Below are 72,089 nucleotides of genomic sequence, written 5' to 3'. Positions count from 1 at the left end.
AAAATGGAAAGAGGGTTTTTTGGGTAAATAAGAAGAAAAATGATTGTGGGGTTTGAAAATGATGTTGTATGGGGTCAAAATTATTGATTTTGGTACTTGGTTGATATTTGGGAAAAGAGGGAGTTTGTCCAAAAATGAATGTGATATTTATTTTGTATAAATAAATGAAATTGGTGTTATAAATATGAAATTGAACGAGTATTGACATACATGGTGGAATTGAGTAGATGTTATGCCTCATCTTTGGAAATTTTAAATAATATATATCTTGAGATAGGTTATCTATTTAGAAATAACTGTATTGGGATATCGGTGGAGGATGGCTACGATTGTTGTAGAAATTGCATGAGGATTAGGTGAATTAAAACTAATCCGTGGTTGGTTATCATTGAATATGATCATGGTGTAAATACGTTATTTATGTATGATTGTTTGGGAGGAGAAAGGGGATGTACTCCATGTATGACTATGTGTTTAAATACATTGCATATGTATGATTGTTTGGGAGGAGAAAGGGGATGTACTCCACTGTTTGGGAGGAGAAAGATGATGGACTCCATTATAATTAAGTTGGTCGGAGTGTCTTGGGTGAAAGTCCTGAAATTTATACATGGGTGCCGATCTCGCAAACGAAATTTCCGTAAAATGACAGATTGAAGTGTTTGTGTGTTAATGATGTGATTGTAGAACCATTGAGTTGTAATCTCATTTGGGTTATTGAGAAATAATGAAATTGGCTCATGTATTGGAATGAATTGAACGGAAATGGGTTAAGATTTGGATTTGATACCTTGTGACTATATAAAATGTGAATGTTTTTATCACAGGCATTGTTTATGCATATTGTACTTATAGCTTTGTTAAATCTCATATATTGTGTTAGATTATTCCTACTAGGCTGTGGCTCACCCTATTTGGGAAAAACATTTTCAGTTAATGAAGGCATGTCTCCACCAAGGAAATAGCATTTGAGGGACTTTTGGGAAGTAAGAGCTTCTTTGTCTTGTTTCACTTTTTGTATAGCCTAAGGCTTGAGTTGTATGAGCTAATCTCAATTTTGTTGTAACCAAGCCAAGACTTGGAAAGGTGTAAGCCTACAGGGCATTTATTTATGCTAAACTCTTTTGTACTATTAACATTATGAAATGAAAGAACTTTAAACTTTGATTTATGCAGTTATTCATATATATTTGGGTTGAACTTATGGTTATATTTTGGAGGCGTTACAACTTGGTATCACAGCGTACCGAGTTTGAATACTTTGGGTACATGGAAAGTGGTTAGTACCACCATGGGTTTGTCTCGCTTTACAGAGATGTTTGTATGCTAGTAACGTTGTGTGATAACATGATTGTATGATTATATGGGTATGAGATTTAGTTCCTAAGATATTGACTAGGTCTACGGGTTTCTGGAAATCCTATTAGAAGAGCACTTGATCACTGCTATTTCTAATTGGAACTTTAGCAACGTCGTAGGACGATCATTATCTAGGAAGGAAATTCGTATGTGTTTATGTGATTACGTGCTTATATGGAGTAATTTACTGTTGTCCATTGAATTAGGACGTGAGTGAGTTAGTTTCGGCACATTTGTGAATGTGCTAATCCTTTTGTTACCTTTATTAGGATGTCAGGACATGGTCGTGGTGGTAGGCCTAGGAGGCACGAGATGCCTATATCGGATGAAATCTCGGCATAGGAAGAAGGGGTTGGTCAGGCTAACGTGGCTGAGCTAGTAGGTCAACAGGCCATGGGTGCCTTAGTTTGTGAAATGGCCGGAGGTTTACAGGAATCTATGGACATTCTCAAAGCTGAGAATCAAGTCCAGGCCCAGGTTGCTGAGGCAGGGCCATCTTTTTTGAAGAGGGAGTTTTTTCGATCGAACTCGGATGAGTTTTTAGGCAATCCTAAGGAACCACAGATTGAGGATGAATGGTTAGAGCAGATGGTGAAGACTTTTGAGATGCTCGGCATCGAAGACGGGGGTTTGAGAGTGACCTTGGTGTCCTTCCAGCTGAAGGGAGACGCGAGTCAATGGTGGAAGTATGCGCGATGGCGCATTGAAGGGACTTCGGAGGTTTTTGTCGACGCTTTCTAGGATAAGTTTTTGCCTCCTACTATTAGGGAGAAGTTGAGGGACCAGTTATTTAAGCTTGTGCAGTTGAACACACCAGTGGCCGAGTTTGAGGCCACATTTACTAGTTTGTTGAGGTTTGCACCGGAACTTGTGGCGATTGAGGAGCGCCGTTGTTTGGAATTCGAGAAGAGGCTGAGGACCAGGCTCATGTTTAGAGTGGCCGGATCCATGATTAGAGATGATGGGCGCCTTGTGGAGGCGGCAGCCCATCTTGAGACCATTATACAGGTAGAGGAGGAGAGGATGAGGGGCTCCAGGAGAAGTCAAGATAGTCAGGGGGACGGGAAGAGGTTGAGGGGTTCTAACCCTCAGTCGTCCTAGGGAACTCAGTCGAGGTCCACCTTTCCAGTATCGAGTTCAGGTTCTGGAAGGGGTGGACTGGGAGATTTTACTAGTTAGCAACCAACCAATTCTAGACACGCTCAACATGTCCAAATAACCAAATTTAAGGAGGAATAAAGGAAAAACAACAATGAACAAATTCAAAAACCATAAACCCGAGTCCAGACTACCACAAGTGTCGGGTCAAAATCGGGATCGGTATACATAACAATCCCAAAGCCAAATTTAAGGAAAAATAAGGGAAGCAAGACATAAACAACAGTGTGAAATCATTAAACCCGAGTTCGGGATACCACAAGGGTCAGGTCAAAACCAAGATCGCTATAATTTTTTCTCAAAATGTGAAGGGAAAATTGATTTTTAGTGAAATAGTGGAGAAATAATTTCATTTTTTGGTGGCACAAGTATTTTGTGTGTCTAGTGTAAGTCTATTCCTGTGTTTGGTATAAATATTATCTGTGTGTTAGAGCCGCACCCAAAAAGGAATAAAAAAATCAAGTTCTTAATAAGTGGACTTATTGTCCAATAGGTCCTATGATAATTAGTGGTGTTTTTCATCAATCACTATTAAAAGAAGTCACTAATTGTTAATTTTCAGTGGCACTTCGAAAATTTTGTCACAAAAAATGTCACTAATTATAAGTTTTAGCGACAGTTAAAAAAAAATCATCCCAAAAAAATGTCACTAATTTTCAACCTTCAGCGATAGTTTAAAAAATTCATCACTGAAAAACGTTACTAATTGTAAGTTTTAGCAACAATTTATAAAAATTGTGACAAAAAATCACTAATTATCAATTTTTAACGACAAATGCAAAAAATCGTCACACAAATTTAAGTTCAATAATTATGACCTATTGGTAGTTTACCTAAAAAGAAATATATATTGCAATTATTTTATAAGTATCCCATTGAATTATAATTTTCCCAAACATTAACTGCTCTAATTTTTAAGTCCTCTTACAATAAAACTTTAATGCATCAAGGACAAACTCAAAAAAATTTCCTTTAAAGGTCCAATACATACCACTATTACTAAAGTATTTAACTTTAAAATAATATAACTTTTGATTTAAATGTCAGTTTTTAATAAAATTAGTATTTTTAGAATCCCCTCGTCAAGATCTATCAAATAAGATCTATGTTTACTATGAAATTCTTTTTAAAAAAATTAGTATTTTTAGAATCCCCTCGTCAAGATCTATCAAATAAGATCTATGTTTACTATAAAATTCTTTTAAAAAAAATTAGTATTTTTAGAATCCTCTTGTCAAGATCTATCAAATAAGATCTATGTTTACTATGAAATTCTTTTAAAAAAATATTATTACCATTAAAATTAATGTAAACAGTAACATGTAATATGTTACTCTGTCTCACAATAACATGTTACTTTCGTTCATAGTAACATGCTATTTTAATTCGCTGTAACGCCCTCAAAATAATAACAATAAACCCATCAAATGAGACATTCATTAACATATGAAATAACTACATTCTTCTATTCATCAGTGTTTCGTTACAAAAGTATTACATGTTAACAACAAAAGCAAAATGCCCTACGGGCTTACAGCTTTCCAAGTTAACACTTGGTTACAACAAAAGAGTACTAACTCATACACGTTAAGCCCTTGGCTTGAATTTACATGTAATACATCAAAAGTAATACGACAAAAGTATGTCCGCCTCTAGCCTCCCAAGCTATGTCCTTGGAGGTGGCATGCTTCCTGTACCTGAAAATGATATTCCCATATAGGGTGAGCCACAGCCCAGTAGAAATACACTAAACCAACCATGAACAATGACAAAAATATTAGCAATTGATAGATGGCCAACACTGATACATTCACATAAATCACATATTTATGTCATACGACTTATGAGTCCAAGTTACCTTTTATTTTCCCATTTTTAACAGATAGGTATATAAGCTCTACCCACATTCTCAACAGATATGTATAACAACAATATCCACATTCACAGATAAGCATATAAGCTATATCCACATGCAACAACAGATATGTATAACTACAATATCCACATTCACAGATAAGCATATAAGCTATATCCACACTTCACAAAGATAAGCATATGAGCTCTATCTTCACTTCTCTAGACAAGCATATGAGCTGTATCTACGGAGTTCATCCCCTATCTTCTCCCAACACTATCCGGTTTAGAGGTACATCCCCTATTTTCCCCTAAACCGCGGAGTACATCCCCCATCTCCTCCTCTACACATAACGTATACAAACACATTGGTTCTATATACAATCACTCAATACATACAGTTAATGTATCCTATCAACCGTCAAGTTCCATGACCCACTTCATTGATTAGTTTCAGTTTGCCTAATCATCATGCATTGTCTACAACAATCACGACTATCCTCCATCGATAGCCCAAAGCAGTTATTTCTAAACGGAAAAACAAATGCACAAATGGATATTCAATCAACATTTCATTTCCTCATTTCTCACAATTAATTATCCCAATTAATTAAACAATGTAATTAGGTCAATTCCCATAATTAACATTTCAACCCTTAGGTCCCATTTTCATCAATGATTTAACATTTATTCCATTTCTCTATTCCAAACATGCATCTAGGTTTATTATGAATAAAACCCCAACTTTTGTAAAATTACACAAAAGCCCTCAAACTTTCACAAAATTACCAAACCAACCCCAACATCTCAAAATACCAAAATTTAAAGACAAAATCCATAGAGAGGAGTAGGATATCCCTACCTCAAATTCGGAACCCCAAAGAAGAAGATGACAAAACCCAACGTGCTCCAAAACCCAAAATTTTCAGATTAAAAAGTAGCCCTCGACGATCAACAACTTTTTTGTAAAGGCCAAAGATGAGCAAATCACTCCTACTAGATCAAAACCTAGAGAGAAGGTAGAGTTCTAGAGTGAGAGGCTCAACAATGGTGTTTTTGGAAAAGTAGAAGAGAGAAGAGAAAGTGAAAAAGTGATTTGAAAAGTCAAAACACGGAACTTAAACCCAGTCGCCCCGCTCGAGCATAAAACACTCCGCTTGAACAGTGTGGGTCATAGGTTGAGCCTTGTTTTAGGTCTTACATCTAACATTAGCTAGTGAAGTAGTAGAGGTCTCTCAAGCAAGTAAGCTAATACCTCATAAGTAGGTCCCAATAAAAGATAAATAACAATAACATGTAAACATCTGTCTCATTAATTAGTTGCCATGTATATTATATAAATATTTTGAAAAGGAGTTGGATTTTCATTAGTTAATAATATGAAATGGAGGGCATTATTCAGGATGGTGGGGTTTATCATAGCTTATGTTTCGATAATTTGAATTATTTATTTTGTCGAATACTTTGTATATATTATTCACATAATAAATTAGATTAATTCAATAATCATAGCATATTTAATTTATTACGTTTATCACAATAAATAAATATATAAAATGAATTGTTTATTTCAAAAATGCAATCGTCATTCATTTTTTTGGTGAATCACACTCACCATAATCTGAATTGGAGGGTGTTGTTCGGACCTATGGGGTTCACCATAGATTTTGTTTTGATAATCTGAACCGTTTATTTTGTCGAACACTTCATGAATATTATATAGACAAAAAATTAGATTGATCCAATAATGTTAACCTATTCAATTTATCGAGTTTGTCATAATAAATAAATAAATAAAATGAATAGTCTGTTTCAAAAATACGGTCGTTCAAATTTTTTTTTTTTTGGTGAATTACACTCACCTCCCTTGAATTTGAAAAAATATACAGTTAACCTCACCCTTTTTATATAATTACACTAACCTCCATTAATTTTTTTAACTCACATAACATTTGTGTCATTTTTTTCTTTATTTTTTAAGAATCTAAGAAGTTTATAGGTTTGGTATTAGTGCGTAAATTAACTTTTTTTAATTAATTTTTTTAACTTCATCAAAAACAAATAAGGATTAGCTTATAAATATGAAATGCTTACATATCTAAGAAAGGATTGTAGAGTAGTAGAAGAAGAAAACTCAAATCAAAATAGGCAACAATAACATTTACAATCCTATCTATAAATATACACCTTTTTGCTGTAACAACTAAGCTTGAAAGGAGTAATAAAACACTTGGCCCATGACATTTGACTGTACATTGACAAAGCCCCCAATTTACTGTCTATATATAGGATTTGGATTAAGAGTGTTTATATAGCGATCCCGGTTTTCCCTTTCTGTAATTGTTGTATTCCAGACTTTGGTTCCGTGGAGTTGGTGGTTGTTTATCTTGTAGTCATCCTTTAATTCCATATGTTTGAGTTTTAGGATGTGTTGGGCGTGTTTCGAATAGGTAGGTTAAGTTTTGGTCTCAAATGTTGTTGCCCAGGTTTTTGGTGTTACGCTCGAGCGGGTTATTCTGCGCTCGAGCGGAGTTCGATTTTTGGTTGTCCGCTCGAGCGGGACTTCTTGCGCTCGAGCGGGTTTTACACACTCCCAGTATTTTGTGCCTCTACAAAAACTTCTACAGGTGTGTTTTTCAAGCTCGAGCGGATTTTCTTACGCTCGAGCGGTAGCACTCGAGCGGGCCTTTTGGCGCTCGAGCTCGAGCGGGTAGTTCTTTTTCTGTAAAGTTCTGGGAGATGAAAATCTATGCTCGAGCGTACTAGTTTTTCGCACTCGAGCGGATGTATTTTATTCTTGTGTCTTGGCGCTCGAGCGGGTTTTCTTGCACTCGAGCGTGTCCAGATTTTTGTGCTTGACGCTCGAGCGTTCTATTCTCCGCTCGAGCGGGTCATGCGTATATCAGTTGGCAGCTGGGCATTTTTGAAATACTTTTCAACTTCACTCTCCCTCTCTTACTTTCTAAAAACACTTTTTGAGAGCCTCTCTCTCTAGAATCTCCCTTCTCTCTAGGGTTTGATCTAGTTAGAGTGTCCCCCTATCCTTCGGCCTTTGTAAAAAGTGTGTTAATCGTCGAGGGCTTCGTTTTGATCCGAGAAATTGTTGATTTGGAGCACTTTGAATTTCTTCATCTTCTCCGTTTGAGCTCTAACTTTGAGGTAGGGATATCCTACTCCATGTTATGAGCTTTGTCTTTAAATTTTGGTATTTCGATATGTTGGGTTGTTGGGTAATTTCGAGAAAGTTTGGGGCCATTTTGTAATTTTCAAAAGAGGGGGTTTTCAACGTTTAAAACCTTTATGTATGTAATACATTGGAAAATGGACTTGGTGTGGGATTGTTGATGAATATGGAACCTTAGGGTTGGTATTGAGATTATGGGAAAAAGCCCTAATTGTTATGACAAATTAATTCGTATAATTAATTTTGGGAAATGAGAAATTGAATAGGAAATATTCAAATTAGAATGGTATAGGATTAACGAGTGTAGTTGGATTAATTTATCGCTCACCTAGGCAAATGTTGATAATTTATCCATTTGGTAGGGCTATCGGTGGAGGATAGTCTTGATTGTTGTACACAATGCATGATGATTAGGCAAACTAAAACTAATCAATTGAGTAGGCTATCGAGTATAGCGGTTGATATAATACATCGAAATTGTGTATTGAATGATTGAACATGTATATGATAATTGTTTATATACATTGTGTTGTGTGGGAAGAGATAAGGAATGTACTCCACGGTTTAGGGGAAGATAGGGGATGAACTTCTAAATCGGAGATTGTTTTACATTGATACAGCACTACAATGTGTATCAGTTGTGAAGTATGTAAGTGTTTTGTTATATTGATACAACACTACAATGTGTATCGTTTGTGAAGTGTAAAAGTGGTTTTATGCGATATTGATACAACACCAAAATGTGTATCTGTCATGAATTTTGAAAGAAATTGAGTGATGAGTTATAATCTCATTACGTTATTTGGGCCAGGTTCTGAGCCTTGTTTTCAAACTGAAAGTTGAATAAGAAATGGAAACTGAAATGTAACTTAGGCATGATTGTCATGAAACTGTAATATGATATGAGTTGGAATATAAGTATGGATCATCTGTTGAATGCTATTGTTTTAGTCATTGTTTATAGTTGGTTTAGTATATTTCTACTAGGCTGTGGTTCACCGTATATGGGATATCATTTTCAGGTACAGGTAGCATGCCACCACCAAGGATGTAGCTTGGGAGGCTTAGTGGCTGGGATTACTTTTGTTGTTTTGTTGTATTACATGTATATCAAGCCAAGGGCTTTCTTTGTATAGAGTTAGCACTCTCTTTTTGTAACCAAGTGTTGACTTGGAAAGTTGTAAGCCCCTAGGGCATTTACTTTTGTTGTGAACATGTAATACATTTTTTAATGATTACTCTGATGGAATATATTTATGCTTTATTCTCTTATGTCTTAGCATGCTATTGTTGGATGATTTATGGGTTTATTTTGAGGGCGTTACAATTTAGGTTTGGTGGACTTTGAGACTAATTTTGGTGATCAAAATTGTTCACTTTTAGGACTTATTAAGTAAAATATTTATGTAAAAAAATTAAGATGATCGGATATCGATAGATATATGTTTGAATCAAGGATAGGTCTAATCTTTGGCTCACCCTGGAACTTTTTTTTACTGCTATCATATATTGCTATTATTATATATATGTTCATGAAGTCCTCCCATTATAATTTAAACACCCTGTTACTCCAACTCTAAACACCAAACAAGAAGTTTTTGAATTTAAAAAACAAAAATCACCATAGTTGAGGTTTAAATGGTTTATTTACGTCAAGATTGAAAAAAGTAGTGTCAAATTGAATTTTTTGGTTTGGTTGGTTGAGAAATTGAAACTGACTTCATGCTATAGTTTAGTTTGGTCAATTTAATATAAATGAGAGATTTATATGAGATTTTATTGAAATTTGTAAGGCCTCAATTGGAAATAAATGAAGAAAAATGGTGAAATATAAATATATATGATAAATATTGATATGTAGTTTCTTTTATATAATTTATAAAAATTTAAGATTTAAAATGTCTACCCTAATAAATATTTTTAGAGTCGCCACTGGTTTGAATCATATTTGTTTAAAAAATGAGCAACAAATATAATTTCAAAAATAGCAATTCATTTTTTATAATATAAATGTGATTCACACATGTAATTATCAATGTCTAATTATCTTGATTTTTTTCATAAATATTTTGGTCAATGAATATTAAAACATGAACGGTTCGGTTCATTGGGATCGGCCCCAAAATGGTCCACCAAATCCAAACATTCTCTCAAATTAAGATGATCAACTTGAAAGAATCTAAACTCATATATATATATATATATATATATCAAGCTACTTCTAATATTATTTTATAATTTTTTACAAAATATTAAGGGAAAATTGATTTTTAGTGAAATAGTGGATAAAAAATTTCATTTTTTGGTGGTACAATTTTTTTGTGTGTCTAGTGTAAGTCCATTCGTGTGTTTGGTATAAATATTATCATCACAAAAAAAATATCACTAATTTTTAACTTTTAGCCTCAGTTTAAAAAATTCATCACAGAAAAACGTCACTACTTGCAAGTTTTAGCAACAATTTATAAAAACTGTAACAAAAAAATCACTAAATGTCATTTTTTAGCTACATGCAAAAAATCGCCACAAAAAAATATTTTTAGCAACAATTTTACTATGACTTATTTTCAATAGGACTTGATAGAAATTAAGTCTAACTATTAGAACTTGTTGGTAGTTTACCCAAAAAGAAATCTATATTGCAATTATTTTATAAATATCCCATTGAATTATAATTTTTCCAAACATTGCTCTGATTTTTAATGTGGGATTTGGTCAAAGTCCCTTTATAATAAAACTTTAATGCATTTTTGACAAGCTCAAAAAGTTTTCCTTGAAAGATCCAACGTATACCACTATTACTAAATTATTAAACTTTAAAATAATATAACTTTTGATCCAAACGTCGATTTTTAATAAAATTAATATTTTTAGAATTCTCTTATCAAGATCTAGCAAATAAGATCCATGTTAATTATAAAATTCTTAAAAATAAATAAATATTATTACCATTAAAATTGATGTAAACAGTAACATGTAATATGTTACTCTGTCTCATAATAACATATTATTTTGGTTCATAACAACATGTTATTTTGATTCACAATAACATGTTACTGTGACAATATTGTCCAAGAAAAAAAGAAGATATTTTTATTTTGTTGTTACTCAATTATGCGCATCCTCTTTACGAGATTTATGAAGTAAAATAAATTAAATTGTCATTTTCACCTAACAAAGATCTAATAGAAGGGTTTAAACTAAATTTCACATTTTTGGGGAATGCCACGTTGCCAGAATTTTTCTTCATGTTGTCTAATGTTGGTTTACAACCTCACTCAATTGGAAAGCCCAAACGAAAGTCGAAGCGCCCCCCCCCCCCCCCAAAAAAAAAAAAAAAAAAAAAAATTCAACTAGTTACCAACAATAGAAAAAGAGATTAATGTTTAATTACTAATTGGGTAAATCTATTTTGCAGTTAACTAAATTATTCATTGAAAATGATATGAAAGACAAAATTGATTATATAAGCTTAATAAGTAATGTTGTAGTTAAAAATGTAAGAAATGTAATATTGAAGTGATGATATTTTGTTGCATTTAGATTAATTTGTACTAATATATGGTTTTATTTTTTATTTGGTATTTTTTTCCCCCTTTGTTTTATACTGAGTCTTGCTAAGCCATGAAATAAACAAATCAAATTATTTTATTTATATCTTTTTAAGTTCTTGTAATAATTTGTAAAGATCTTAATCTATCTAAGCAAAGTTTGGGTTACACTCATTTTGAATTGTAAATAAGAGGAAACTGAACTTAAAACACTTACAATATTTGAAATTGTCTAACAGAGACTACAACTATTGATTTACATGAAAAAAATAATAAAAAATAAATAAATAAATAAATAAATAAATTTGAATTTTAGAATAATCAATGATTATTTTATTGATTACCTGAAAAATTCAAAGCTTTTCTTATGTGATCTCCTCTTTTTTTTTTTTAATTTTTTTTAATTTTTATATATATTTTAAAAAAAGGTAAACAAAGAAATTGAGCTACAATGGCAAATTAGCATCACTAAAGACCACATGGGCTAAAAGAGGTGGCACCTCTTCCATCCAAACTTTCAACCCAGACCAAGCCTTAGACAACCGAGAAAGAGAGTGTGCTGCCTGCCTTATTACCAGCATTTGGAGTATGAGAAACGCACAGTCCGAAGCAATAAAAGCAATGAAAGGAGCAGGGGAGCAATAAAAGCAATTAATGTGGTCCCAAACAATCACAGAGGACAAGTTTTGCTAATCAATAACAATAACAAATTCTATTATTAGTTGTTCTAGGTAAGTCCTCTGCCAAAGTTAGTATCTCTCATAACTACATCTATACTTTGTAAAGCACAAAAGAATAGTTGTCCTAGTATCATTTGTTAGAATATTTTAATAAAAATAATATTATATTAAGTACATTCATTATATTCATAGTTAAGTATTAAAAATACTTAATATATTTAATCCCAAAACGTTTTTAATGTTTATTATTGATAATTGTGCTATAAAGTGGTTTGACTTAAAAACATCTATGAATAAATTATAATTATAATCCTTAAAATTTAACACCATTTTTTATTAAGTTCTTAAAATTTTTATTTTGTCATTTTAAATTTTAAATTATTAAATTCGAATCAATTTAGTCTTGAAAACAATATAAAAATAGAATATAAACCTAAAAGTTAACAACAATCAAGTTAACAATTATTATAAAAACACACATGCGGAGAATAATTACATTAACAAATTAAAAGTTGGGACCAATCATAATTTTACATAATTTTTAGGCTTATGTTCTTTTTTTATAGGGTTAATTGATGATAAATCCAATAAAAGGAGAATATAAGGCATTAGGTTCAAGAGAGATTTTTTGTTAATAAGAGGTTCACGCTTTGTGAAATAGTTTAGTGAGAGTTTTTGGAAAACATTTTGTTCCCAATTTACCCTTGGACTTTTTTTTATCTGTATCACTTCTTGTTGACTATCTGTTGAAATTATTTTTATCTATTGAAATTTTTTTTATCTATTAAAGATTCTATCTGTTCAAATTTTTTATCTGTTGAATTTTTTTTTATCTATTCAAATTTTTTATTTGTTGAAATTTTTATCTGTTCAAAAATTTTTTAGGTGTTCAAATTTTTTATCTGTTCAAATTTTTTTTATCAACTGTTAAAATTTTTTACCAGTTCATTTTCTATTCAAACGACAAATCATCATAGAAGAAACCTTCTGGCCAACTTCTCGTCAGAGACCTCCATTGAAGACTTTGGTATCTCTCTCTCACTAATATGTGAATCTAGCAACAAAGGTGAAAGAGATTAAAAGAAATTACATGTATATAAACCCCTCTCTCTTTTTTCCTAAATTCTTAGATGAATGAATTTGATTTTTGTATTTCAGCCCAAGCAAGCAGGTTTATTCCATGGCAGTTGTCCATGGCCACCACCACCTTAATCTCAAACTTCCTTAGACAACTGTCCACTCTTCCCCTTACCCCTCCCACCAGCACCTCCAACTTCCCACTCCTCCCCCTTCTCAATCACTGTCGTCGGTCAAGAAAAACTCTAGGCCTTTGACCATGGCAACGGTGACATAGTCTACTAGGTCCGCCATAAGCAGACCTTCGCCATCTGTGCTGTGCACACCACCATTGATGAACACGCTGCTGCAACTAAGATCTTTTTGAATAATACTGATGGTCGCTTTACACACCAAAAATAAATACTAAATTGTACCAAATTCCTTAGAATAATGGTAAATCCAGGTATCAATTCACAGGGACAAATGTGAAATTAAACTAATTTAATTATTAAATTCCTAAATTAATTTTGATCAAAGAGATAATTGTTCATAAACTAATAATAATTAAAATACTAAGAGATTAAACTAGCAATTAAAAGTAAAACTGGAATTATTGATTTTAGGGAAAACCTAGGGTAATGAATTCACCACTAGTTACATAAATAAGGTTTCAATTTGAAAATCAATTATATTATGGTTCGAACGAAATAATACTTCGCAACTACAAGTTCGAAACATTGATCAAAAGAATTATCACGTTCAATGTATAGGCATGAATCATTTCAAGTAGCACAAGTTGTTCACTCTAAACTAGGGTAGCAAAACAACTCGTCCCTCGTAGTATGGCTCGTCTCATATCTTGAATATGAAAGAATAGAAGACCATTGCATGGAAAGCATTCAACAATCACAGAAAGAAGAAAACTTGATGAAATAATGGCTAATTGAATACCATACAACTTGTTCAAACCATTACATAATCAACAATCCAAAAAAAAAAAAAAAAAACCCTATTTACTTGGCTAGGGTTTCATCAAACCCCAAAAATAGAAGCCTAACCACTCATGGAGGAGTGGGAAGAGGTAGAAAAAGAGGAAACCCCTGTGAAAGATGTTCTTGAAGCTTAGAACCCTCATTTCCAAACCCTAGCCTCTCCTCTCTTTTGAAATATTTCGGAACCCTAGAACAGCCTATTTTTCTTCTTTTTCTTCTCAGCAAAACGAGCTCAAAATTCAGGGCATGTGTCCCTAGGTAGGCCGCTTGAGCACAGACAATTTCTGCTTTAGCTGTGGTGGGCCGCACGTGTGTTAAAGTCTGGCCTCATGTGCGGTAAGGTGGCAGGCCAAGAATTTGCACTGCTTGCACGGAGAATCTGCTTTTGTGCTACTTTTCGCCTGAATTTGTGTGTTGCTTGCCAAATTTGTACAAGTGCACAAAACACATCATTTTCGCCAAATAAACAAACTTCAAATACTACAAATGTAACTTAAGCGGCCTTAATGTGATACCTTTTGGCCTACATCACATCCCCCAACTTACATTTTGTTAGTCCTCAAGCAAAACAAAAGGAATAAGAAAAATCTATGGAAGTGTGTGTTGTTCTTCTATCAACTTATGTTCAATACATATATATACACATGTTATATAAACAAGTGTCCATAACAAACACTTTTAGTAACAAATCAAGATTTTACAAAACACCTCCATCATGACAATAATTGTATTTTTTCCCCCTCAGAAAAAAACAACGATGTTGAAATTTATAACAATATGATATCGCCTTAAACTCTTACTCATCAAAATATTTTTATTACAATGAGTTATAGTGGTGAGCAAGAAGATGGTGAAACAAAAATTATGGAAGATCTATTTATTTATAATAAAAAAATTCGTAGATGATAAAATCAAGTGATTACGATTATTGAATGAATCTCATTTTTTTATAAATGATTTACACAATTCATAATTAATATTACAATAGCCTTAATTAAAGATCACATTTTGAAGATGTACCAAAGAATTTTCCTAAAATCTAATACTAACAAATATAAAATAAAATGTTGAAATATACATGGGAATCATTTAATTGACAATCCAATCCAAGCCCCTGCTAAAAAGAGAGAGAGCCAAGAAGACAATCCTCGCTCAGGAACCATGAAGCACCATCCACCACATGCCTTCCACCTACAACTTGTAATCTACTATACTTGTATTTGGAATTCAATTCAGATTGACTTTCCAAAATTCTTAAGATGGGTGGGTTCATAATGTCATCTTATTTGCACTTTTATCATTTTTCCATGCAACTATTACATGTATATTTTAAAGAATGCACCAACAACAGTGTAGTCAATACCCTTCATTTTAAGGGTGTCGTTGAAGAGTTGCTTCACTTGGAATACTAATATCATAATGCAAACTCAAATAAATATATAAATAAATAAATACAATAAAATAAGTAATAACTCTAATGAATGCATTTTTTTAGTAATTTTTTTTTAATTTTTTTTTAAAAAAATATGATGTATTTAATAATTGTTAAAAAAAAATTACTTTTTTTTAGTCATTTTAAACTTGCATTTTAGTGATATATTTGAGTAAGATATGATTCAAATCGTTCAATATATCATTTCTATAAAAAAAAATTACATTAATCGGATATCGATAATCACTTAATCAGAATACATTTCTGTCAACGGTAAATATAATTTTTAAAATAATCTGTAACAGAGTCCATTCAAAATCAATTTAAACTATTTAAATTCATAAAAGCATTTAAATAAGTTGAATCTTCTGAACCAAATTAAAATTCAAGTTTAAATAGTTAAATAAATGATGGAGAGAAGAGAGAAGAGTGAGAGAAAGGGAGGGGGATAGAAGGGACCACACATGAGAGAGATACCTGAGAAATCTTTAGAAAAAAAATGGGAAGGAAAGAGGAAGTGAGAAAGTGGAAAATATTTTGGGACCACTTTTTATTATTATTATTATTATTATTATTATTATTATTATTATTATTATTATTATTATTATTATTATATATTTATATATCACTTAAACTTATATCAAATTAAGTTTTTATCGAAATTTTCATCAAATCAAGACCAAAATAAGTTTTTCATGAGATTTTATGAAAAATGTTTTTGGAGATAAATTTAAAACTTTTGGAAGGAATTTAATGAAAATTTTAAGGGAGGATCACAACATTTAATTTTTCACTAAACTGCTAGTTAAATTTGAAAAGAAGTCATTAACATCCCATATCAAATCAAGTTTTTAATCAATTTTTTGGTTGGAAAAATTTTAATTTCGTTTAAATTTTTTTTAAAAATGTAGATAAATAATAAATTTTATAAATATTAATTATTAAAATCATAATTTTTACCCTAAAATTGTAATAATATTTTAGAAATATCACTGTGATATATATATTTTTTATATTATTCAAATTTGATGTTACTTATGCCATTATGACCCTAGACCCTACTCTACTTGCAGGATTTGTTTGCTCAATTTGACAAAATAATTCTATCATAATAATAGGTAACCTATGGTAGTTGCACCACATGACTTAAATGGTGTGTGTCTTGTGAAGTCAATGTACACAATTAAGGTTTGCCCCGCATCTTACTTCGGATAAACTGACATTAGGTAGTCAATTTTAAAGTCAACGGAGGACAAATTTAGAGAGTTTATTCATTAACCAAAAAAATAGATAACCTAGATTCTACCATAATTGATATTAGGGGTGCTGGCAGTTCGATTGCGGCCGAAAAATCTCTAATACGCCATCTGTCCGCTTGAAAAAAATCAATCCACATTTGTCTGCTGGATTGGCGAATGCGGATTGAGCAGACTGGCGAATCGGTTTGGTGGTTTAAACTTTTACAAATTTTAAACATAATACTGTTGGACAATCTTCACTGTATTTAAAAGATTTAATTCTATTGTGTACACAACAACAATTAGAATTTAAAGAAATAAAGAAAGTGAGAGAATTTGTTTGATTACAAAAATCAAACTCGAAATAAAAATAAATAAATAAAAACAGATTTTATTTTGTTACAAAAACAAAATTTAAATATGATTTTAATAAATAAAAAACAACACTGAAAATAAATTAAATAACTTACTTGATTTAATTTGTTCGAATTATTTTCTGATCAAGTCCAGTGTTTAACACTGTGTCCTTAAGACAGATTCGTCCTCTCCACGGTGCTTTCAAAATTTGGACGTCTATCTCCCAGGATGAAATGATCTTACCACAAACCACTACAAATTGTTTGCCTTATGAACACACTAAGTGTTTACACTCTTTCTTTCAGAAATAAAATGCAAGAAAATGAAGAATATAATTAGCAGAGGTGAAATACGAAATTTCTGAATGAATAACATCAAATGAGGGTGGTCCTATTTATAGATGTAAAGGTGGCTCTTGGTTTTAAATTGAACAGGTATGATACCTGTTGGTTTTGAATTCAAACAGATTTGAATCTGTTAACAATTCAAACAGATAACAAAAACCGGGAAGGGCCTTGTTTGGGTGTGCATTAATTCCAAACAAGTTTATTTCTGTTTGAAAACGAGAAGGGCCCTGTTTGGATGTACAGAAAATCCAAATCAGTTTAATTTGAATTCTGGATTTTATTTTACCAAAAAATAAAATTAAATTCAAATGTTTTTGGCCCAAAAAGATTAGAAGCCCAACCCAACCACGCACCTGCGCCCAAGCCCAGGCCCAGCCCAGCCCGCCCGACCGGACGGACGGCGACGGCGGCGCGCCCGCGCGTGTGTGGTGATTTTTGGGTCCAATGGGTCTAGCCCATTTTGCCCATAACCTCTCCCTCTAAAACACTTAGGTACCCCTTGGGGCACACCCCAAGTATCTCACCTATAGTGATCTCGGTTTCCCTTTTCTTTACTTGTTATATACAGACTTTGGTTCCGTGGAGCTGGTTGTTGAGAGTATGCTGTTTGCACCCTTTAATCCTTATTTTGAGTCTTGGGTTGTGTTGGGAAGATTTGGAGCAGGTTGGTTGAGCTTAGGAACCAAGTCTAGTTGCCCAGATTTTGGCTTGTCCGCTCGAGCGGGGGTTTGGACGCTCGAGCGGGGAATACACCCATCCAGTATGTCCTGTGTAGTGTTGGCCGCTCGAGCGGGGGATTGGACGCTCGAGCAGGAAGTCGTGAGTGACGCTCGAGCGGGGAGTTGCGAGCTCGAGCGGGGACCTGTCTGCAAAAACTTTTGGGAGGGTGCATTCGCCGCTCGAGCGGGAGTTTGGCCGCTCGAGCGGGAGTCTGTGAGTGGCGCTCGAGCGGGGGTTTCCACGCTCGAGCGGGGCGACTGGTATAAAAATCCGAGATCCGACTTTTTGGATCATTTTTCATCTCCTTTTTGATTTTAAAGCCCTAGAACCGTCTTCTACCTCTCCCTACACACCTTCTCTCTTAGGTTTGATCTACTTAGAGTGTATTTCTACCCTAAGTTCTTTGTTAAAAAGATAGAGTGGGTCGAGGGCTTCCGTTTAATCTGAACAATCTTGGGTTTGGAGCACTTTGGTTTTTTCGTCATCTTCTCCATTCGAGTTCTTCGCTTCGAGGCAGGGATTTCCTACTCCATCTTATAAGTTTTGTTCTAAGTTTGGTATTTTGATATGTTGGGAGCACTTTGGTAATTTTGGGAAAAACCCTAGTTGTATTGATAAATTAATTTGTATAATTAATTTAAGGAAATTGGGGAAATTGGTTTAATTTATGAAGTTGAGGAATTCATTGATTAATTGGTGTAGTTGGATATTTTAAATCACTCACCTATTGAATTGTTGATGTATTTATTTCCAGTCTAGAAATAACTGTTTTAGGCTATCGGTGGAGGATAGTCGTGATTGTTGTAGACATTGCATGTGGATTAGGAATAACTGAAACTAATCACATTGGTTAAGTCATTAATTTTGACTATTGAATTAATACTGAAAATACGTGTATTGTTTGAGCATTGCATTTGCATATTGTTTGGGAGGAGATAGGGGATGTACTCCACGGTTTAGGGGAAGATAGGGGATGGACCTCTAAACCGGATTTATTGTTTGGGAGGAGATAGGGGATGGACTCCATTAGCATCACTTTTATGTGTGCTTATTATATTGAAGTGTTTTTACATGTTATTGATACAGCACTAAAATGTGTATCAAATGAGAAGTATGAAGTGTTTTGATATGAGTCTGAGTCTCATCTGTGTTGTTAATATTGGAAGTAATGTGAATGTGATATATAGTTCACTGTTGTAAGTTTGGCCAGGTTCTGAGCCATATTGATAATCAAGGGAATTGAAACTTGTCATAGACATTAGTGTTATAAAATAGTAACAAGTTATAATTGATTATCTTTGTTAACCATCTATTGAATGCTATAGCTTTATTCGATGCTTATATTTGGTTTAGTACTTTTCTACTGGGCTGTGGCTCACCCTTTATGGGAACATCATTTTCAGGTTCAGGTGATAAGCTACCTCCAAGGACTTAGCTTGGAAGAATTCGACTTTTTTTTTGGATTTTGAAGACTTGTCTTTAGTTATTTGTTTTTATTTGAGATTACATGTAAACATTCAAGCCAAGGGCTTAACTTGTAAATGAGTTAGTACTCATTCTTTTGTGTCCAAGTGTTAGCTTGGAAAGATGTAAGCCCTTAGGGCATTTATTTTGATGTTACATGTGATGTCTTTCAATAAAAGTACTCTGATGAATAATTCAAATGATTCGTTTTCTTTTATTAATGCATGTTAATGTTATGTATATTATGGGTTTAATTTGAGGGTGTGACAACTTGGTATCAGAGCGTACCGGGTTTGAATACTTTGGGTACGTGGGAAGTGATTAGTATCACAATGGGTTCGTCTCGTTTGATAGAGACTTAGTGTAATGTTATATGCTTATATGATAACATGTTTATGTGATTATGTGGGTATGGAATGTAGTTCCTTGGATGTTGATTGGACCCTTGAGTTTCTTGTAGTCTTGTTGGAAAGGCACTTGATCAATGCTGCTTCCAACCGGAACTATAGTAGCCCTTCGGGACTATCACCATTCAGGAATGAAATTCGTAGGTGCTTATGTGATTATGTGCTTACGTGGAATGAATTATTGTTGTCCAATGCATTAGGACGCGAGTGTTTAGCTTCGGCACATTTATTAATGTGCTAACGTCTTTGTTTCCTTTATTAGGATGTCAGGACAAGGACGAGGACTCGGTAGGCGTGGTAGGCCGGGTAGGCAGGAGGTGCCAGTGCCAGAAGAAATTCCGGCAGTTCAGGAGGGAATTGGCCAGGCCAATGTGGCCGAGCCAGTAGGCCAGCAGGCTATGGGCGCTTTAGCCCGAGAGATAGCAGGGGCATTTAGGGAGTCAGTAGGCATTCTCAGAGCTGAGAATCAAGCTCAGGTTGTTGTTGCGGATGCAGGACCTTCCTTTCTGAAGAGGGAGTTCTTCCGGTCTAATCCGGAGGAATTTGTGGGTGATCCTAAAGAGCCGCTTAAGGCAGATGAATGGCTCGAACAGACAACGAAGACGTTTGAGATGCTTGGCATCGAAGACGAGGGGTTGAAAGTGGCCTTGGCATCTTTCCAGTTGAAGGGGGATGCGGGTCAGTGGTGGAAGTTTACTAAGGGTCGTATAGGAGGTACATGGGAGGCTTTTATGAATGCTTTCCAGGAGAAGTTCTTATCTCCAGCAGTCAGGGAGAAGCTGAGAGACTAGTTCTGCCAGCTTAAGCAGTCGAGTTCTTCAGTGGCCGAGTTTGAGGCTGCATTTACTAGCTTGTCCAGGTTTGCACCTGAGTTGGTGGCGTTTGAGGAACGCCGTTGTATCGAGTTTGAGAAGAAGTTGAGGCGTGGCCTCAAGCTGCGAGTTGGGGGAACTATGATTCGGGATTATGGGCGTCTGGTTGATGCTGCAGCCCACATGGAAATCATGATGCAGGAGGAGGAGGAAGGACAGAAGGGCTCCAAGAGGAGTCAGGATGGTCAGAGTGATGGTAGGAGACAGAAGGGTTTTAATCCCCAGCAGTCTCAGGGTAGCTTTTCTAGATCGACTTTTCCTGTACCGAGTGCTAGTTCGGGGAAAGGCAGTCAGGGAGACATTACCTGTTTCAAGTGTGGCCAGCTGGGTCACAAGTCTCCAGTTTGTCCTCAAAGGGGAGGAGTGCAGAGAGCAGCATCATCTTCGGCTCGATCTCAGAGCCAGAGTCAGGGTAGAGGCCAGCCACTCTCGTGTTATCAGTGTGGTCAGCCAGGGCATATGAAGAGGTATTGCCCGCAGTTGGGTGGCACACCCGGAGCATCTGGTTTGAGGCAGATTCAGGGTCAGCAGCCAGCTCAGTCGGGTCAGGCCTCAAGGGCCAATCAGGGGGCTTCATCGTCCCAGTCGGTGTAGCAGTCTTATGCTCCTAGGGGTGAGCAGGTTGATCAGAGGTCGTCTGGGCGCGTGTATGCTGTTACCGCGTAGGATCTTGTACCGGCTCCATCAGTTGTGAGAGGTACTTTCTTGTTTTGCAACTCGGTTGCTAATGTTTTGATTGATACGGGTGCATCTCATTCCTTTGTGTCTGCTGCATTTGCATCTGTTTTGGAGTTGGAGTTAGCACAGTTAGCATCTCCTATTTGTGTAGTGTCACCTCTTGGGGGTGAATTGATTTTGAAACAAGGCGTTAGGGGTTGTGATATAGAGGTTGATTATCATAGAATCCCATTTTCCTTTGTGGTTATGCCTATGAGGCGTTTCGATGTTATTTTGGGTATGGACTGGTTATCGTCATACCGGGCAGTTATTGATTGCTACCGCCAGAGGGTCACTTGTTGTACCGTGAGCGGAGAGTATTTTCATTTTCTGGGGGACCGGGTTAGTGATGTGTTGCCACCGGGGTATGTTCCACGAGGACGGAGTGAGCTTAGTAGTCTACTTGCTAACCTTTCGATTAGTGAGGATGATGAGACTCAGATTGTGTTGTCAAGGGTGGTTTGTGAGTACTCGGACGTCTTTCCTGAGGATCTTGTTGGTTTGCCACCGCATCGGGAGATTGAATTCTCTATTGGCCTAGTGCTCGGCACAGCGCCGATTTCTATGACACCTTATCGTTTCGCCCCAGCCGAGTTAGTTGAGTTGAAGATCCAACTCCAGGAGTTGCTAGATAAGGGCTATATACGTCCTAGTGTGTCGCCATGGGGAGCACCGGCCCTCTTTGTTAAAAAGAAAGGTGGTGCTTTGAGACTTTGTATAGATTACCGGATGTTAAATCGGGCTACGGTCAAGAATAAGTACCCTATGCCCCGTATAGATGACCTGTTTGACCAGTTGAAGGGTTCCCGTTGTTTCTCTAAGATAGACGTGAGATCGGGTTACCACCAGTTGAGGGTTAGGGAAGAGGATATTCTGAAGACGGCATTCCGTACGCGGTAGGGCCATTTTGAGTTTCTGGTGATGCCATTCGGGCTCACCAATGCACCGGCAGTCTTTATGGACTTGATGAACCGGATCTTCCGGGAATTCTTGGATCGGTTTGTAGTCGTTTTTGTGGACGACATCCTTATCTATTCGCCTTCTGAGGAGGAGCACGAGGCACACTTGAGGGTGGTGCTTGAATTACTTAGAGCCCATAGGCTGTATGCCAAGTTTGGGAAGTGTGAGTTCTGGCTGAGGGAAGTCAAGTTCTTAGGCCATGTAGTTTCTGGGGAAGGGTTGTCTGTTGATACATCCAAGACAGAGGCAGTGCAAGATTGGGCACAGCCTAAGAGTGTGTTTGAGATCCGCAGTTTTCTGGGGTTAGCTGGGTATTACCGTCGGTTTGTGAAAGATTTCTCCAGGTTAGCATCACCGTTGACTAGACTGACTCGGAGAGAGGTCAAGTTTGTGTGGAGTGAGACTTGTGAAAAGTCGTTCCAAGAGCTGAAAGTTAGATTGACCACCGCTCCGGTGTTGATTATTCCGGAGAGAGGGTTGAGTTACGCGGTTTATTGTGACCCCTCACGAGAGGGTCTGGGTTGTGTGTTAATGCAAGAAGGGAAAGTAGTTGCCTATGGCTCATGACAGTTGAAAATTCACGAGCAGAATTACCCTACGCATGATCTAGAGTTAGCAGCTGTGATGTTTGCCTTGAAGATTTGGAGGCATTACCTTTATGGTGAGAGATTTGAGGTATTCTCGGATCATAAGAGTCTGAAATATTTGTTTACACAGAAAGACTTGAACTTGAGGCAGAGGAGGTGGATGGAATTTATAGAGGATTATGACTTTGAGTTGCATTATCATCCGGGAAAGGCCAATGTGGTGGCCGATGCCCTTAGTAGGAAACCTGTTGGTGACATAGCTAGTATAGCCATCCGAGAATGGGAGATGTTTGGTGCACTTGGGGAGTTTGATTTACTTCTGGGTGAATCCGTTGAGGCTGCGGCCTTGTTTTCTGTTGTTGCATAGCCTACACTTGTGACTCGAGTGTTAGAGGCTCAGAGAGGTGACCTTGAGGTAGAATCTCTCCGTGAGAAGATTTTCGGTGGGATGGTTGAGAAGGGTTTGACGGTGTATTCCGACCTGAGTGTGAGATACCGAGACCGTCTGTTTGTGCCGGAGTCTTGCCGAGAGAAGGTACTCCGAGAGTTTCATCATTCACGCCTTGCGGTGCATCCGGGAGGCACTAAGATGTATCGGGATTTGGGTCGCCAGTTTTGGTGGCGGGGTATGAAGAGAGATGTGGCAGCTTTCGTATCTAAGTGCCTTACTTGCCAGCAAGTGAAGGCCGAGCATCAGAGGCCAGCGGGTTTGTTGCAACCCTTGCCTATTGCCGAGTGGAAGTGGGAACACGTCACTATGGACTTCGTTGTGGGTCTTCCGAGGACTCAGCGGGGTAGTGATGCTATTTGGGTGGTTGTAGACCGGTTGACTAAGTCGGCGCACTTTATTCCTATGCGCGTGAGAGATTCGGTAGATCATCTTGCCGACTTGTATATTCGGGACATAGTGAGATTGCACGAGGTCCCAGTGACGATCGTCTCAGATAGAGATCCTCGTTTTACTGCCAGGTTGTGGCAGAGTTTGCAGAGTGCCTTAGGCACTAAGTTGACCTTTAGCACGGCTTATCATCCACAGACTGACGGGCAGTCCGAGCGTACTATTCTGATCCTTGAGGATATGCTTCGGGGTTGTGTTCTAGACTTTAGTGGGTCGTGGGAGAGGCACTTGCCGTTGGTGGAGTTTGCCTACAACAATGGTTTTCAGTCTAGCATCAGAATGGCACCGTTTGAGGCCTTGTACGGCCGACCATGTAGATCTCCTGTTTGTTGGGCCGAGGTGGGGGATGCACCTCTGTTGGGTCCGGAGTTGGTGAGGGAAACGACGGAGAAGGTTGAGCTTATCCGTAAGAGGCTTGTTACAGCACAGAGTCGTCAGAAATCTTATGCAGACCGTCCGAGGAGACCTTTGATGTTTGAGGTGGGTGATCATGTCTTTCTGAAGATATCACCTAGACGGGGATTGATGCGGTTTGGGAAGAGCGGGAAGTTGTCCCCTCGGTTCATTGGTCCTTTTGAGATCCTTGAGAGGATTGGCGAGGCTGCCTATCGTTTAGCCTTGCCACCGCAGTTGTCCGGAGTACATGACGTGTTTCATGTGAGTATGCTTCGGAAGTATGAGCCGGATCCATCACATGTGTTGGATTGGACCGATTTAATAGTTGATGAAGATGTCTCGTATGAGGAGAGACCGATTCGAGTCTTGGATAGGCGGGAACAAGTTTTGCGAGGCAAAACCATCCCTTTGGTCAAAGTTTTGTGGAAGCATCACGGAGTGGAGGAAGCCACTTGGGAACGTGAGTTGAAAGTCCGCGAGAAATATCCAGATCTGTTTATAGATGCTTGAGCATATGTTGTTTATTTGTAATATTAGACCTTTAGTGTATTGAATATAACTTAGGTTGTGAAACATGGTTTATGTTTTGATTGATGGAAGCATTTTGAAACTTGCTTTATAATGGAAGTTTAATGGAATATTGTGTATGTAGAAAATATTATTGATTTGAAAGGGAATGCATATTGATAATACAAATTGAAATATATGTGGTTTTATATTTTGCGTGATGCCTTTGGATAAGAGATGGAATGACCGGCATTGGGTCAGATTGTTTAAATATCGTAATGTCATATTGTTGGAGATTAAGGAAAACATGTTTTGTTTGAAAACTTATGCTTAATTTCGGGGACGAAATTCTTTAAGGGGGGGAGGTTATAGCGATCTCGGTTTCCCTTTTCTTACTTGTTATATACAGACTTTGGTTCCGTGGAGCTGGTTGTTGAGCTTAGGAACCAAGTCTAGTTGCCCAGATTTTGGCTTGTCCGCTCGAGCGCGGGTTTGGACGCTCGAGCGGGGAATACACCCATCCAGTATGTCCTGTGTAGTGTTGGCCGCTCGAGCGGGGGATTGGACGCTCGAGCAGGAAGTCGTGAGTGATGCTCGAGCGGGGAGTTGCGAGCTCGAGCGGGGACCTGTCTACAAAAACTTCTGGGAGGGTGCATTCGCCGCTCGAGCGGGAGTCTGTGAGTGGCGCTCGAGCGGGGGTTTCCACGCTCGAGCGGGGCGACTGGTATAAAAATCCGAGATCCGACTTTTTGGATCATTTTTTATCTCCTTTTTGATTTTAAAGCCCTAGAACCGTCTTCTCCCTCTCCCTACACACCTTCTCTCTTAGGTTTGATCTACTTAGAGTGTATTTCTACCCTAAGTTCTTTGTTAAAAAGATAGAGTGGGTCGAGGGCTTCCGTTTAATCTGAACAATCTTGGGTTTGGAGCACTTTGGTTTTTTCGTCATCTTCTCCATTCGAGTTCTTCGCTTCGAGGTAGGGATTTCCTACTCCATCTTATAAGTTTTGTTCTAAGTTTGGTATTTTGATATGTTGGGAGCACTTTGGTAATTTTGGGAAAAACCCTAGTTGTATTGATAAATTAATTTGTATAATTAATTTAAGGAAATTGGGGAAATTGGTTTAATTTATGAAATTGAGGAATTCATTGATTAATTGGTGTAATTGGATATTTTAAATCACTCACCTATTGAATTGTTGATGTATTTATTTCCAGTCTAGAAATAACTGTTTTGGGCTATCGGTGGAGGATAGTCGTGATTGTTGTAGACATTGCATGTGGATTAGGAATAACTGAAACTAATCACATTGGTTAAGTCATTAATTTTGACTATTGAATTAATACTGAAAATACGTGTATTGTTTGAGCATTGCATTTGCATATTGTTTGGGAGGAGATAGGGGATGTACTCCACGGTTTAGGGGAAGATAGGGGATGGACCTCTAAACCGGATTTATTGTTTGGGAGGAGATAGGGGATGGACTCCATTAGCATCACTTTTATGTGTGCTTATTATATTGAAGTGTTTTTACATGTTATTGATACAGCACTAAAATGTGTATCAAATGAGAAGTATGAAGTGTTTTGATATGAGTCTGAGTCTCATCTGTGTTGTTAATATTGGAAGTAATGTGAATGTGATATATAGTTCACTGTTGTAAGTTTGGCCAGGTTCTGAGCCATATTGATAATCAAGGGAATTGAAACTTGTCATAGACATTAGTGTTATAAAATAGTAACAAGTTATAATTGATTATCTTTGTTAACCATCTATTGAATGCTATAGCTTTATTCGATGCTTATATTTGGTTTAGTACTTTTCTACTGGGCTGTGGCTCACCCTTTATGGGAACATCATTTTCAGGTTCAGGTGATAAGCTACCTCCAAGGACTTAGCTTGGAAGAATTCGACTTTTTTTTTTGGATTTTGAAGACTTGTCTTTAGTTATTTGTTTTTATTTGAGATTACATGTAAACATTCAAGCCAAGGGCTTAACTTGTAAATGAGTTAGTACTCATTCTTTTGTGTCCAAGTGTTAGCTTGGAAAGATGTAAGCCCTTAGGGCATTTATTTTGATGTTACATGTGATGTCTTTCAATAAAAGTACTCTGATGAATAATTCAAATGATTTGTTTTCTTTTATTAATGCATGTTAATGTTATGTATATTATGGGTTTAATTTGAGGGCGTGACATCACCCAAGCCTTATAAACCCTTTCAAAACTTCCCACCAAATCAATGTGGGACAAGCCAATTTACAACCTTAAGGAATTTCCACCAAAACTCCATTTCCATGGAGCACACTTTGGCTTCAATTTCCCATTCACTCGGTAATGGTTTTGAGCAACCAAATATACCACGTGAATCACAACGTGGCATAGAACGCGTTACCACTTTGACCCGAGTAAATCGACACTCGGGGCCCACCTAAAAAATAGACCAAACTTGAGAAAAAATTCTGGTTTTACCCAGAATTTTTCCTACCATTTCCAACAATCCCCCACATGAGTGGAATTTGATGACAACGGAAATGCAACAATATGCAGACCTTAACGAAAGAGTATAAGTCGAAAATATCTTGCATCAGGATAGGTAGTTTTCGGCCTTGAACCTTCCCTAGTGATAACCTATCGGACTTACTGGCTAACCAATGGACGCGATGCCTTGAATTGTTCAGCCATTTGTGTAAGCCAAGACAATAGATTTCACACAAAATATCTTCTAACACATCGTGGTTCTCACTGTTGTGTTCATTTTGGCCTTGAACGCGCCTAGTTTTCATAAGTGTTTTTAGAGAATTTAGCCTTTTCATTCTCATAGAACCGGCCCCAGTTCAACACTCATATAGGTGATTCTTATTGTGAGTATCTCCTTATACTCATCTTGATTTATACCTTAATCAAGATATAAGTAATCATTAAAAGCAAGGCTTATCCTTATACCCTTGCATACAACATATGTTGCAGATATCACTCTCACCATAGGAATGGATAGGGAATTTTTAATCCCTTGGTGATTTCTGGTGAGCCATACATAACTTAGTTGTCCCTTTGAACTTAGTTCTTGGGATCTCTAGTCATATAAGTAGGGTTACCATTATGACGACTCTTATGTAATAGGCTTTAATCCCATCCCCTTCGATGAACTATACACTAGCTCTTTTGTCAAACCTTTTGTTAACGGATCCGCAATATTCTCTTTAGATTTTATATAAACTATTGAGATTATTCCGTTTGACAACAATTGCCTTACGTTATTATGTCGATGACGAATATGTCGTGACTTACCGTTATACATGTGATTTTGTGCCCTGCCTATTGCAGATTGACTATCACAATGAATGCAAATAGCTGGCACAGGTTTTGGCCACATTGGAATGTCTTCTAAGAAGTGACGAAGCCATTCTGCTTCTTCACCTGCTTTGTCTAAAGCAATGAACTCGGATTCCATTGTGGATCGTGCGATGCAAGTTTGTTTCGTGGACTTCCAAGAAACAGCATCACCTCCTAAAGTAAAGACATATCCACTAGTGGATTTTGAATCTTTAGTATCCGATATCCAATTGGCATCACAATAACCTTCGAGTACTGCTGGATATCGAGTAAAGTTCAAACCATGATCACGAGTAAATCTTAGATATCTAAGAACCCAAATGATCGCTTTCCAATGGTCTTCTCCAGGGTTACTAGTGTACCTACTCAATTTACTGATAGCATAAGCTATATCAGGACGAGTACAATTCATTAGGTACATTAGGGTTCCAATGATTTGGGAGTATTTTAACTGAGACACTGCATTACCTTTATTTTTCGAAAAATAAAGACTGATGTCTACAGGTGTTCTAGCTAAATTCAAATCATCCTTGATAAATTTATCAAGAATTTTCTCAATATAATGAGATTGAGATAATGCATATCCGTCAGATGTTTTAGTAATTTTCATTCCTAATATAACATCTGTGACCCCCATATCTTTCATATCAAATTTTTTGTTAAGCATCTGCTTAGTTGATTTGATCATGTTTTGACTGCTTCCAATGATAAGCATGTCATCCACATAAAGACAAACTATGACATAACCTTGGTCAGTGTTTTTAACATAGACGCATTTGTCACATTCGTTTATCTTAAACCCATTTATAGCGATCCCGGTTTCCCTTTTCTTTACTTGTTATATACAGACTTAGGTTCCGTGGAGCTGGTTGTTGAGAGTATGTTGTTTGCACCCTTTAATCCTTATTTTGAGTCTTGGGTTGTGTTGGGAAGATTTGGAGCAGGTTGGTTGAGCTTAGGAACCAAGTCTAGTTGCCCAGATTTTGGCTTGTCCGCTCGAGCGGGGGTTTGGACGCTCGAGCGGGGAATACACCCATCCAGTATGTCCTGTGTAGTGTTGGCCGCTCGAGCGGGGGATTGGACGCTCGAGCGGGAAGTCGTGAGTGACGCTCGAGCGGGGAGTTGCGAGCTCGAGCGGGGACCTGTCTGCAAAAAAACTTCTGGGAGTGTGCATTCGCCGCTCGAACGGGTGTTTAGCCGCTTGAGCGGGAGTCTGTGAGTGGCGCTCGAGCGGGGGTTTCCACGCTTGAGCGGGGCGACTGGTATAAAAATCCGAGACCCGACTTTTTGGATCATTTTTCATCTCCTTTTTGATTTTAAAACCCTAGAACCGTCTTCTCCCTCTCCCTACACACCTTCTCTCTTAGGTTTGATCTACTTAGAGTGTATTTCTACCCTAAGTTCTTTGTTAAAAAGATAGAGTGGGTCGAGGGCTTCCGTTTAATCTGAACAATCTTGGGTTTGGAGCACTTTGGTTTTTTCGTCATCTTCTCCATTCGAGTTCTTCGCTTCGAGGTAGGGATTTCCTACTCCATCTTATAAGTTTTGTTCTAAGTTTGGTATTTTGATATGTTGGGAGCACTTTGGTAATTTTGGGAAAAACCCTAGTTGTATTGATAAATTAATTTGTATAATTAATTTAAGGAAATTGGGGAAATTGGTTTAATTTATGAAGTTGAGGAATTCATTGATTAATTGGTGTAGTTGGATATTTTAAATCACTCACCTATTGAATTGTTGATGTATTTATTTCCAGTCTAGAAATAACTGTTTTAGGCTATCGGTGGAGGATAGTCGTGATTGTTGTAGACATTGCATGTGGATTAGGAATAACTGAAACTAATCACATTGGTTAAGTCATTAATTTTGACTATTGAATTAATACTGAAAATACGTGTATTGTTTGAGCATTGCATTTGCATATTGTTTGGGAGGAGATAGGGGATGTACTCCACGGTTTAGGGGAAGATAGGGGATGGACCTCTAAACCGGATTTATTGTTTGGGAGGAGATAGGGGATGGACTCCATTAGCATCACTTTTATGTGTGCTTATTATATTGAAGTGTTTTTACATGTTATTGATACAGCACTAAAATGTGTATCAAATGAGAAGTATGAAGTGTTTTGATATGAGCCTGAGTCTCATCTGTGTTGTTAATATTGGAAGTAATGTGAATGTGATATATAGTTCACTGTTGTAAGTTTGGCCAGGTTCTGAGCCATATTGATAATCATGGGAATTGAAACTTGTCATAGACATTAGTGTTATGAAATAGTAACAAGTTATAATAGATTATCTTGGTTAACCATCTATTGAATGCTATAGCTTTATTCAATGCTTATATTTGGTTTAGTATTTTTCTACTGGGCTGTGGCTCACCCTTTATGGGAACATCATTTTCAGGTTCAGGTGATAAGCTACCTCCAAGGACTTAGCTTGGAAGAATTCGATCTTTTTTTTGGATTTTGAAGACTTGTCTTTAGTTATTTGTTTTTATTTGAGATTACATGTAAACATTCAAGCCAAGGGCTTAACTTGTAAATGGGTTAGTACTCATTCTTTTGTGTCCAAGTGTTAGCTTGGAAAGATGTAAGCCCTTAGGGCATTTATTTTGATGTTACATGTGATGTCTTTCAATAAAAGTACTCTGATGAATAATTCAAATGATTCGTTTTCTTTTATTAATGCATGTTAATGTTATGTATATTATGGGTTTAATTTGAGGGCGTTACACATTAGTAAGCATTGCATGATCAAATTTCTCATGCCATTGCTTAGGTGCTTGTTTTAATCCATAAAGGGATTTTACAAGTCGACAAACTTTCTTTTCTTGCCCTGATACTACAAACCCTTCGGGTTGTTCCATATAGATCTCTTCATTTAGATCACCGTTTAAGAAAGTTGTCTTTACATCCATTTGATGTATTTCTAAATTAAACAATGCTGCTATAGAAATAAGCATGCGAATGGATGTTATTCTTGTCACAGGGAAATATGTGTCAAAATAGTCCAGACCTTCCTTTTGTCTGTAACCTTTAACAACAAGTCTTGCTTTATACTTGTCAATTGAACCATCTGCTTTCATTTTTCTCTTGAATATCCATTTATATCCAAGAGGTTTAGAACCTGGTGGAAGATCCACCAATTCCCAAGTATGATTTTGCATAATGGATTCAATTTCATTATTAACAACCTCTTTCCACAAAGGTGCTTCAGGACCTGTCATTGTTGCCTTAAAGCTTTGAGGTTCATGTTCTAACAGGTATGTCAGAAAATCTGGACCAAAGGATTTTGATGTTCTCGCTCTCTTACTTCGTCTTGGTTCATCATCAGTTAAATCCTGTTGGTCGAGACTATTACTAGTCTCTTGTGTTTGATTGTCATTAGTCTCTTGACTTTGTGTACAATCATAAGTTTTTTTCTGTAAACTTAATTCCTGTCCTTTCTTGTAAGGAAAGACATGTTCAAAAAACACAGCATTCCTTGACTCTATAATAGTGTTCACATTTATATTAGGTATTTCTGATTTATAAGTCAGAAACCGATATGCACTACTATTCTGAGCATAACCAATAAACACGCAATCTACTGTTTTTGGTCCAATTTTAGTCTTTTTAGGAACAGGAACTTCAACTTTTGCCAAACACCCCCACACTTTTAAGTATTGGTGGGAAGGCGGTCGACCTTTTCACAATTCATAAGGAGTGTTGTTGGTTTTCTTGTGGGGTATTCTATAAAGAACAAAATTAGCAGACAATATTGCTTCCCCCCACAAGTTCTGTGGTAAGCCTGAACTTAATAATATGGCATTCATCATTTGTTGTCTATGATGTGCTGGATTCAGAAATTTCAAATCATGATTCATAAATTTCAAATGAAAAATCCAAAATAATTATGACTACACAAATCAGAATTAAAGTTTTGACAAAATCATATCCTCATAAAAATTTTGCCTATTCAAACAATTCAAAAACCCATTTGATTGTATACATTCTTGCAACTCAATAACAAATAAATGTCACTGTCATAAAAATATTTGTGACAGAAGAAAATTAAATTATCTCAACTAATGCAAGAGATACACCCCCATATTAATAAAATGGTTCATGATTTACCAAATTCTACTACGCAAGTAAAATAATTATTAATGACATCATGTCACATAATTCAATAATCAACATAAAAGATTTCTTAAATTACTTCCCAATTAAACGGACCGATATAATTACATACATTTTCATGTTTAAATTTCTCTGGTGTTTAAACACCCATCAAAATTGATTTAATAAAATGGTTCAAATTAACCTGCTTATGTCCAAAGTCGACATAACAATTTATCATTCCAAAACACTTAAAATTATTGTTAAGAAATAACTTGAGTTGATATCATACATGCATATCAAACGCATCAACTAAAAATAATGAATTAACAAAATAAATTAATCATGCACGATCCCATCACTTGCATCATGAAATAAAAGGATTCTCAACTCATAAATAAAATCCAACGCATTTAAACTTTAAACTTCAAAATGACAAAACATACCTTCATTTAATAAGTTTGATTTGTACATAAATAAACAAATTAAATATGCATTAAAATGTTCTTCTGAATATATATATATATTTTCCGACTCAAGTGCAGAAACAATTCAAGACTATGAATCCACATTGTAATAAAAATAAAATATTTTACTCTAGAAACAAATTCTTCCATGTATACTCACGATGATAAAGTCAAAAAAAAAATTAACACCTTTTCACAAAGGGTTCAAAAAAAAATATGGTCTACCAAACGAAACCATAAGTTACTTACAAAATTAACAGATTGTAACCGAGTCACAAACTTACATGATTGATTAACAAAATTAATTTTCTAGTTACTAAAACCAGAAAATAAATTTCAATACAAAATAATTTTATTTTCCTTGTTACTAAAACTAGTAAAATTAAATACCGAAATAATATCTGATTACAAAAATCAGAAAACCAAACCACAACTTAATTTTCTAGTTACTTAAACCAGAAAATAAATTATAACACAAAATCATTTTATTTTTCTTGTTACTAAAACTAGAAAATGCTGTAATTTTATTTTCCTTGTTACTGAAACTCGAAAATAAAATACCACAAAACTATCTGATTACAAAAATCAGAACAAACACAAAATAATTTTCTAGTTACCAAAATCAGAAAATAAATTTAAACACAAAATAATTTTATTTTCTTTGTTACTAAAACTAGAAAATAATATAATTTTGTTTTCCTTGTTACTAAAACTAGAAAAATAAAATACCAAAATAATTTTCTATAACAGCAAATAATATTCTGCAATTGTTAATGACATCAGTATATTACTACTAGTTGTCAAAGAAAATAGACAGTATATTACTATTATCTGTCAAATAGCATAAATCACTATTTGTTTTTCCAACCAGAATATTAGTTTGAAAACACAGAAAATTAAATACAATGAAGATACCAAAAAAGAATATGTCTTATGATTGTTGGACAATCTTCACTGTATTTAAAAGATTTAATTCTATTGTGTACACAACAACAATTAGAATTTAAAGAAATAAAGAAAGTGAGAGAATTTGTTTGATTACAAAAATCAAACTCGAAATAAAAATAAATAAATAAAAACAGATTTTATTTTGTTACAAAAACAAAATTTAAATATGATTTTAATAAATAAGAAACAACACTAAAAATAAATTAAATAACTTACTTGATTTAATTTGTTCGAATTATTTTCTGATCAAGTCCAGTGTTTGACACTGTGTCCTTAAGACAGATTCGTCCTCTCCACGGTGCTTTCAAAATTTGGACGTCTATCTCCCAGGATGAAATGATCTTACCACAAACCACTACAAATTGTTTGCCTTACGAACACACTAAGTGTTTACACTCTTTCTTTCAGAAATAAAATGCAAGAAGATGAAGAATATAATTAGCAGAGGTGAAATACGAAATTTCTGAATGAATAACATCAAATGAGGGTGGTCCTATTTATAGATGTAAAGGTGGCTCTTGGTTTTAAATTGAACAGGTATGATACCTGTTGGTTTTGAATTCAAACAGATTTGAATCTGTTAACAATTCAAACAGATAGCAAAACCCGGGAAGGGCCCTGTTTGGGTGTGCATTAATTCCAAACAAGTTTATTTCTGTTTGAAAATGGGAAGGGCCCTGTTTGTATGTACAGAAAATCCAAATCAGTTTAATTTGAATTCTGGATTTTATTTTACCAAAAAATAAAATTAAATTCAAATGTTTTTGGCCCAAAAAGATTAGAAGCCCAACCACACACCACGCACCCGCGCCCAAGCCCGCCCGACCGGCGGCGGTGGCACGCGTGTGTGGTGATTTTTGGGTCCAATGGGTCTAGCCCATTTTGCCCATAACCTCTCCCTCTAAAACACTTGGGTACCCCTTGGGGCACACCCCAAGTATCTCACCCAAGCCTTATAAACCCTTTCAAAACTTCCCACCAAATCAACGTGGGACAAACCAATTTACAATCTTAAGGAATTTCCACCAAAACTCCATTTCCATGGAGCACACTTTGGCTTCAATTTCTCATTCACTCGGTAATGGTTTTGAGCAACCAAATATACCACGTGAATCACAACGTGGCATAGAACGCGTTACCACTTTGACCTGAGTAAATCAACACTCGGGGCCCACCTAAAAAATAGACCAAACTTGAGAAAAAATTATGGTTTTACCCAGAATTTTCCTATCATTTCCAACAAATACAACAACTTGTTAACATTTTTTTTTTTTTGGATAACAATCCAACTCAATATAACCAAAAGATTATCAAGTAAATTGTCAAATACCAATAATAAATACATATAAGAAAACCATGCATTATCAAAACTATTTCATTACTTTTTTTTTATTCAAAAACTATTTAATTTGATATTTAAAAAAAATTACAAAATTAAGCCTTATATTTTTTACACAAAAACACTAAATATCAACACCTGTCATTTGATAAAAAGATTTCTAAATTGAAAATACAACAGAATATCTACATTTTTTTTCAATTGAAAATACAAATAGAATATCTAAATAAATTGAAAACTCAAAATCTTACAAATTACTAGGGGTGCTTGCGGTTTGACGGTTCGGTTGCGGCTACTGAAACCTCAAATCCGTTATCCATCCAAAACTAGGTGGATTGAAAAAAATTGATCTGCAACCGTCCGCTCGTCATCATGCATCCTTCCAAAATGCGGAGGATCGATTCAGTTCGGTTGGTTTGGGCAGATCGGAACATCCGCTGAGCACCCCTAATTGATATGTTAATAGCCCAGACAAAATGCCGTTTGGCAATTAGCTTTTTGAGTTGACTTTTTAGCTATTTTAACTCGGGTTAAAAAATTCTTTTGGATTGGTTTTTTTTTTTTTTTTTGACTTTTGTGAGATTAAAAATGAAATGATTATAGTTTGAATGTAACATTTTGTCTTAGTAATTTTTTTGTTTATTTTGTCTTTTTTGGCTAATTTAACCCCAAACCATAATACCAAAATTAGATTGTGTTTGGATTAATGATTTGAGAGAAAATTTATGTATGAAAAGAAAAAAGGGTAAGGAAAAAGTGAAAATAATAAGAATAACTTTTTTTCGGAGGGTGACTAATGACTTTAATTTCATTTACTTTTCTGTGACCTTTTATTTTTCCTCCACAAATCTCTTTAAAAATTCTTAATCTAAATATAGCATTTAAAAGTTTTAAGAATTAAGTGAAAGATATTTAATTTATCACTAAATAATTAATATACAGAGCATGATTTTCTAAGCTGTCGTTATATATCCTTTATTTTATTTAATCAATATATTAAAGATTTAGAAGAATGAACTGATCAAAAATTGAAATTATTCATTTCCAAACACAAAACAAATGCAAAATTATTAGAACACTCCCTTTAAATTAAAACTTCAATGTAATTATTGAAATCACGTGATAGCCTGATGGGTTTAGCTAAGCAACTTGTGTGATTGTTACCGTGTACCTCAAACTATTTAAAAGGGCACAATCTTTAGGAAACTTATGAATCCAAAGTCCTCAAATTCGAGCAGCTAATCTCTCACCTCTTCTTAGAAATTTTGTGATTTCTATCAAGTGGTAGGGGTGTTGTAGCTATTCCAGGTCAAACGTTCATATCCTCTCCCATAGGTATAAAACTATATATTGTTCTTACATGTATCAAAAAACAAAGTATTTTTTATCTTTAAAAAATATTTTCTTGTGTGTATTTAAATTAGTATCAAAATTTGGTTGGTATTGTCAATAAAATTTTACGAGCATTACACATACTGAAGAAATAGAATTAGATAATTTGAATAATTGCACTTTGCTACAAATTATAATAGAACAAAATAATATATTAATTAAATTATAAAAAAAAATTTAACAAAAAATTTAAAAGCAATCAATAAGAAATTATAAACGAAATCTGCTAGATAAAAGGCTTATATTTTAAGTAGATAGGGCCTTTTACGAATTTATAATACTTATGAATTTATATTTTATTTTTATAAACCTTTCAAGGGCTAAATAGATTTGAATTAAATATTTTAGGAACTTAATAAATTTAACTGATAGTTTAGAGACTAAATAAATTTTAATTTATATACTTTAAGGACTAAATAGACTCAATCGATAATTCAAGAATTAAGTCAACAATTTGGTGATAGTTTAGGAGTAAAAAGTGTAATGAACCCTTATTTTTATTTTAAATAAATTAAGTTTATTTTTTATTTTATTTTAATTTGTTTCAAACAAGTTTCAATTGAATCGATAAACAAATATATAGTATGAATTTATCAAGTGAGTTCAAATTGAAAACCTGACCCTACCTGATCCCCTGACCCTGATTTGAGCGATTTTTTCTCAAAAAATATCCCCAACAGAATGGGGACGGTATTTAAAAATCAATCCCCAAACAGTTTCTGGCCAGGGACGGGGATATATGTCCCAGCCCCGTACCTGGCCCGTCCCCGTTGGTCTCAGAAGTGAAATTACCATTTTACCCCTATATATATATATATATATATAAACCAAACCCTCCTCTCACACTCACACCGCCGCGTCTCTCATCTCCCTCCCTCTCACGATCTCTCTATCCATCTCCCTCTCCCTCACTCACTCACTCACTCACTATGATTTCTCTCTCATTCTCTCACTTCTCATCGTCATCATCATCATCATCCAGATCCACCACCATGAAGCCACCGACATGAAGCCACCGATCTGAACCGTCAAGCCACCGATCTAACAGATCGTGGTCCGTGAACTGTCAAGCCACCGATCTGAACAACTCTCTATCTCTCTCTATATATGTGTGTGTGTGTGTGTGTGTGTGTATGTGTGTGTAATGAACAAATCTGTTCTTGTTGATGAACAAATGTTTTTTTTTTATATTTTTTATTTATTTATTTTTTTAAGTTGATGATTGTTGTTCATATATAGATTACATTTTTTGATGATTGTTGTTCTATATATAGATCTGTATGTGTGTTCTAGATCTGTTGTTGATTGTTGTCCATATATATACAGATTAATTTTTTTTAGATCTGTTGTTGATTGTGTGTTCTAGATCTACTGTTAATTGTTGTCCATATACAGATTATTATTATTATTATTATTTTTTTTTTTTTTTTGTTGAACTGATGTCTGTGTGTGTTGTGAACAGGTCTGTCGGGGATTTTTCTGGGTCAGGGAAACGTGATCCCCGTTAGGGGGCAAGGGTGGGGGAGGTGATGCCTCCCCGTCGGGGATTGGGACCGGGGACGGGGACGGGGATTTTTTAATCTTCAGGGATCGGGGATGGGGAGTGTCATCCCGGCCCAGCCCCTTGACATTCTTACCAATCACCTCCAATCCTTTTCGAGTCTGAAATGTATAAAGAGATTTTTAATCACTCTATATGATTATTGTGTTATCAAAAATAATTTTTGAATTTTCAAAAATATTTCAATACATAATATTTTAGAAAGTTGTTATGGCGTGTACATTTAAAAAGATAAATGTTGTCATGGTGTATACACGTCATCACAATATATATAACATAATCACAACAACTCATAAGTGTGTAACATTTATACTATATCATTCATAATATAATTATAATGGTTCATAATTTTTACTTTCACTTTCGCTTTGATTTTCATATCATAAATTTAATATTGGTAATTTTTAGAAACAATTAATAAAACATCCCTTTCTAACTTTTGGTAGTAGGAGAGGTCTAATATATATATATATTTTCTTATTAGTTAAGATCTCTCAATAATATTATTAGAAAAATTTCAATTTGTCACAAAGAAATTTATTTTCTATGAAGAGTTGAAATTTCTTTATGAAGACAAATTTCTTTGCGCTAAAATTTCTCTGTGAAAATGTTGAGGAACTTTAACTATTATAATAATGTTACATATCTTTTATTTTATAAAATTTTAATATCATGAATCTTAAAGTAAAAACCCATAATTTTTACCACAAAATAACATTGCACATAACAAATATTTTTATCTTTTATCATAGAAAATTCATACATTTCTTTTGATATGTATCTATTATATAATTGATATTATTATTGTATTAATGTCAGATTTTATCAATTGGTGAGCTTTGTGATACTTGTTATCCTATTTAATGGAGCTGCTAGCATTGATGTTAAACCTGTCAGGTGTTAACATTTGTGTTAGTTGTGACGAATATGTCATTGTTGAACTAAAAATATTATAATATTCATTTTTGAAAAAGCAACCCAAAGCAATATCATATTACTGTCGCCAACAGTATAGTGGAATGGAAACCACTCTACTTTTTGTATTATTTATTTATTTATATATATTTGTATATCTTTAACACATATTTAAATATTGTTATTGTACTACCATTCAATCTTTAAATTAATAAATTTTTAATACATATTTTTGAATTTTATTTTTATTATTTTTATCATATAATATATTTTATTACATAATTTTAATTAATCTATTATAGATGCTCTTATAAAAAGTTGTTAAAGAGAATAATTAAAAATATGAAAATTAAATGCAAGGGACAAGATTGTAGGAGGGGACCACAGTTCTGTCATATCTTTTTATGCAAACTGATAGGTATATATAGTTCTGTCCTATAAATATTGGGACTAGTTATGGAAATTCATAAAAACTCATATCTATTTTATGCAAACTGATAGGTATAAAAAAAAAATTAATGAATATGGATGGGAGTGGTTATTGTGTGCCAATTTGAAAAATCATTTGCTGGAAGGGCTTTTGAGTGTTGACTTGCATCAATTGCAATGGGTTTGATTAATCAGCTAACAAAGCACATTTTTTTTGATTGGTGGATATTGGTGAGATTTATGACATCAATACACTTTCATCTAAAAATTATTATTTTATTTACATTTATCATTCAAATAATTCATAATATTTCGTTAGAAATATTTGTTTAATTTTTACAAAATTTTTTATAATTTGTAACTTTCATTTTGTTATGTTCTTAAATTTTATCACAGCCATAGATTTTGGACTAAATCATTTCGGAAAAAATGTATAAAATAAAAAATTACATGAAAATAAAAAATTTAAAAATTGTAAATGATATTTGCACAATTCAAAAAGAAGACGGGTGGGAGGTGAATTGATAGAAAAAAATAATAATAAGAACACTGTTATTTAAGTCCAAAAATTAGACTCACCTCATAGATTCAGTGATGTATCAAGAAGATGATTGGTTGATAATTAAATATTCTCTAATTATCAACCAATTATCTTTGTGACACATCACTAAATCTAAAGAATAGATCTAAAAAGTGGATTTATATATTATTTTTCCAAAAATAATAATAAGAAGAAGATAATTTTTTTTTTAAAAATGTATAAAAGGGTATTTCAATCCCATTAGAAAAAACTTATTATTTAATACAATACATTTATAATCATTGTTTCTTTCTATGATAGTAGGATGGGAGTAACTACTCATATTTATTACATTCTTAACAAATGCCTTAAGAATACTTATTAAAACTCATCATAAATTGTTCACATACATTAAAAAAAAAAAAAATGTGTAAGCAAATTTATTTCCCTTTTGACTATTATGTAGTTATAGCTTATACAAAACTCAGGTTATCTAGGTATATTTTATTATGTAGTACTAGCATATTATCCGTACTATGTACAGATTGTGTTTACAATTATCTATATATGTAAATTGTGATTTTTAAATATCTTCTTTTTCTTTTTTTTTTAAATGCCTTCTTTTTTTTTCTTTTTTATATTATATTAAAGTTCAATATTTTAATAATAATCATATGTGTTAGACTTTTCAAGGAATTAAATTTTATTATTATTATTATATTATTATAGACACCCCATTTTTGACCGTCCTCAAGACTTGGACGTCACCGTTTGAACACTCGGTGATCATCCATGCTTGCGTTTGTTTTGAGTTCCCGGAGGTCTCGGCTACGCGCCTTGCCTCAGGATCTCTCGACTTGCTTGTTCTGTGTTTGGTTTTGCACCAAGGACTTGTGTCTTTTGTACTTGAGGGTAGAGAGTAGCTTGTTAGCTACCCCTGACACCTACCGGCCTTGGATTGAGGCCATCGGCCGTGTATTATTGCTACCGGCCATTGGTGAAATATACTATTGGCCGGTCGACACTTGGTGTGGTCGGCCGACCATCTGTTTGGCCGATGGCCTCCTTTTCTGGCCGGTGCCACATTTTTGCCTTTTTCAGGCATGGTGCAAGCCAGCTGTGCCAGCTGGAATGCACGGACCCTTCTCCCCATGCACGAGTGTGGCTGTTTTGCCCCTTTTGCACCTTTTTGGTCTAGCTTCTTGAGGAAGCTTGGACCTTTGTCTTAGCTTCCTCAAGAAGCTTGGACACTTGTCCCAGCTTCCTAAGGAAGCCTTAGCCCCTTTGCCTTGGCTTCTTTAGGAAGCCTTGACCCCTTTGTTAGCTTCCCTTGGAAGCTTAACCTTTTCCATTGTCTATATAAGGAGCCTTCCCCTTCCTTTGTCGAGGTTGAGCAAAAAAACCAGAGCAAGATATAAATATATATCTGATATACACTTTCTCTCTCTATATCTCCCTCTCTCTCTTCATTTTGTGTGTGTTTTATAGCCTAAAAGTGTGTTTAGTTCATAGTATTGCACTAAAACACACACTATTACACCATACTTCGACTTGGGAGGCCTCGAGGGTTTGTTCTTGAAGTTTTGAGCTGATTTTGATCATAAGAAGGGGCCTGAGCTTGCTGTTCTTCAAGGGTTCTTCAAGGGTAACATTACTTACTTTATATTCCCCAATCTTGCACTAGCCTTTAGCCTATCTTGCTTACTGTTTTAGACTTTGTGTATAACTGAAAAAAGTCTTGTATTTTTATGCTTAAGACCTTTCATCAAGGTCACTTTGGTGTTGGGGGTCGACCTCTCCCTCTTAGGCCTTGTTTGGCCCCTTTTGTCCCTTCTTTGATTGAGCTTTGAACCTTTTGTGCATTGGCCTTCTCACCACTAAAATCCAGTGGATTTTCAGTGGTGAAGAAGAGGTTTTGAGGTCTTGCATAGGGGAGGGACACCCCTCTCCCCTTTGTGTCTCTTTAGCTTGTGTTTAAGGCTTATAAAGGTAGCATGCATGCCTAGCTTTGTGTGGCTTTATTTCAGAGGTTATTTGGTGTTTATTTAGCATGTTTTACCTCTGTCCCATGTTGGTTTGTTGACCCCTTGCATGCATAATACACTTGCCTTGTATTCCTCTATTTTGCTTAAAAATACATATTGCCTTTGGACCATCATGCTTGCATGTTTTGGCTCAGCATTGTGAAGCTTTAGGTCATGTTTTGCCATGCTTAAGGACTGTTTGGTACTGATTTGGTCATATTTGTCATGTTTGATATAGCCACCATGCATTTTGGCTTGAGGGCCTTGGGTGTGTGGGTCACTAGCATGCTTTACTTGGCTTATTCCCATAATTTGGCATCATTTGAGATCATATTTCAGTCCATGTAATGTGGTCTTACACTTGCATTTGGCTCTCTTTCAATGCTTTGAAGTGTTGTAGTTTTGTGTCTCAAGAGTTGGTCATTGTGTTTGCCACCATGTTTAGACATTTGGGATGCCATCTAAGTGGGTTTTGGGGCTCATTCTAACATGCCATAGCTCTTATTTTGTTAGTCTAATGTCCATGTTTGTCTTCTTTTAAGTGTGCTTGAAAGCTGGCTTTTATGCCTTAGTCTTAGGCCCATTGGTTTGCATGCTTGTCTTGCATGTTGGCACCATCATTTTAGTACCTTTGGCCACTGTTTTGGGGTGTGGCTGAGGTTCCTCCATCCTAGTGTAAGTCCATGCATTTGTGTCTTGTAGTATGATCATCACATTGCATGATTGTTGCATCCTTGTAGTTAATGCATTATTACATGATTATCATTTTGCCTAGTTGTCTATCTAGGTAGCATTGTAGCATTGCATGCTTAGCACATTGCATATTTGCATGTTTGGTTGGTGTTTACATTTGACATGCTTTGCTAGCTTGAGTAATTTTGCATACTCGAGCCATATTGCATACATGCATTACATTTTGCTTGGTTTGGGGTGTCAAACCAAGCACGAGGGATGAGGTGTGTTCGTACTCAAAGTGACGTAACGCGCCTCGATCCTCGGTCGCCGACGCCCTTGATCCCTACATGATAGGGCGTGAAGCTTTCATTTGTTTGTTGCATGCATTGACATCGATTTGCTAACTTGGCCTCTTATGCCACCACGCATCGAAATGTGCAATTGATGACCCGAGGGTCAAGGGCCATGCTCCCTCGAGTCCATTGCATGATAGGGAGTGTGGCCATGCTCACATTTGCTTGAAAATTTCATGCCATACACTGATTGCCCTCTGTCGCTGTCAACTATAGGATTCTGTAGGAAGCAATGGCCGGCCGGCCACCTACAGTGCCGATCGACCATCGGTGGCTGGCCGGTGGTACAACAGTTAGCCGATAAGCCCATCTCCATGGCCGGTGGTGCTTTAAATTGGCCGGTGATATTCCAGAGTGATTAGGAATCAGTTCAGAGGTGCCCCAAGAATTTTCACAGTTCTCAGAGGAGCAGGGCAGTGTTAACAGAGGCAACAATGCTATGGCAGCGAGTTTTCGAGCGAGACGAGTCAAACATGCATCAGTCACGCATCCCGAGACGGGGCTGTGGCCACCTTCTTTCTGCATTTAATTTGTTAATTAATTAGAAATTCTGTAATAATTAATTTAGTATTATTTATTCGGACTGTAATATTTATTCAGACCCTCCGAGTGAGGGCAATTGTGTAATAAGTGTGCGTGAGTGTGTGTATGTCTCCCAACCCCACGTCTTTCTTCCCGTTTATTTACTAGCTTTCGATGGTTAGTCTAGGGCATGTTTCAATTAGCATACAGTATGATAGTACGTTTGCATCCATTCATTCGTTTTGCATGCACTGGGCTCAGCGCATCATTCTAACTGCATTTGTATTCCAATTCTGAATTGAATATGTGTTAGTTGTAGCATTTCACATGTCATTGTAGATTAGCCGAGCCCATCTTAGTTGCATTTTGCATGTGTTGCATTAACCATCTTAACATGAACTAGGATCATGCATATGATTACTAACTAATTTCTGTTTTGGCTCGGAGTACTAGGTAAGCTTTTATGCTTTAGCATCTTGCATGAGTGTGAGTGTTTGCCATGACAGCATGCTTACCATGAGGCTATGTGCTTACGTGTTATAACTGCCTGAATGCCTGTGGGTGAAGGTTGGGTTACTTAAATTGGAACAATGCATTGGATGCGAATTTTAAGTCCACTTGAGAGTGGCAAAACCATATTTTCTAAGCCCACTCGAGGGTGGCAAAATCTATGTCTTAGCCTACTCACGTGTAGCACCATCAAACCATTCTCCAATAAACAAACATGAAATGTTTTGTTCCAATTTAGGCGATTTGGTCTATACTTGTTTGCTGTGCGCATAACATAGTAATTCTAGGCTAATAACCGGAATAAGAGCATATAATGTTTTCAAAACAAGATATCATGGTTAGTAGAGGCCGATCTTTGGTCGGGCGAGCGGGGGTGCTCATAGCTGACCTTCCCCAATCGTACCCAAGTTCCCGAGCCGAAGCAACTTTGGTGATGACGGGCACGTGGCCTTTGGCACCGAGTCAGGGTTTCCTAAATTTTCCAAAATAAAATATTTAGGTGGCGACTCTGTATTTGGCAAAGCAGTCCATGTTTGGCACTTCTTTACAAATAAATCTATTTTCTCAAAACGATTTGCCAAATTTGGACTCTTTGGTTCAGATTAAGAACCGTGACAATTCGAGAGTCCGAACTGTAGTGAGCCCAATATAAATAGAACGGGACTCACCCTCCCGGGGCGTTCGGGGATGTCTACTGTTTCTGGCGACTCTGTTGGGGAGTTTAGAGAACTTGACTCGAACTCATGATATCTTGTTTTGACTACACTATGTGTTTCTTTGCATTGCATGTGCATTGGTGCGCCTAGGACACCGTGTTTGCCATCTGCTATTCCTGAACGGTTTGCCGGAGGCTTGCTTTGTCAAAGCATGCCATAAGGCTGACCGGTTATAGGCTCTGCTAGTATGGGAGCACAAACCCCGGTTTTACCGGGGCACCCTTTTTGACCATTCAACCTAGTGCATATTTGGAATCCATAGTGATCATTCCAAACTAGGATAGGTTGCTTACCCGATAGGTTGTTTGAAATCGCTGCGTGCGTAGTGAAACCCTAGTTCCTGACAAAATAGGACAGGGAAACCCTACCCCCAACATAGGGGTGTTTTGGCTCTCACTTATCTACTATGTGCTTTAAGAGTGTGTCTCTACAGGAATGCGTGTATCAGTTTGCAAGTTTGGGCATCAGGCCTGTAGGCGCCAGTTCAATGTTTAAGAATCAGTTATTTGCAGGCATCAGGTTCAGTTTTAGGAACAGTGATTCGGGGACAATAATCAGTATTGAGGAGCAGTGTATTCAGTTTATCAACCGTGTGTTGTGATACCCGACTGTGTGTTGTGTGTATTTATTTTACGCTGTTATGCTGCTCGTTTGTCTGGTTATTTATTTCCTTATTGCTTTATTTATCTTCTTGCTAGGAGTAGTTTAGCACGATTGCTTCTGACCTAGTAGATATTCCGCAAGCACTCTGGACTAGCGGTCGTCGACTCCATCGATCTGAGGCTCTGGTAGACGGACAACCAGTGTTTTACTCCTTACCCTCTGCTGTCAGACGGAGTTCAAAAAGACGCAGTGTATCAGTACCAGGATTGTCAAATCAGTGGTCTGTGAACAGTCAGGTTGAAACTCCCGAGTCTACTACAGAGGCAGATACACCGGCAATTCAGATAAATCAGGGTAGTATGTCAGGGATGGAAGACATGGTGCACCAACTCCAGGAAAGCATGAAAGCCATGCAAGAGGACGCTGTCCGTCAAGCAGAATTCGCCAAATAGCAAGCCGTTGTTATGGCCCAACAGGCAGAGTTAATTACCCGACTACAGTAGCAAACCGGAGCATCTACTTCACACCAGATTCCTCCTCCACCAAGGGTTCCGATACCTGAGGAGACACCAAATGTTCAGAATGCCCAAGAAGATACAGATATCCCAACAGGGCCAGCTCCGCCTCCGATTTTACCACAACTATCCAAGGCACCCACACCTATCAATGCACCGGATTCTCCCTTCGAGTTCGAAGTGGAACCCATGGCATTAAAGCTGAGCAAGCTGGAAAAGATGTTTAAGAAATCCCAGGGAGTCAAGACCATCCCTGATATTGAAGACGGGTATACCGACGTAGCCATGACGCTGCCGAACCGATTCAAGATGCCGTACATTGACCGATTCGATCGGTCCGAGGACCCCATGGTGCACCTAAGGTTGTTTTCCGATATCTTAAGGCCGATAGGCCTCACCAGACTACAGAAGCTATCTTTGTTCGGCCGGACCCTATCAGGTGTGGCGGCCATCTGGTATGCCAAATTGGAAGATGACGTCAAGAGAAACTGGGATGAGATGGCCGAGGCCTTTACTGCACAATATTCGTATAACACGTAAATCAAGATTACGACTCGTGATCTCGAGACAACGAGGCAAGAGCCTAAGGAGAGTTTTTCAGAGTTCGTGACCAGATGGAGGGCCAAGGCCTCGATGATGACCCTAAGGCCCACGGACAAAGATCAGATTAGGATTATTGTGTGCAATCTCCAGCCTAAGTTGATACAGAAGATAATCGTGCTCCCCTTCCCTACCTTTTCAGATCTGCATGAGATGGGAGTACAGATTGAAGATGCCTTGAAGCAGGGCTTAATTGATAATGACCGGAAGCAACCCAGAAGAACTTTCAATCGTAACAACAATGCTGGCCCGAGTGGTGTTACAACTGCAAGAGCCTCAGAAGTGAGCATGGTCACCACCATCCTCCCTCCCCCTCCAAGGACCGTGGCAGCTACGCCATTCTCCGGCGCATCCGGAAGCAATACACAAACAGCCAAATACCAACCCAAAAGCCAAAGAGCCTTCGCCCCACTATACATGTCTTTGTCCAAGGCTTTAGGGGTTTTAATCAGAAAGGGGCACCTGAAACCCCTAGAGCCACGGCCATTACCGGAAAAACTTCCCCCTACCCACAACCCAGCCAAATATTGCACATTTCATCAACAGCACGGTCATGACACCGACCAATGCTACCGATTACGTCATGAGATTCAAGATCTCATCGATAACGGGGTGATCCTGCCTCCAGAAAAACCCAACGTCACAAACAACCCTCTCCCTCCGCACAACCAAGCTCCACCTCCCAAACGTATCAACATCATCCAGACTGGGGTCGTGTCTTACGATCTTAGCATCTACATCACTCCTTCCCACCTACCTAAGCCGGAGGTGTCCTTCACGACTGCACTGACTTGTGCATGTTGGACATCTCCAGAACCCAACCCGAACCAATGGTAGTGATTGTCGAAGACAGAGCAGGGGAGATTGCAGAGGAGGATGGGATTGTTAAGTCAAGGTTTGAGCAGTCTGGGAGTCTCGCTGAGGAAGCCTACAGTCCGAGTGATTACATTCTGTCAGCAAGCCAGGCTAGGCCAAGTGTAGAATTGCCAGAGAGGGCAGAGCTGTGTGTGATTCGAGGGGATAGATCTGAGCAAGGGGCAGATGATTTGGCGACTGTGGGAGAGGACTTTGCCAACCTCCAGTTTTTCAATAACCAAGATCCAGGGGACCTGACAGTCAACTGGTTTGATTATGAGGAATCGGCAGAGGCTACCGGGTGGCGGGATGATCAACCGGATGTTGTGAAAGAATTCCAACCAGAACAGGGCCCGACAGGGGCGAGAATATCAGTTGTGGCCGGAAGGGCCGGAAGTCAAAATGAATCACCGGAGAGTGCCGGTGTCAAGAATTTCGCTCAAGATTGGAGCATTTTGAATACAGGAATTGATGAACAGCCAACTACACTAACACAGTTGGAACAGGAAAGGTTTGAGGATTCTAAGAGAATCAGGAAAGCTAAGGCCCACGTGGGGACTGAAACTGTTGTGTGCACAGAGACAGAGAATGCTGTGAGCGTATGGATGAAGGGTACTGTGAGTACGAGAACGGTCATACCCGAGCCGGACAGGTGTCTGTCGGCTGCCGATAGAATGTGATGGAAGAACGATTACCTATGTCTTGCCCACACGGATGAGGATTGGGAAAGTAACCAACCAGATGATACCTGGTACATCAGCGAAGTCGATCATATGACTAGGAGTGGACGGTATTTCAAGCCTCCACACCTAGATCAACCAGAGGCGTCTGGGAAGGATAGGGAAGCAGAGAAGCAGAAAGAAAAGCAACTTGAAGATGAGGCCGTCTTGAGACAGTTGAAAAAGATACAAGCAGACATCTCCATCTGGGGACTGCTTATGGCTTCTCGAGTACATAGACAGGCCGTCCTATCGGCAATGGACAAAGCGAAGCTCTCAATAGAAACCACGCCAGAGCAGCTGGTAGGATTAGTCTTTCTGGGAGGAGCTACCCCGATGCTGACTTTTTTCGACAAGGAATTGCCACCCGAGGGGGCAAACCACAACAAACCTCTCTACATCTCTGTGGAATGTAGAGGCAAATGGGTACCAGTGGTTCTTGTCGACACGGGTCCGCCATTAATGTGTGCCCGTCAAGGACGGCATATGCAATCGGGTTGAAGCCCGCGGACTTCGTGCCAACTGCCTAGGTGATTCGAGCGTATGATAACACAAGCAAGGAGGTGATGGGGACTGTCAAAATTCAGACCCAGGTTGGTCCAAGACAGCACGAGATTGATTTCCACGTCTTGGACGCTCCCGCAACCTTTAACCTACTTTTGGGGCGACCGTGGTTGCACCAGGTAAAGGCAGTTACTTCCACCTTGCACCAAATGTTGAAATACCCCCACGGGAAGGGTGTGGCTATAGTTTTTGGGAATTCATCGATCCATCCACCACCGGAAGTGTCTACGCCAGTTTTAGAAATTGAGCACGGTATGGAGGATGTGTTCTTATCCGGTTTTACCCTAGCTGAGGCCCGGGTCGTGCAGAACATCTTAGCTGTTAATAACGGGGTGTATGTCAGTGCTCAATCAGTATACCTCATGAACAAGCTTCAACACATCCCCGGGATGGGATTGGGAAAGAGCGGCCGGAAGGGCGTCGCAGCATTGGCCGAGGTGCCACACAACCCACATACCTTTGGCTTAGGTTATCTGCCCACCAAAGAGAATTGGATAAGGAAGGGTAAGGAGATGGCTGGGAGAGCCAGAGCGAAGAAGGCGGGGAAGCCTTTTGACTTAATGCACTGGCCCATTCAGGGTACCCTAAACGGACGCTTTGTTCGGGAGGGGGAGGACTTTCTATTTTGTGGCTTCCCAGAGCTGTGGCTGAACACGGAGAGGAAGCACGTGCCAGAGTTTGAGATCTTCTTTGATTTGCAGTTATCCGGGAATGACGTTGTCAAAGAGCAGACGGACCCATTGGCTGAGGCAGAGCAGAGTAAGAAAGGACAGTCTGAGGACGCTGAAAATGAAATGGGGGTAGCACTGGCATGTCTACTTTCAGATCCTCTGATCGAGCAGAAGTGCTTGGGAGATAACTTCTCGGTATGCATGATCGGGAATAGAACGGCTGCGAGCCTACCAGCAACTATTTTGGATGCATCTATCGCACCCTCTCTCATTTGGCAGTATGAAGAGGGATTTTTGTCAAGCAGCGTCGGGTCAGGTAGTGAGCCGGAATCTGATTCCACCGAGTCTTGTGAGTCGAAATCAGGTTCTAGCTCAACTGAGTCTGAGTCCGGTATTCCTGGGGGTGATAACCCGGATGCCACAGTCCTGTCCAGGTCGTCTTTTTCTTTCTCTTTTGAGTCTGTTGTAACAGAAGAATTGAACGGTTCGGAAGCACTTAATGAGAATGATGTGGATGTGATTTCTGAGTACTTTTCTATGCCTTTGGTTTATTGCTTGAATCAGGACTTTCAAAATTTTGACAAAAACGACGAGGAAGAAATTCCTCCGATTTTGCAACGATTAATTGATCAAGAGCAGGAAAGATTTGTTGAACCTTTAGTTGATGAAATCACTACTGTGAATGTCGGTACTGAGAAGGACCCGCAGCTGGTCCAGATCGGGTCCACGTTGTCTTCAGAGGAACGCAAGCGCTTAGTCGCTTTATTAAAAGATTTCAAAGATGTTTTCGCGTGGTCCTACGAAGACATGCCTGGAATCGATCCTGAGATTGTACAGCACCGGATCCCTCTTGACCCCGAGGCCCGACCCATCAAGCAAAAACTCAGAAGAATCCGTCCTGACCGGGCCATCAAGATTAAGGAAGAGGTCACCACGCAAATCAACGCAGGGTTCTTGCTGGTATCCGAATACCCAACTTGGTTGGCCAACATTGTTCCGGTGCCGAAGAAGGATGGCAGGATCAGGGTATGCGTGGATTTCAGGGACTTGAACAGAGCTAGTCCGAAAGACGACTTTCCCTTACCGCATATTGATGAGTTAGTGGATTTCACAGCGGGGCATGCTTTGCTCTCGTTTATGGATGGCTTCTCAGGCTATAATCAGATAGTGATGGCACCTAAAGACCAGGAAAAGACTGCATTCACCACCCTGTGGGGGACATACTGCTACAGAGTGATGCTGTTTGGGTTGAATAATGCTGGAGCTACATATCAACAGGCCGCGACCACAATATTGCATGACATGATCCACAAAGAGGTTGAGGTGTACGTGGACGACATGATTGTCAAATCCAAAGAAAGAGAGGGCCACTACACCGCCTTGCAAAAGTTCTTTCAAAGGATCAGAGAATTTCGGTTGCGGCGAACCCTCAAAAGTGTACGTTTGGCGTTACAGCAGGAAAAATGCTGGGGTTTCTGATTACACAGAGAGGTATCGAAGTCGACCCTTCCAAAATCAAGGCCATCTTGGAAATGCCACCACCAAGGACTGAAAAGGAGGTGCGAGGCTTTCTAGGTAAAGTACACTTCATAAGACGGTTTATCTCAAAATTAACCTTGACTTGTGAACCACTTTTTGGTCTCCTGAAGAAAGGAAAGAAATTCCAATGAGACGGCCGATGCCAAGCTGCTTTTGAACGGATCAAGGAATACTTACAGAACCCACCTATGTTATCACCACCAGAGCCAGGGAAACCGTTGATATTGTACCTTTCAGTAACTAAGACCACAATAGGCTGCATGCTCACGCAGGAATCAGAGGACAAAGTGGAGAGGGCCATCTACTATCTGAGCAAGAAGATGCTAGAGTATGAGACTCGTTACACACCGTTGGAAAAGGCTTGCTTAGCCTTGGTATGGGCTACCAGGAAGCTGCGGCACTACCTGTTAGCTCACTCCGTAATGTTGGTTTCGAGACTAGATCCCATCAAATATGTCTTTGAGAAACCAACACTTACGGGTAGGCTAGCTCGTTGGTTGCTGTTGCTTTTCGAATTCGATCTGAAATATGTGACGCGCAAGTCAGTCAAGGGAAGAGCAGTAGCAGAATTCTTAGCCGATCATCCAGTGGAAGGAGGTGAAGCAGTTGAGTACTTATTCCCAGATGAGGCCATTTTGCATATCGACGACGAGTTTTGGACGATGTATTTTGACGGAGCGTCCAACTAGTACGGGTATGGGATAAGAGTGTTACTAATAGCACCCGACGATTCCCGTATCCCTCTAGCCTTCAAACTCCGATTCAAAGTCTCGAACAACGAAGCAGAATATGAGACATGCATTGCTGGTCTAGAAGCAGCCCTGGAACTAGGGGCAAAACGGTTGGACGTCATCAAGGACTCGAACCTTGTTGTGTGTCAAGCAAAAGGAGACTGGAAAGTCAAAGAAGAAAAGATGATAATGTATCACCAGACCTTGGACTTGTTGATTCCTCGGTTTGAGAAGCTGAACTTTGCTCATCTACTAAGAGAGAACAATAGGTTCGCAGACTCTTTAGCAACTCTATCTTCCATGATAGACATCTCGTTCGGAGTCCGGATGCGTCTAGTCATTATTGACCAGAAATTTGCGCCAGCCTACGAGTCGATTGCTACTATAGACAAGGTTCAGGACGAAAACCCCTGGTATTACGATATTTGGAATTTCTTGGAGAAGGAAGCTTATCCGCCAGGGGTAAATGCCAAGGATAAAAGGGCAATCAGAAGAATGGCCATTCAGTTCATTATCTGCGGGGGTAAATTATATAAGAGAGGTCATCTGGGAATGCACAAGCTGCGCGTTGAAGCCGAAGAATCGAAGCGCCTGATGGAGGCCATCTATGGAGGGGAATGCGGTTCGCATATGAACAGAGTAATGCTAGGGCGAAAGATCCTCAGACAGGGTTACTACTGGTCCACCATGGAGGAGGATTGTATCAGCTTTGTTCAGCGATGCCACAAGTGTCAAATTCATACAAATCGCATGAACATCCCGCCATCGAAGCTGTACAATATGACTTCGCCATGGCCATTTTCAGTTTGGGGAATCGACGTGATCGGGGCTGTTACTCCAAAAGGGTCGAATGGGCATGAGTTCATCCTGGTCGCGATAGATTACTTTACAAAGTGGGTTGAGGCCCAATCCTATGCAGTGTTGAAGGCTTCACATGTTGCGAAGTTCATTAGGAACAACATCATCTGTCGCTATGGGGTCCCCAATGAGATCATTTCAAATAACGGCTCCCACTTCAAGAAGGAAGTGATTGACTTGTTGGAATAATATAACGTGGCTTTTCATAAGTCATCCACATACCGGCCGCAATCCAATGGAGCAGTTGAGGCCGCCAACATGAATGTCAAGCGCATTTTATAGAAGATGGTGGAAACCTACCGGGATTGGCCAGATAAGCTGCCGTTTGCTCTGTGGGGCTACCGGACTTCGATTAGAACTTCTACTGGGGCGACCCCGTACTCATTAGTTTATGGGATGAAGGCCGTTCTACCTATTGAAATTGAGGTTCCGTCTTTAAGAGTGCTGGCTGAGTGTCAGACAGCCGAAGCAGATTGGCAACAGAACAGATTTGAAGAACTCATGCCCTTTGACGAGCACAGACTGAAAGCACTATACCATGTTCAAGGTTATCAGTGCAGAATCGCCGGGGCTTTTAACAATAAAGTTAAGTCCAGGAATCTGAAAGAAGGAGATTTGGTGCTCAAGGACAACCGAGCTCCCATTCACGACCCTAGGGGCAAGTTCAGACCCAATTGGACTGGTCCCTACATCATCAAGTCTATCTGGTCAGGTGGAGCTGTGGTTCTGATGGATATAGATGGCCTAGAGTTCTCACAACCGATCAACATGGACAAGTTGAAGAACTATTATCCCTGAGAGGCTCGCTAGGCCAAAAACCCAAAAGGGCGACCTAGGCAAAAGTTAGAGCATAAAAAATTAGAAATTATAAAAACTGAGCTCGCAAGGTTAAAAACCCACAAAGGGCAGTCTTGGCAAAAGTTAGAGTGCAAAAGGAGAGTGAAAATACTCAAGTGAACCCAAGTCTGACCTACGTAAAGCTTGATTCCCATCTTTGGGATACATAGGCAATTTCATCCTGAAGTTCAGCCATAAACTTTTCCCTGATCAACTTTGTCCATTTGATCATCTCGGCCATCTTTTTGTATTCAGCATTCAAGAGTTCGGTTATGATCTCCGGTGCAGTGCTCTTCAGACTAGGGGCAACTTTCCATTGCTGTGCAGTGCTGCGGTGCTATTCAGACTAGGGGCAACTTTCCAGTTGCAGGGATCCGGGGTTGTGCATCTCAGCGACAGATTTCAGACGTGTCCAGTTCTGATCCATATCGAAAATGATTTTTGAAAAGTTTTGATAAAAGTTGACTTTGTTCAAATTAATCTTTTTACAACTTAGACCATTTTTGGACCAAAGCGGAAAATTTTCAGTACCCATAACCTTCAATTTCATTGGTTTCAATACAGAGTTCTCCTGCTCCTGCATGCAAATTAAAGTTGCTTTTTATTACATTCATAAAGAAAACTTGAAAGTTCTGATAAAGCAATAAATCTGGGGCATAGACAAGTCAGGTACTCCTACGCCCCCTCCCAGAGCTGGTCGAAGCCTCTGATGCCAAGCTGGGCCCAATCTGTGCCTCTTCATTAAGCCAATCTATGCACTCAAGAGACAAAGTACAACTAAAAGTGGGAGCGGGGGCCAGGAGTTCCCTAGCCCCCCATGTTGTGACATGCCGAGCAAGCTGTGCACCTCGAACCGGGAACACAGCAGGATACTCTATCCCCTCTGACGGGCAAGTCTGATCGTGGCCAAATTGACGCTGGAACCGGAACGGGAAGTAGAACACACAGTGGGTTAAGCCAATCAACTGAATCCCAGTCTGCCGGGACATGCTGTAGCCCATCGCCGGTAGGTTAAGCCAAGGGCACTGCCAAGCAATGCGATCAGTAAACAAACTGCACATCCAATCAAACCACCAGCCTTCATCAAGGGCATCGACCAGACGACGTTAGAAGAAGTGGCCGCGAGCTGAGTAGGCCGGGCAAGAGTCCACAACCTGCAACTTATCCATCAACCACACCTGGAAATGGATGAAAAATGAGAGAATAAAGAATAAAGAGATGTACGATGTGAGAAAAATCGAGCTTGAGGGCCGAGTGGTGTGAGCAATACATATGTGAGATCGGGTGGGAAACATTACCTGTAGCAGTAGTGGTCTCCCTGCAAATCTGGTTGTCTCTCGGCGATAAAAGGCATCCAAGCCCATCAACGTCTCAGCCAGAGTCATGGCAATGCAGCCCTTGCCCTCCTTCAAGCCTTGGGCAACCTCAATCAACCAGACGCTAGACCCTCCGGAGCCCGAGACAAACAAGAAATGAGATAACATGCACAAACAGAGGGCATGTCGCCGAAAGCCTTGCCAATGATGGTCACTGCGATCGCCGGCATCAGAAAACCGACAAATCAAACTCAGAACATCCAACATTCCGTCACAAATCAAAGATCGAGCGTCATGTATAGTAAGTCCACACATTCGTCCTAAGGCTTGGGCGTGGCCAAAGCGAAGCTGAGGCAAGATTTCCTCATCACGCTCGGATTCCATCAAAGCTTGGAAGTCTTCGAAGGTAGGACACACCTCTTGCCCGCCAAAGCTAAAGACATGTGTTACTGGATTCCAAAACCTTGCCGCAGCGTGGAGAAACGGAAAGTGCAGCGGAGTGCGACTTAGCGTGAATAGTGCATTCATACCGAAACTCCGGAAGTTCAGCTTTTCCGAGCCGTCCAAGTTGGCAATCCAAGCTGTGAGATTTTGGGCAAGAAACTCTTCAATTTAGAGCAAATCAGTATGGAATTGAGAAAAACTACGAAGCTGAAGCCCTTTGTAAGGGATAAGGTTGAGTGGAGGACAGATGTCAGCATTCTGCTGGTCTCTGCCATTTATGGTCGGCCAGCCAAGTATAGTGCCGACTGATCACAACTTTTGGCCGATTATCGAAGATTCTGGCCGATGGCCACTTGTTGAGGCCGATGGTTTTCCCCTGTGGCTGGTGGTATTCCTTCTTGCTCCCTGAGCTGTTTTACATGTTGAACATGCTAATGATTTGCGGAACCATTTCCAATGCCCTCCGGTGATGATTTCGGCGGAGTCACGCCCATTTGCTTATCGAGTTGTTGTACATTTGCTTATCGAGTTGTATTTCACTCTCTTTAAGTCTTCATTTTTGCTTACCAAGTTGTACTCACGCTCGGTTAACTTATCGAGTTTCTTTGTTTTGCTTATCGAGTTGTAAGTCGGTTCATTACCTGATTATTACGATGCAAGTGCTTAATTTTCAAACAAATTTCAATTTCATCCACATTGTTATGTGATACCGCGCGATGCGATGCATAAAACAACAAATGTAACTCCTTTTTTGAACAAAATAGCTACTTCATTTCCATCATGCCTTTTTGAAAAAGGTAAAACCTGCCTGAGGCAGTGCGATGTGCTAAAAACTAACAGTAGAAAAAGAAAGTAAAGCAAAAGGAGAGCAGGGCAGTAGAGTATCGGGATTGATACCGGTAACCTCTCCTCGCGGTCGATGCACCTCCTGCGCCCTTGTTCAGGTCAATTATACGGTTTGGCACCTTCATTACTCGAGATAGTGCAAGAAAGTGTGCTTTGGAATGTTAACCGGTCTTCGTGGTTGACCTTGAGCCATGTCTTCTAGGTGCGATGTTCGGAGCATCCTTTCCCCACGCTCGTTATGCGACTTGCTTTCAACAAATGCCTCATCTTGATTTGGTTGCATCTCAACAAATGAGAGTAGCATGCCTTCACTCTACTTATGCTGAAAATGTGTTCATTCTTGCTATACACATTGCCTGCATTATTGCACGCTTTACTTACATGTGTATATGTATTCTCAGGTGGTTACGCATTGTGCACATTTCTGCATGTACTTTACTTACATGTGTTCATACCTTGCTCGTTTTACACATTGCATGCATTTCCACGTATGCTTTACTTACATGTGTTCGCGTATCTCCCGGGAGGTTACACATTGCCTGCATTATTGCATGCTTTACTTACATGTGTATACGTATTCTCAGGTGGTTACACATTGCATGCGTTGTCGCGTTATGCTTTACTTACATGTGTTCAAGTTTCTTTCTATACACATTGCAGGCGTTGTCACGTTATGCTTTACTTACATGTGTTCAAGTTTCTTTTTATACACATTGCATGCGTTGTCGCGTTATGATTTACTTACATGTGTTCAAGTTTCTTTCTATACACATTGCATGCGTTGTCGCGTTATGCTTTACTTACATGTGTTCAAGTTCCTTTCTATACACATTGCATGCGTTGTCACATATTGCTTTACTCACATGTGTTCAAGCTCCCCATCACACACATAGTACACATTGTCACATGTTCTTTACTTACATGTGTTTGTGCCTTCATAGCATTGTTATGCTTGCCCCAAATTGCATTGTTATGCGTCCTACTCGACTTGTGTTGTCACACACTTTCAATTGCATTGATTGCATACTGCTAACAATATTGTACCTGTTAAGTTTTCTTTCTCTTTGAGGCACGATATTGTATGTACGGTTCATTTGAAGCTGGTGCAACCAGACGAACAACACAGGTATTGTATTCTCCGCGTGAAACGTAGCGAGAATTACATGATTCTCTTACATCCTTTCTGCATTGTAATGTAGTTGGATTTGTGTTGATTGCTTAAAACTGTTGCATATTATGCTTCGTTACAGCTTTCTTTGCATGATCATAAGTTATGTTCGGCTTCTTGCATTGTCAGTTGCATTTTGCCCCCGCCTTCGGGCGCATATCTTATATGTAGCTTGTATGTTTGTCTAAGTCTTCGGCCTTGTCAAAAATGGGTCGTCTCTGAGCTTTGACACTCACTCCCGTCATTGTTATGACTTTCGAGTTCTGTCAAAGAGGGGCAACTGTAGACACCCCATTTTTGACCGTCCTCAAGACTTGGACGTCACCGTTTGAACACTCAGTGATCATCCATGCTCGCGTTTGTTTTGAGTTCCCGGAGGTCTCGGCTACGCGCCTTACCTCAGGATCTCTCGACTTGCTTGTTCGGTGCTTGGTTTTGCACCAAGGACTTGTGTGTTTTGTACCTGAGGGTAGAGAGTAGCTTGTTAGCTACCCCTGACACCCACCGGCCTTGGATTGAGGCCATCGGCTGTGTATTATTGCTATCGGCCATTGGTGAAATATACTATTGGCCGGTCAGCACTTGGTGTGGTCGGCCGACCATTTGTTTGGCCGATGGCCTCCTTTTCTGGCCGGTGCCACATTTTTGCCTTTTCCAGGCATGGTGCAAGCCAGTTGTGCCAACTAGAATGCACGGACCCTTCTCCCCATGCACGAGTGTGGCTGTTTTGCCCCTTTTGCACCTTTTTGGTCTAGCTTCTTAAGGAAGCTTGGACCTTTGTCTTAGCTTCCTCAAGAAGCTTGGACACCTGTCCCAGCTTCCTAAGGAAGCCTTGGCCCCTTTGCTTTGGCTCCTTTAGGAAGCCTTGACCCCTTTGTTAGCTTCCCTTGGAAGTTTAACCTTTTCCATTGTCTATATAAGGAGCCTCCCCCTTCCTTTGTTGAGGTTGAGCAAAAAACCAGAGCAAGATATAGATATATATTTGATATACACTTTCTCTTTCTATATCTCCCTCTCTCTCTTCATTTTGTGTGTGTTTTATAGCCTAAAAGTGTGTTTAGCTCATAGTATTGCACTAAAACACACACTATTACACCATACTTCGACTTAGGAGGCCTTGAGGGTTTGTTCTTGAAGTTTTGAGCTGATTTTGATCATAAGAAGGGGCCTGAGCTTGCTGTTCTTCAAGGGTTCTTCAAGCGTAACATTACTTACTTTATATTCCCCAATCTTGCACTAGCCTTTAGCCTATCTTTCTTACTGTTTTAGACTTTGTGTATAACTGAAAAAAGTCTTGTATTTTTATGCTTAAGACCTTTCATTAAGGTCACTTTGGTGTTGGGGGTCGACCTCTCCCTCTTAGGCCTTGTTTGGCCCCTTTTGTCCCCTCTTTGATTGAGCTTTGAACCTTTTGTACATTGGCCTTCTCACCACTAAAATCCAGTGGATTTTCAGTGGTGAAGAAGATGTTTTGAGGTCTTGCATAGGGGAGGGACACCCCTCTCCCCTTTGTGTCTCTTTAGCTTGTGTTTAAGGTTTATAAAGGTAGCATGTATGCCTAGCTTTGTGTGGCTTTATTTCAGAGGTTATTTGGTGTTTATTTAGCATGTTTTACCTCTGTCCCATGTTGGTTTGTTGACCCCTTGCATGCGTAATACACTTGCCTTGTATTCCTCTATTTTGCTTAGAAATGCATATTGCCTTTGGACCATCATGCTTGCATGTTTTGGCTCAACTTTGTGAAGCTTTAGGTCATATTTTGCCATGCTTAAGGATTGTTTGGTACTGGTTTGGTCATATTTTCCATGTTTGATATAGCCACCATGCATTTTGGCTTGAGAGCCTTGGGTGCGTGGGTCACTGGCATGCTTTACTTGGCTTATTCCCATAATTTGGCATCATTTGAGATCATATTTCAGTCCATGTAATGTGGTCTTACACTTGTATTTGGCTCTCTTTCGAAGCTTTGAAGTGTTGTAGTTTTGTGCCTCAAGAGTTGGTCATTGTGTTTGCCACCATGTTTAGACATTTGGGATGCCATCTAAGTGGGTTTTGGGGCTCATTCTAACATGCCATAGCTCTTATTTTGTTAGTCTAATGTCCATGTTTGTCTTCTTTTAAGTGCGCTTGAAAGTTGGCTTTTATGCCTTAGTCTTAGGTCCATTGGTTTGCATGCTTGTCTTGCATGTTGGCACCATCATTTTAGTACCTTTGGCCACTGTTTTGGGGTGTGGCTGAGGTTCCTCCATCCTAGTGTAAGTCCATGCATTTTTGTCTTGTAGTATGATCATCACATTGCATGATTGTTGCGTCCTTGTAGTTAATGCATTATTACATGATTATCATTTTGCCTAGTTGTCTATCTAGGTAGCATTGTAGCATTGCATGCTTAGCACATTGCATATTTGCATGTTTGGTTGGTGTTTACATTTGACATGCTTTGCTAGCTTGAGTAATGGTGTCAAACCAAGCACGAGGGACGAGGTGCGTTCGTACTCAAAGTGATGTAACGCGCCTCGATCCTCAGTCGCCGACGCCCTTGATCCCTACATGATAGGGCGTGAAGCTTTCATTTGTTTGTTGCATGCATGGACATCGATTTGCTAACTTGGCCTCTTAGGCCATCATGCATCGAAATGTGCAATTGATGACCTGAGGGTCAAGGGCCATGCTCCCTTGAGTCCATTGCATGATAGGGAGTGTGACCATACTCACATTTGCTTGTAAATTCCATGCCATACACTGCTTGCCCTCTGTTGCTGTCAACTGCAGGATTCTGTAGGAAGCAATGGCCGGTCGGCCACCTACAGTGCCGATCGACCATCGGTGTCTGGCCGGTGGTACAACAGTTAGCCGATAAGCCCATCCTCATGGCCGGTGGTGCTTTGAATTGGCCGGTGATATTCCAGAGTGATTAGGAATCAGTTCAAAGGTGCCCCAAGAATTTTCATAGTCCTCAGAGGAGCAGGGCAGTGCTAACAGAGGCAATAATGCTATGGCAGCGTGTTTCCGGGCGAGACGAGTCAAGCATGCATCATTCACGCATCCCGAGACGGGGCTGTGGCCACCTTCTTTCTGCATTTAATTTGTTAATTAATTAGAAATTCTGTAATAATTAATTTAGTATTATTTATTCGGACTGTAATATTTATTCGGACCCTCCGAGCGAGGGCAATTGTGTAATAAGTGTGCGTGAGTGTGTGTATGTCTCCCAACCCCACGTCTTTCTTCCCTTTTATTTACTAGCTTTCAATGGTTAGTCTAGGGCATGTTTCAATTAGCATATAGTATGATAGCACGTTTGCATCCATTCATTCGTTTTGCATGCACCGGGCTCAGCACATCATTCTAACTGCATTTGTATTCCAATTCTGAATTGAATATGTGTTAGTTGTAGCATTACACATGTCATTGTAGATTAGCCGAGCCCATCTTAGTTGCATTTTGCATGTGTTGCATTAGCCATCTTAACATGAACTAGGATCATGCATATGATTACTAACTAGTTTCTGTTTTGGCTCGGAGTACTAGGTAAGCTTTTATGCTTTAGCATCTTGCATGAGTGTGAGTGTTTGCCATGACAGCATGCTTACCATGAGGCTATGTGCTTACGTGTTATAACTGTCTGAATGCCTATGGGTGAAGGTTGGGTTACTTAAATTGGAACAATGCATTGGATGCGAATTTTAAGCCCACTTGAGAGTGGCAAAACCATATTTTCTAAGCCCACTCGAGGGTGGCAAAATCCATGTCTTAGTCTACTCGCGGGTAGCACGATCAAACCATTCTCCAATAAACAAACATGAAATGTTTTGTTCCAATTTAGGCGATTTGGTCTATACTTGTTTGCTATGCGCGTAACATAGTAATTCTAGGCTAATAACCGGAATAAGAGCATGTAATGTTTTCAAAACAAGATATCATGGTTAGTAGAGGCCAATCTTTGGTCGGGCGAGCGGGGGTGCTCATAGCTGACCTTCCCCAATCATACCCAAGTTCCCGAGCCGAGGCAACTTTGGTGATGACGGACACGTGGCCTTTGGCACCGAGTCAGGGTTTCTTAAATTTTTCAAAATAAAATATTTAGGTGGCGACTTTGTATCTGGCAAAGCAGTCCATGTTTGGCACTTCTTTACAAAAAAATCTGTTTTCTCAAAACGATTTGCCAGATTTGGACTCTTTGGTTCAGATTAAGAACCGTGACAATTCGAGAGTCCGAACTGTAGTGAGCCCAATATGAACAGAACGGAACTCACCCACCCGGGGTGTTCGGGGACGTCCACAATTATATTAAAGTTTAATATTTTGATAATAATCATATGTGTTGGATTTTTCAAGAAATTTCTTTTATGCTTGTTCTTAATGCATTAAAATGTTATTATGAGGGATAATAATCATATGTGTTGGGACTTTTCAAGGAATTCATATGTGTTGGATTTCAAAGAATTTTTTTTATGCTTGTTCTTAATACATTAAAGTGTTATTATGAGGGTAAGACTTGGGGGTTCGGAGAAGTTAATAAATGCTAAATTTTTTTTTAAATCAAAAAATCAAGAAATTTAGATTGGGAGATTGGAGCTCCCACAAGACTTGGGGTTTTAAACCCCCTTTTGCTTAATATATAGTATAGATTTATTTAGAATTGACTATTTATGTGTGCTTTGGAAAGTGCCTTTTAAGGGGGTTTTTTTTTTTAGCAAATTTTTTTTTTAAAATTATTTTAAAAAAAGTAGGTTTCTAGATTCAGTTCGACAAGACGAATCAGAATATTAATTTTTTTTTAAAAAAAATCAGAAAAGACAAAATAAATCAAAATAAGCAATATTTTTTTGACTTATTTTCGTCTTTATTTTTTTTTTATACAATTTTTCAGGAGTATATACTTTTTAGATTCATCTCGATAAGACGGATCGAATAAGTAAAAAAAAAATCAACATTATTTTAAAGAAAAAAAATCACTAAAGAAAATAAATAAATAAATAAAAAATTAATTTTTTTGGAAGATTGACCAATAAGTCCCATATTTTGGACTTATGATTCATATAGTCTCATATTTTTTCTTGTGATCCATTTAGTCCTTTTGGATGTGTAATAACTCATTTGCCTGTGACATTGGAGTGTTACATTTGGGGAGTTACGTTATAATGTTACGTTTGGAAAAAAGTACACTAAGGAGGTTTTTAGTGTGTTAGTGTAATATTGGAGTGTTACATTTGGAAAAAGTACACTAAAGAGTTTTTTAAAGTGTTGTTGAAGTGTTACGTTTGAAGAGTTTTTTAGTGTGTTACGTTGAAGGAGTGTTACATTTGTGAAAAGTACATTGATGAGTTTTTTAGTGTAGAGTGCAACGTTGGAGGAGTTTTTCAGTGTGTTACGTTGGAGAAGTGTTACGTTTGTGAAAAGTACACTAAGAAGTTTTTTTAGTATAGCGGGCAACGTTGGAGTATTACAGTTCGAAAAAGTATACTAAAAAGTCTTTTAGTGTGTTACGTTGGAGTGTTACGGTTGTCAAAAGTACATTGAGGAGTTTTTTTTACGTTGGAGGAGTTTTTCAATGTATTATGTTGGAGGAGTGTTACATTTGTAAAAACTACACTAAGAAATTTTTTAGTATGTTACGTTAAAGTATTGAAATGTTACGTTTGGAAAAAACAGATTAAGGGGTCTTTTAGTGTGTTACATTATAGTGTTAGAGGAGCCTTTTAGTGCTATGTTGGAGTAGTGTTACGTTTTTTATAAGTACACTATAAAATTTTTTAGTGTGTTATGTTGTTACATTGAAGTAATGAAAATGTGCTCCAAAAATTGGATTCAACTTCCCTAAGATGGCATCCCCTAATGAGGAAGGGTAGAAAGGTCCACCAAATCATACCAAAATTTAAAATAGAATCTCATGGTAAAATTGTTAAAAGAAAGAGGACCTATCAGTGTATTATAAAATTGATGGGATTGTTTGGAGTAATTGATTCTCATATAGGACTTTCTGATAATTTGCCCAATTCCCCCCCCCCCAAAAAAAATAAAAATTAGCTATGAATTATTCCAATTGGAAGCGGACTTATTTGTGTGAGCAAGATAATTTTTTGCCCTGTTTGTGTGTGGCCCCATTTAGAGAGAGAGCTCTAATAGCTCTAATTTGAATGTGGACCCCATTTAATGGTTTTTTTTTTTTTTTTTTTTTTTTAGAGCTCTAATTTTAAGGGGATGAATCATTGTTGATTTAGCTATATATGAAGTTATAGCTTGCACAGGTTACCTAGGTAGGGATTGGTTACATTTAAAAAAAAAAGGGGGGGGGGGGGGATTGGTTTTGCTGCAGTCAACAATGATACTGTTCGTGCTGTTGATGATGTATCCCAATAAAGACTTGCCACATGACAACAATGCCTCCACTGCAGCCCACACTTGCCTCCACAATCTATTGCACAAGATGACCAAAATCTGATAGCAAATACTCGCTCCCTTGAATAGCCTTGACAATGGACAACGTATAAGTTTCTGTTGTTTCTAATACTGTTTCTTTAATAGTTCTCCAAATAATGTATTTTATGATAGAATAATATACAAATAGAATTTATGTGATCATTTTGTTTTTAATCAAAACATTCATTATTATAATTATAGTTTTAAAAATGTTATGGATACATTATTCTAAGCTATTTCTGTTTAAATTTTCTAGTTACAAATCATTTATCATGGTATCACTAGCCAATTAAATCTTGTAAATATATTTAGGATTAAGTAAACAACTATTGTCTCTCTGGCTTATTGAACTATATAATCTTTGCAACTGCGATGTAAGAACTCTCACACTCTCACATTATTTAGTGGTACCATCACATGATTTCACTGTTATATTTATACCCAATCATTAAAAAGTTTTAACTAAAGTTTATCCACTTTTAATTGATAGCATGAAAAGCCTAACATAACTTGCCTATTGCCTTCTTCTCGACTCCTCGAATCCACACATTCTCCATACGTTCCCTTTTCGGGGTTTTCCTCTTTTTAATCAAAAGGTAATTTAATGCCCAGAAAGATAGAAAGTGTGTTGCAAGAAGAAAGATGTGAAATTGATATATATATATATATAACCCTCAATCTAAATGAGCTTCACAGTGCAATTGCACTGGTTTAAGGTAATTGCAATTTTTTTGGATTAAATATTCTTGTGAAAGCTTCACCTTCATTATTCTACCAGCTTATATATGGATGCGAGTTTGATGAGGGGATTGGTTATCCTCTAGTTTTCCTTTTCTCTGGGTGCTTTTGCTTCAAAATGTTTGCTCAACCTATATGCTTATGCTTTACAGATAGTACTAACAAGTGACAAAATGAAAACTTTGTTTAATCTCTAATGTTGTTATAAGTAGCTGAATTTTGTTCAACCTATATGAGAGGGTAATTTCTGTGTAAATTGGGCCGAGCTGGGTAATGGGCCATTCTGTGGGCCACAGTAAGGACTGAGTAAAAGGGCCTTGAAGTTAGCCCGGTCCAAAGGAGCTTTGTTGTTATCTCGGTCGGCATGGTCAGAGCAGCAGCAGTTAGCTCGGTCAAACCAGACTGAGTCGAGGTATTGTGGGCCTTTACTCAGGGCCTTGCTATTGAATAGCTCGGTCGAGGCACATTATGGATAACGTGGTTTCAACAGGCAACTGAGGTACAACCGTATGAAAACTTAGCTAGCTTGACATTGTGCATTGGAGCGCCAAACTTGGTTAGCTCGGTATTAAACGAACAGCCCAGTTGGAGTGTCAAACCGAGGCTCGCACAGTGAAAGGAAGAACCGAGCTAGTTGGAGCTCGGTCTAGTCTGCGGCTTTAGCATGGCCATGTTATCTCAGTCGTATTGACATCCAATCGCGGTAGAACCATCTCACTTGGTTTAAGCAGTGAGGGGGGTGTTGAAGGATAAGCATTATCTTTCAGGAATGCGATTCTTAGGAGGACTCTACATGAAGGAGTAAGAGTCCTACTTGGATTGTGCCACGCGGAACCTATAAAAGCTCACAACATCACCTATAGCGAGGTAACACAACTTTGATTCTTGAATATACAGAGCTTTTGTCTATTTGTCTATTTTGCTAACTTAGGCATCGGAGAGGTATCCGACACACACCCGCCGGCTAGCTCACGTTTGTGTTTTCAAGGAGTAAAGCGACGACGTTTGGAGGAGCGCAGACTTGATCAACGGGATTATACGATAAGATTATTTCTTGCTCGTACAATTGGAGCCATCTGTGGGAATCACAGAAAGAACAAAACCTCTTGATCAAAGTTTTCCTCGCTAGATTAGATGCAATGGCACACAATGAGGATTTGCCGCAGTCCACTATTGACGGGCAAACCCCGGAGGGAGGTGGGAGGCGCGACGGCTTGCCTTCCATCCCTGCCATGGTAGATCTGGAGCCCTAGCGACAGAATCCCTGGAGGGATGCAAGGGGAAGGCGGGGTAACAGCCCCCGTCACTCATCAAGTCCCGATAGGCAGAGGAGGAGGATCGACCCTCAAGCTTTAGAGGATCGGGTAAAGGAGCAAGACGAATTAATCAGGAAGATGGCGGCGAGCATGGAATTGATAAAGCGCCAGATAAAAGGGAAAAGGGTGGCGACAGGAGAGGGGCACAAAAGCAATACGCCTCCTCGCCACTCTGAAGATCGTGGTAGGCATACCACGCCACCGCAAGCAGAGAGTAAAAGCCTCTGGACTGGCGACATTCAATCAAGGACTTCCAGAACTCGTTACTCCAAGTCTGAGAGAATGAGATCATTGAGGTCTTACATTGAGGGAAGTACCTATCGGCCCTCATATACGCACCAGACATCATCCAGGCAAACGGAGTTGCCTAGATCGTCTGACTTACGGACTGTGCTCGAAGAAAGGGCACGACAGAAGGAGGATGCCAGGGTATGCAACCCGCATAGAATTTCAGCCCTTTAGCGGTTGGCTCCTCGGACGCACGGAAGCGTCGAGGTAGGAATGCCAATACCGCACCTTGCCTACGAACCAATAGATAAAGCATTGGCAAGGCTACATAGCTCGCCGTTCGTTCCGGTGATTGAGAACGCACCCTTACCTTCAGACTTCATCCAGCCTAAATTTATGACTTACGAGGGGAAGACAGACCCTTACATGCACCTAAGCCACTTTCGCCAGGTCATGGCAGTATACCAGCGGAACAAGGCTTTGATGTGCATCCTATTCCCATCCAGCCTTGGCGACCTAGGTTTAACCTGGTTTGAAAGGCTACCAGAAGGCGGCATAGCCTCCTGGGCACAATTTGCAGAGGCATTCGTGACAAGGTTTAGAACGAACACCAAGACGCCAGTAGAAATCGATCAGTTACTCTCCATTGACATGGGCGACAAGGAGACGTTGAGATCCTACAACAGTTGTTATTGGGAGACCTTCAACCAGATAGGAGATTGCCCCACAAATCTCGCCATCGTGCAATGCAAAAGAGGTCTTCCAGTCAGAAACAGGCTGAGGGACTCAATTACCATGACGCCCCCCCTCACAATAGAAGCCTTAATGGAGAGAGTACACCAGCACATTCGGGTGGAGGAGGATGAAGTCCGTGCTAAAACAAAGTCTAGAACAACCGTAATACCAGATAAAAAGACTTCGACAAAAGTCAACACAGTAGAACGTCTAAGCAAGAACGGGCGAGGCAAGCGTGACAACGGAGAAGACCAAGATAAAAGATGGTTGAGAGTCCGCACTGCCATTACCACGGTATTCAAGAAACCAATCTACCAAATTCTCAGCGAGATATGTGATAAACCTTTCATCAGATGGCCAGCTAAGCTGGGAGAAGCGTAAAAGGACTACGACGAAAGATCTCGGTGCACCTTCTATAAAGAAAAGGGGCACCGCACTGAAAATTGCACACCGTTGAGACAGCATCTGGAGGAGTTAGTGGCAGCTGGACATCTGGACAAGTACATTGACGGAGGGACGCAGCTAGCCCCCCAAAACCACGATCACCCAGACGGAACGCCGATTGATGCCCCACCTCAAGGCGTGATAAACGTAATACATGGGGTATTCGAGCATGAGCGAGTATGCGAGCTCAGGGGAATGATAAAGGAGGCTGAGCACTTAAGGGAGGTATTAAGTGCGCAGCCCCCCATTAAAAAAGGGAGAACAAGGGCCACGAATGTCATGTCTTTTTCAGACAGAGACTTGGCAAGGATATATTGCCCTCACAATGATGCACTAGTCGTCACTCTCCGCATCAAGGATTTCGACGTCAAGCGAATTTTGATTGACCAAGGGAGCTCATGTGAGATAATGTACTACGAAACTTTCAAACAACTGAAACTGGAGGACAAAGACTTGGCACCTGCCGTATCTCCTCTGATCGGATTCATCTCAATGCCAGAGTGGCCAGTCGACAAGATTATCCTCCCAGTCAGAGCAGGAAGCATGACGAAACAAGTGGAATTCTAGGTATTGAAAGTCCCTTCCACTTACAACATCTTGGGAAGGACATGGTTGCATGCCATGCGGTCGGTAGCGTCAACCTACCACCAAGTAATGCGGTTCCCCAATGAAGCCGGAGTAATTGAAGAGGTCTTTGGTGACCAAGTTATGTCCAAGCAATGCTTCGTCACAGTAAATGGTAACCGAGCTGCCAAAGGGTTTGTTCAGATGGTGGAAGAACCAGAGAGCAATGAATTGTTTGCGGATGTTGGCAAAGCCGCTGAACAGAAGGCAGTGAAAGACTTGGTACACGTAAGGATAGATGAAAAGGACCCGGAGAAGTTCTTTGACTTGGCTCATCTATGTCTAGCACCGAGAGAATAGAGGTCATGGAATTCTTGACCTCTAACATCGAAGTGTTTTCCTAGACGCTGTATGACATGCCTGGCATTGACCCAAACTTCATCTATCACCAATTAAATGTCCACCCAACTGCAAGACCAATCATACAGCGCACTCGCAGATCAGCACTCCACCATGCCGAGATAGTGGCGGAAGAAGGGGGAAACCTTCTAGAGACAGGAGCTATCAGAGAGGTGCACTATCCCAAGTGGATATCCAACACAGTAGTGGTGCCAAAGAACAATGAAAAATGGTGTGTCTACGTGGACTACAAAACAGTCAACGAGGCATACCCAAAGGACAGCTTCCCTTTGCCACGGATAGACCAACTGGTAGATCTAACGGCAGGACACAATCAACTTAGCTTTCTTGATGCGTACAGAGGTTACCATCAGATCACTATGTATGAACCAGACCAGGAGGTCATATCCTTTACAACGCCAAGGGGACTGTATTGCTACAAGGTCATGCCCTTTGGCCTAAAAAACGCAGGGACAACATTCTAGCGGATGATCACCAAGATGTTTAAGCCATTGTTAGGCAGAACAATGGAGGCTTACATCGACGATATGGTAGTCAAATGCAAGGATGAGAATGACCATCTCAGGGACCTAGGTGAGATGTTTCAGATCCTAAAAAAACACAAATTGCGCCTTAATGCATCTAAATGCGCGTTTGGTGTAGGATCAGGCAAATTCCTGGGCTTCCGGGTGACCAATTGAGGAATAGAGGCAGACCCTTCCTAGATCAAAGCAATTCAGGACCTAGAGAGACCTAACTCAGTAAAGAAGTACAGCATCTCACCGGCATGGCAGCCGCGCTAAATCGGTTCATAAGTCGGTCGTCAAACAGATGTCGACCATTCTTTCAAGCATTAAAGGCCAAGTTTGAGTGGAATGAAGAATGCGACCGCGTCCTAGAAAGTTTGAAGGAATACATGTCTTCTCCACCTCTGCTAGTGACCCTAATACCTGGAGAAAAACTATTTTTGTACTTGGCAGTTTCGCAGCACGCAATTAGCGCAGTGTTGGTCCGAGCGGAAGGAATCTAACATCTGCCCATCTTTTATGTTAGCAAGACATTACTGGGCACAGAAACCAGGTACTTACCATTAGAAAAACTGGCCTTAGCCTTGATGATGGCCTCAAGGAAGTTGTCGCACTACTTTCACGCCCACACCATAATCGTCCTCACAGCTTTTTCATTAAAAGCTTTGTTTGAGAGGGCGAACTTTTCTGTGCAAATCTTAAAGTGGGCGGTAGAATTGGGACAGTTTGACATCAAGTTTCAATCCAGAACCGCGATAAAAACCCAACCTTTGGCAGACATTGTCACAGAATTCACACCAGGAAGTTATCACATCTACCCAGTTGACTTAACGGGTACAACCGAAATAGGGATGGAAAGTGGCGCCGGAATAGCGCAACCCCTAATACATGATACCCAGCCACCTCCCAGAACAGACCAGAGTGAACAAAAGGAGGGAGAAACAAACCATGTTGCACCAAGCAAAGACCCATCGACAAATAAAGACTTGGTACAATCAGATAGCAAGGGGCAAACAGTAAGTGTGGACTTTGAAGAAAACACCAGCAACACTCAGGACCCCAAGGCATCATCCGATCCCTTTACTTGCTGGAAGCTGTTCGTCGGAGAGATGTGGAAGCTCTTTGTGGATGGAGCATCCAACAGGCACGGAGTAGGACTCGGCATAGTCCTCGTCTCACAAGATGGCCTAGTAGTGGAACAGGCAGTCAACCTTGGCTTCCTAGCATCAAACAACGAAGCGGAGTATGAAGCGCTTCTGGCAGGACTAAAATCAGCACTCTACATGAAGGCCACCGAGCTAATGGTTTACAATGACTCACAGTTGGTGGTAAATCAAATTTCAGGCGACTACGAAGCAAAGGATGAAATGATGGCTAAGTACCAAGAGTTAGTCAGAAAAAAGATCATGAAGTTCGAAGTAGTGTGGATAGAGCAAATTGGCAGAGAAGAAAACAGCAGAACAAATGAACTAGCAGGCTTTGCTTCAATGGCAGATACATCCATCCCACATCCACTACTAATCGACTTCCTACCCAGACCAAGCATTGAAGAACCCGAAGTAGAGGAAATATGTTGCGCCGAACTAGGCCTTTCATAGATGGATCCCATCATAGTGTTCCTAAAAGACGGCATTTTACCTGAAGAGAAGAAGGAGGCCAACAAGATAAGGGCAAAGTCACAGCGATTTTGGCTCTCCCCATCAATGGCCTTGTACAAGAAATTCTTCATAGGACTTTACCTGAAGTGTGTCCATCCCAGCAAAGTCGAAGCATTCCTGTTCGAGATTCACGAAGGCGTATGCGGAAGCCACCAAGAGGGAAGATCATTGGCTTACAGGGCAATTTCGCAGGGATATTGGTGGCCTTATATGCAAGCATATTCAGAGAAGTATGTGAAGAAGTGTGAGAAATGTCAGAAGTTCGCACACCAAATACATCAGGCAGCCAGAGAGCTTCTACCATTAACCAGCCCATGGCCTTTCGCAATGTGGGGCTTGGACATAGTAGGACTACTCCCAACAGCACCCGACAACAGAAAATTCTTCCTTGCAGCAACAAACTACTTCACAAAGTGGGTGGAAGCAGAAGCACTAGCATCAATAAAGAAGAAAGATGTAAAGAAGTTCGTCTGGCAGAATACAATCACTCGGTTCGGCATCTCCAAGGCACTGATATCAGACAACGGCACCCAGTTCGGCGGTAAAGTTTTTAGAGGCTTTTGTGAGGAGTACAAGATAAAATTCTACAACTCTACACCGGCATACCCCCAAGCAAATGGCCAGGCAGAAGCATCAAACAAAGTTGTCTTGGATGGATTGAAGAAAAGATTAGAGAAAGCAAAAGGAAAGTGGACTGAGGAGCTTCCTCATGTTTTATGTGCCTACCGTACCACACCTCGACGATCAACGGGAGAAACACCATTCTCCTTAGCCTAGGGCATGGAAGCAGTAATCCCACTGGAAGTCGGCCTCCCCACCATTCGAAGCGAAAATTTTGATCCAGACTTAAATGGAGAAGCCATCGCATTAGAGCTCGACCTTGCAGAAGAAAGAAGAGACAGAACACTGGTTCACATCGCCTCATATCAACAGGAGTTATCCAGCAAATACAACAAGACCGTACATCCAAGGCAATTCAAGATCGGAGATTGGGTATTGTGCAAAGTAATAAGAAACACCCTGGTACCCGGAGATGGCAAGTTAGGGCCCAATTGGGAAGGACCTTACAAAGTGGTTGGATTAGCTGGCAAAAGGGCATACCACTTGGAAGACGAGGACGGCAAAGCTATTCCCAGGCCATGGAACACTGCCAATCTCAAACTATTTTATTTTTAGCTTTTCTTTCAAGTATTTGTGATTTTTTCTTTCTCAATAAAACAAGTAGTTTCTTTTCAGTATAGTTGTTTCCTTCTGTAAAAGATTGTTTTAGTGAGTTAGGCGCACTGAAAGCATAGTTGGCCGGAATAACCAACTTTGCACTCTCTTCAAGTAAGATTAGGATTAGTGCTGAAGAGGTTGGCTGGAAAAACCAACACCCCTCCTAAGCCCAGGATAAGGATCCAGGCTGCAGGACGTTTGGTCGGAATAACCAAACACTTTACTCTAGCTTGGCAAGAATAACCAACTTAGAGGTGGGCTGAAAAAACCAACACCCCTCTTAAGCCCAAGATAAAGATCCAGGCTGCAGGACATTTGGTAGGAATAACCAAACACTTTACTCTAGCTTGGCAGGAATAACCAACTTAGAGGTTGGCTGGAAAAACCAACACTCCTCCTAAGCCTAGGATAAGGATCCAGGCTGCAGGACGTTTGGTCAGAATTACCAAACACTTTACTCTAGGTTGGCAGGAATAACCAACTTAGAGGTTGGCTGGAAAAACCAACACCCCTCCTAAGCCCAGGATAAGGATCCAGGCTGCAGGACGTTTGGCAGAAATAACCAAACACTTTACTCTAGGTTGGCAGGAATAACCAACTTAGAGGTTGGCTGGAAAACCAGCACTTATTGTGCTTCAGCCAAGATAAGAATCTAAGCTGAAGAGGTTGGCCGGAAAAACCAACACTTATTGTTCTTCAGCCGAGATAAGGATCTAGGCTGAAGAGGTTGGCTGGAAAAACCAACACTTATTGTTCTTCAACCGAGATAAGGATATAAGTTGAAGAGGTTGGCTGGAAAAACCAACACTTATTGTTCTTCAGCCGAGATAAGAATCTAGGCTGAAGAGGTTGGCAGGTATGGATAGCTAGATTACAAAGTTAAGACCGGGATAAAATATCTCGGCTAGAGAATTTACTTCATTCAGATTATATCATAGACATAAACCGAACAGACAGTTGAAGAAAACAAGAAACGATTTCATTGAGAAAACAAATCAAGAGTTACAAAAGGGTGGGATTTCAGC

This window comes from Camellia sinensis, chromosome 4 (genome assembly GCF_055761805.1).
Source record: "Camellia sinensis isolate YWXY chromosome 4, ASM5576180v1, whole genome shotgun sequence".
Classification (NCBI taxonomy): Eukaryota; Viridiplantae; Streptophyta; class Magnoliopsida; order Ericales; family Theaceae; genus Camellia; species Camellia sinensis.
This window is presented reverse-complemented; position numbering follows the sequence as displayed.